Raw genomic sequence first — 71029 nt, 5'->3', positions numbered from 1 at the left:
TTAAGAAGGAAATAAATTCCATAAATTAGCTTTTAACAAGGCACACCTGTTAATTGAAATGCCTTTCAGGTGACTACCTCATAAAGCTGGTTGAGAGAATACAAAGTTTGTGCAAAGCTGCTATCAAGGGTGGCTACTTTGAAGAATCTTAAATATAAAATATATTTTGATTTGTTTAACACTTGTTTGGTTAGTTTCATAATTTTGATGTCTTCACTATTATTCAACAATGTAGAAATAGTAAAAAATTAAGTTAAACCCTTGAATGGGTATGTGTGTCCAAACTTTTGACTGGTACTGTATGTTTATAGAAATGCTTACTAATTAATAAAACATTTAAAGCTAAAATGTCTTGAGTCAAGAAGTATTTAAGCCCATTGTTATGGCAAGCCTAAATAAGTCCTGCAGTAAAAAATAGCTTAACAAGTCACATAATACGTTGGACTCTGTGCAATAATAGTGTTTAACATTATTTTTTTAATGACTACCTCATCTCTGTACCACACACATATCTGTAAGGTCCATCAGTCAAGTAGTGAATTTCAAACACATATTCAACCACAAACACCAGGGAGGTTTTCCAATGCCTCGCAAAGAAGGGCACCGATTGGTAGATGTAAAAAAATATATTAAAAAAAGAGACACTGAATATCCCTTTGAGCATGGTGAAGTAAATTACACTTTGGATGGTGTATCAATACACTCAGTCACTACAAAGATACATGAGTCCTTCCTAAATACTGTAAGTTTCCGGAAGAGGAAAGAAACCACTCAGGGATTTCACCAAGAGGTCAATGATGACATTAAAACAGTTACAGAGTTTAATGGCTGTGATAGGAGAAGACTGAGGATGGATCAACAACATTGTATTTACTTTACAACACTAACCTAAACGAAAGAGTGAAAAGAAGGGAGCCTGAACAGAATAAAAATATTCCACAAATTGCATCAAGTTTGCAAGAAGGTACTCAAGTAAAACTGCATAAAATGGGGAAAGAAATTAACTTTATGTCCTGAATAACAAGCGAGGGAGTTTTTTATGAAAAAAATTAATGGATTAGAGTTAAGCACAGACAAAATCCTAGAGGAAAACCTGGTTCAGTCTGCTTTCCAACAGACACTGGAAGACAAATTCACCTTTCAGCAGGACAATAACTTAAATCAAAAAGCCAAATATATACTGCAGTTGCTTACTGAGATGACATTGAATGTTCTTGAGTGGTATATTTACAGTTTTGGCTTAAATCAGCTTGAAAATCTATGGCAGTCTAGCAATGATCAACAACCAACTTGACAAAGCTTGAATAATTTTTTAAAGAATAATGTGCAAACATTGAGCAAAACTCTTACAGATGAACCCATAAAGACTCACAGCTAATTACAATGAAGAACCCATTACCACAACAAAACACTAGCTGATTGAGCACCGTAAAGGATCAAGCCTTACAGAAAATTGTCATGGGAAATCAGTGTTTTGGCATAATAGGAAAAAGTGTATTGCAAAATATTGCACAAACTCCTTTGGGAAATAAATGCATAAGCTTGGTTGATTCAGCGTTAGTGTTACTTTTGAGCACAGGCAATCTCACTGTCTAAGTCTCTCTCCAAAACATAAATACACACAAAAAAACACAACTTTGCAGCATCCTAGCCTTTTACTCGGTCCAGTGTTAGCTTTTTCTTGTCCAGTGATGTTAAGGCCGTGTTCGTGCTCAGTGACTCTATGCTCCTACTCTGAAATAAAAATGGAGCATGGAGAGAAAGCATCAGAGGGTAAACAGGTTATACAACGTCACAGTCCCCCAGAATGACTTACCATGGTGACTATGACATCCTGTGGTAGCAGATGTTGCTTCTGGAGCACCAGGGTCATTGCTTCCTGTAGAGTTCCATTGGACGTCACCACAATAACCTCTATAACCCCTCTTCCCTGTGGACACTATCTCCACCCTGAGAAATACTTTTTGTCTGGCTGTATTATTTATTTAATTACAGGACAATAAAATTGTCTTCCCTATGACATGCCTTATGAGCTATATACTCCCTCTGTGTCATTTTTCTAATTGATGAAGGCCATTGATGAAGGCCCAAAATGTCCAGCTTTTAATAGTGACACGTTTTTTAATGTTGAGCAAGCATGGAGCCTTTTCCTTTTCAAGGATAAATAAAAGTCATGGAATATCAGGATGTGGTCACCCATGCAAAAGACACGCTGAGCTCCAGAAAAACCTGCTTTTCCTTCAGAACTGAGCTGTCCTGGTCCAGAGAGAGGGGTTTCTGTGGAGGGACCAGAGAACTGAAAGAGAACAAACAGGACAGGTACATCAACAATAGAAACTCTTTTCCACCTAAGATGTTGCTAAGTGACAGACAGACACCATTTTGGGTTAAACCAATCGTTTCATTCCAGGAGCTATTATGAACAATTCCATGTAGCGTTCATGTGTGTGTCATGTGTGTGTCATGTGTGTGTCATGTGTGTGTCATGTGTGTGTCATGTGTATGTCATGTGTATGTCATGTGTATGTCATGTGTGAGCTATGCCAAGATTTTCCTCTTGTAGGGCAATAAACGTGATTCTGATTCTTAGGCCGTCATTGTAAATAAGAATTTGTTCTTAACTGACTTGCCTGGTAAATAACGGTTAAATAAAATATTTAAAAATCTGCTTGGGAGGTACATGCTTATTACACAGTTGGCCTCTGCCCTGCATGTAGGAGCCAACTTTGACTGAGGCTCAACTTGTCACGTTCTTTCAAATTCGAACCCAGAAGCAGACCAGGACAAGGAGAGTAGGAAGAAGGTGAGTATTTATTTACAAGTGAATGTGAATGGGTAGATATATCCAGGTGGCGTAGCGGGCAGCGGTGGTGAGTTGATGGGAGTAAATAGGTGGATCCAATGGGGTAGCGGAATCCTCCGACGACCAGGCGGGAATGGGGTAAATGATCCGGGTGAGTAACTGAAGACAGAACAAACGGAGGTAAGTTTAAGGCAAGCAATACGTAAAAAACAACAAAACAAATTCTATCCAACTTGAGGCTGATACTATGGCACAACATACTGTTCATGGCTAACGATCCGGCAGGGAATGGATGTCAGGTCAGAGCTTTTGAAGGGGAGAGGTGATGATCAGGACAGGTGTGCAGATTACTGATGGGATACAGGTGCGGGTGAACATCGATCTCCCAACAAGCTAATTCGCCCTGCAACCAGACAGGGTGCGTTCCAGGACACCGGAAACACACTCCAGGACAGAAACACAGGCAAACACAGACTCAGGAAGCGGGATTCATGACACAACTTGTCCTTGCCCTGCAGGTAGAGGATGACATCCAAGAGAGGGAAGCCTTTCTTCTCATAGAGCCCAGTCAGCATGGTGTGGATGGAATGTCCAGAACGGGCTGGAGCCAGGGAGGCAGTACCGTCAGGTAGGAACACACAGCAGTTCTCAGCCTGGCCCGCACACCAACGCTCTCTCTCCAACTGCTGTGGGGAAAGGGGGCAAAAGTCACAAGTTAATTCAAAGGGAAATGTTGTCGGAACATATTTTATAATATAGTTAGAGCTTGGTGTGTGGTGTGCTTACCTCTACTGCATTGAGGAGAGACCCCGGCCTGGCACTGCTCTGTAAGACTGCAGCATGGTCAGCAAGCTCTTCTAAGGGAATGGGGTGCATTATATTCAGCTGCAGGTACACTCTTAGAAAAAAAAGGAGCTATTTGAAAGTTAAAAGGTTTTTTCAGCTGTCCCCATAGGAGAACCCTTTGAAGAACCCTTTTTGGTTCCAGGTCAAACACTTTTGGATTCCATGTAGAACCCTTTCCACAGAGGGTTCTACCTGGAACCAAAAAGGGCTCTAACTAGAACCAAAAAGAGTTATCCTGTGGGGACAGCCGAATAACCCCTTTTTCAAATAATGTACAGTAGGTCACCGTACCAGAAACGTCATATACTGTACCATAAACTCTGAACCAATGCTATCCCCATTGTATTATACTGTACCTGCCCACGAGCACCTCTTTTCCTGAAGTTTGTCTCTGGTCAACTTGTTCTGTAGAGCTTTCATCTTCTTCTCTGCTCCCTCGTCCACATCCAAAGGAAGAGACTTTCCTGGTTTGACCTTTGGTTTCTAAGAACAATACTCAGTCATGAGTTGGTTTATGCACGAACATTATAGTAGCTGTCAAACTTCATCAGCTTGAAGGCCTGAAGTGAGAGAGAGACAGAGGAAAAGCCTCGTCAAGGCAGCACAACCATCTTTACTAAACTCAGTTTTCCATGACATATCTTATTTGTACGACTGTGTTTCCCACAGCAATACATGGGCATGCTACTGTATGGGGAATAGAGGAATATTTCATGATTTTCTAGTGAGCCTTGGTACAGTAGATTATATTGTCCTGAATGACTCAGTTGGTAGAGTAAGGCCCTTGCAACACCAGGATTGTGGGTTCTCTTCCCAGGGCCCCCATATGTAAAAACTGTATGCACGCATCACTCAAATCAAATCAAATGTATTTATATAGCCCTTCGTACATCAGCTGATATCTCAAAGTGCTGTACAGAAACCCAGCCTAAAACCCCAAACAGCAAGCTATGCACGTGTAGAAGCACGGTGGCTAGGAAAAACTTCCTAGAAAGGCCAAAACCTAGGAAGAAACCTAGAGAGGAACCAGGCTATGTGGGGTGGCCAGTCCTCTTCTGGCTGTGCCGGGTGGAGATTATAACAGAACATGGCCAAGATGTTCAAATGTTCATAAATGACCAGCATGGTCGTATAATAATAAGGCAGAACAGTTGAAACTGGAGCAGCAGCACGGTCAGGTGGACTGGGGACAGCAAGGAGTCATCATGTCAGGTAGTCCTGGGGCATGGTCCTAGGGCTCAGGTCCTCCGGGAGAGAGAGAGAAAGAGAGAATTAGAGAACGCACACTTAGATTCACACAGGACACCGAATAGGACAGGAGAAATACTCCAGATATAACAAACTGACCCTAGCCCCCCGACACATAAACTACTGCAGCATAAATACTGGAGGCTGAGACAGGAGGGGTCGGGAGACACTGTGGCCCCATCCAACGATACCCCCGGACAGGGCCAAACAGGCAGGATATAACCCCACCCACTTTTCCAAAGCACAGCACCCACACCACTAGAGGGATACCTTCAACCACCAACTTACCATCCTGAGACAAGGCTGAGTATAGCCCACAAAGATCTCCGCCATGGCACAACCCAAGGGGGGGCGCCAACCCAGACAGGATGAACACATCAGTGAATCAACCCACTCAGGTGACGCACCCCTTCCAGGGACGGCATGAGAGAGCCTCAGTAAGCCAGTGACTCAGCCCCTGTAATAGGGTTAGAGGCAGAGAATCCCAGTGGAAAGAGGGGAACCGGCCAGGCAGAGACAGCAAGGGCGGTTCGTTGCTCCAGAGCCTTTCCGTTCACCTTCCCACTCCTGGGCCAGACTACACTCAATCATATGACCCACTGAAGAGATGAGTCTTCAGTAAAGACTTAAAGGTTGAGACCGAGTTTGCGTCTCTGACATGGGTAGGCAGACCGTTCCATAAAAATGGAGCTCTATAGGAGAAAGCCCTGCCTCCAGCTGTTTGCTTAGAAATTCTAGGGACAATTAGGAGGCCTGCGTCTTGTGACTGTAGCGTACGTGTAGGTATGTACGGCAGGACCAAATCAGAGAGATAGGTGGGAGCAAGCCCATGTAATGCTTTGTAGGTTAGCAGTAAAACCTTGAAATCAGCCCTTGCTTTGACAGGAAGCCAGTGTAGAGAGGCTAGTACTCGAGTAATATGATCAAATTTTTGGGTTCTAGTCAGGATTCTAGCAGCCGTATTTAGCACTAACTGAAGTTTATTTAGTGCTTTATCCGGGTAGCCGGAAAGTAGAGCATTGCAGTAGTCTAACCTAGAAGTGACAAAAGCATGGATAAATTTTTCTGCATTTTTGGACAGAAAGTTTCTGATTTTTGCAATGTTACGTAGATGGAAAAAAGCTGTCCTTGAAATGGTCTTGATATGTTATTCAAGAGAGAGATCAGGGTCCAGAGTAACGCCGAGGTCCTTCACAGTTTTATTTGAGACGACTGTACAACCATTAAGATTAATTGTCAGATTCAACAGAAGATCTCTTTGTTTCTTGGGACCTAGAACAAGCATCTCTGTTTTGTCTGAGTTTAAAAGTAGAAAGTTTGCAGCCATCCACTTCCTTATGTCTGAAACACATGCTTCTAGCAAGGGCAATTTTGGGGCTTCACCATGTTTCATTGAAATGTACAGCTGTGTGTCATCCACATAGCAGTGAAAGTTAACATTATGTTTTCGAATAACATCCCCAAGAGGTAAAATATATAGTGAAAACAATAGTGGTCCCAAAACGGAACACCGAAATTTACAGTTGATTTGTCAGAGGACAAACCATTCACAGAGACAAACTGATATCCTTCCGACAGATAAGATCTAAACCAGGCCAGAACTTGTCCGTGTAGACCAATTTGGGTTTCCAATCTCTCCAAAAGAATGTGGTGATCGATGGTATCAAAAGCAGCACTAAGGTCTAGGAGCACGAGGACAGATGCAGAGCTTCGGTCCGATGCCATTAAAATGTCATTTACCACCTTCACAAGTGCCGTCTCAGTGCTATGATGGGGTCTAAAAACAGACTGAAGCATTTCGTATACATTGTTTGTCTTCAGGAAGGCAGTAAGTTGCTGCGCAACAGCCTTTTCTAAAATTTGAGAGGAATGGAAGATTCGATATAGGCCGATAGTTTTTTAAATATTTTCTGGGTCAAGGTTTGGCTTTTTCAAGAGAGGCTTTATTACTGCCACTTTTAGTGAGTTTGGTACACATCCGGTGGATAGAGCGCCGTTTATTATGTTCAACATAGGAGGGCCAAGCACAGGAAGCAGCTCTTTCAGTAGTTTAGTTGGAATAGGGTCCAGTATGCAGCTTGAAGGTTTAGAGGCCATGATTATTTTCATCATTGTGTCAAGAGATATAGTACTAAAACACTTGAACGTCTCTCTTGATCCTAGGTCCTGGGAGAGTTGTGCAGACTCAGGACAACTGAGCTTTGAAGGAATAAGCAGATTTAAAGAGGAGTCCGTAATTTGCTTTCTAATAATCATAATCTTTTCCTCAAAGAAGTTCATGAATTTATCACTGCTAAAGTGAAAGTCATCCTCTCTTGGGGAATGCTGCTTTTTAGTTAGCTTTGCGACAGTATCAAAAAGGAATTTCGGATTGTTCTTATTTTCCTCAATTAAGTTAGAAAAATAGGATGATCGACCAGCAGTAAGGGCTCTTCGGTACTGCACGGTACTGTCTTTCCAAGCTAGTCAGAAGACTTCCAGTTTGGTGTGGCGCCATTTCCGTTCCAATTTTCTGGAAGCTTGCTTCAGAGCTCGGGTATTTTCTGTATACCAGGGAGCTAGTTTCTTATGAGAAATGTTTTTAGTTTTTAGGGGTGCAACTGCATCTAGGGTATTGCGCAAGGTTAAATTGAGTTCCTCAGTTAGGTGGTTAACTGATTTTTGTCCTCTGGCGTCCTTGGGTAGACAGAGGGAATCTGGAAGGACATCAAGGAATCTTTGTGTTGTCTGTGAATCACTGTAAGTCACTTTAGATAATCTGCTAAATGGAATTGTATTTTAATATACTTTATAATAATAAATAATAAAATAAAATGTGTCCATGGTGGTGTACCTGTTTTGGGGTCTTGTGATACATGTCAAGGTGAGGGTTTCTCACGTCCCGCTCCTCAATGCGGACTGCATCATCAATGTTGATGGGATGGGAAGCACTGCCTGAGAGGTAGGTGTTGTAGATGGAGGCTGGTTGAACTGGACAGGGCAGAAACATGGTCAGACCCTGACTCATAGACCCTCTTAGACTATCAAACTTTCCAAATCCCTTTTCATCGGTGAAGTACCTTCTCTTTCTAATTGGCTAGGATCTGTCGGACCTTCTCACATGCTTTCCAAAATAAGATGTTCTCAGCACTGACCTCCGACTTCAGGAAAGCCTGTCGGTTTAAACAGAAAAACATTTCTGCCACCAATTTCTAGCCAGCAGCCACAATACATTATCAGCCTGATTTGACGCTGTCTGAGAACTATTATTAGTCCTTAGCACTACTTTATATTTGACTTATATGGTTGACACTGATATTTCTGTCAAGCACACACACATCCCTCTATTCTCCACATGCCTCATAATCCAGACTGGTGAATCTCATCTCTTTTCCCAGAAGTCCTCCAGCCCAGAGGAGAAAATCGGACACCCACATGGTTCGTACTATTTAAGTGACTCATGCGTGGGCCTCATTGTCATTCTAATTTCTTGGGCAATTTGACAATCAACCCTTGTAGCGGAGCTTTGTTTTGTGTCCTAGTCAGTAAAATGCTTTAAAATAGGAGCCATCACTTCAGATAACAATTTGTCATCTAAAGTGGTGTAAACTAAACGGTTGGGCTGACAATGTAATTGTTCTAAATTACTTCATTTATCGCTTCAAAACAATGGGCCCTCCTTGAAACATGAGACCAATAAACAGACTAGCACAACAACTCTGTATACAACAGATCATCACGACATAAGCTTGAAAGATTGTATACGGTCAGCTTGAGCCCTCACCGTGAAGTATAGGACGCTGCAGGAGCCTCTCGAAGCTGACAACACAGCTGGTCAACTTCCCCACAACACTGGCTTCCTCACTGGCACTGTGGGGAGATTGGAGTTACTGCTGGAACACAGGCCAACACTGGCCGCTTGCGCCTCTGACACCCCATTCAACTCTGGAGACATTAACAACAGGGCTGTATTGGGTGTAATACAGAAACTACAATGTATGCTTCACTTTGAAATGTGTGGTTTTGAATAGAGAAAACTTGATTGTTATTACTGTCTAAATTGGAGAATTGTGAAAATGTATAGGACATTTAAAAGATGAATGTAACAAGAGAAAAAGTCCTGAGAAACTCCTTCAAGTGACTTTCTCTCACATACAGCTGTCAGCTTTCGAGGAGGAAGTCATTGTGGTAACCCCTGAACCTCAAAGCCAGAAAGGCAGGTGTGCCTTGTTAAAAGTAAATTTGTGGAATTGCTTTCCTTCTTAATGTGTTTGAGCCAATCAGTTGTGTTGTGACAAGGTAGGGGTGGTATCCAGAAGATAGCCCTAATTGGTTAGGGCTATCTAACATAAAAATGTGTTATTTCATAGTTTTGTTGTCTTCACTATTATTCTACAATGTAAGTGTAGGTGTGTCAAATCTATCAAATCAAATGTATTTATAAAGCCCTTCTTACATCAGCTGATATCTCAAAGTGCTGTACAGAAACCCAGCCTAAAACCCCAAACAGCAAGCAATGCAGGTGTAGAAGTACGGTGGCTAGGAAAAACTCCCTAGAAAGGCCAGAACCTAGGAAGAAACCTAGAGAGGAACCAGGCTATGAGGGGTGGCCAGTCCTCTTCTGGCTGTACCGGGTGGAGATTATAACAGAACATGGCCAAGATGTTGAAACGTTCATAGATGATCAGCAGGGTCAAATAATAATAATCACAGTGGTTGTCGAGGGTGCCACAGGTCAGGACCTCAGGAGAAAATGTCAGTTGGCTTTTCATAGCTGATCATTCAGAGTATCTCTACCGCTCCTGCTGTCTCTAGAGAGTTGAAAACAGCAGATCTGGGACAGGTAGCACATCTGGTGAACAGGTCAGGGTTCCATAGCCACAGGCAGAACAGCTGAAACTGGAGCAGCAAGCACAGCCAGGTGGACTGGGGACAGCAAGGAGTCATCAGGCCAGGTAGTCCTGAGGCATGGTCCTAGGGCTCAGGTCCTCCGAGAGAGACAAAGAAAGAAAGAAAGAAAGAAAGAAAGAAAGAAAGAAAGAAAGAAAGAAAGAAAGAAAGAAAGAAAGAAAGAAAGAAAGAAAGAAAGAAAGAGAAAAGAAAGAAAGAGAGAGAGAATTAGATAGAGCATACTTAAATTCACACATTATATAAGGTAGCATTGTTTAAAGTGGCTAGTGATATATTTACATCATTTCCCAGGACACCGGATAAGACAGGAGAAATACTCCAGATATAACAGACTGACCCTACCCCCCCGACACATAAACTACTGCAGCATAAATACTGGAGGCTGAGACAGGAGGGGTCGGGAGACACTGTGGCCCCATCCAACGATACCCCCGGACAGGGCCAAACAGGCAGGATATAACCCCACCCACTTTTCCAAAGCACAGCACCCACACCACTAGAGGGATACCTTCGACCACCAACTTACCATCCTGAGACAAGGCCGAGTATAGCTCACAAAGATCTCCGCCACGGCACAACCCAAGGGGGCGCGCCAAACCAGACAGGAAGATCACTGTCTCAACCCACTCAAGTGACGCAACCCCCCTAGGGATGGCATGGAAGAGTGTGTCCAAACTTTTGCCTTGTTCTGTATGTCTCCATGTTTCATCTCACCTCCATCAGATACTGCCAGACCCTGTAAGCACAGACATAAACCAGTGAATACATCTGCTTTGGATTAGGGAAACAACAATCAGAAACACAATGATTTAATATATGACGTACAATTTTGGAGGGGGGCATAAATCCTGTGATCTTTAGCAGACTTAGAGCTGAGACTGTGAGATAGACAGACACAGAGAGAAATAGACAGACAGACAGACAGACAGACAGACAGACAGACAGACAGACAGACAGACAGACAGACAGACAGACAGACAGACAGACAGACAGACAGACAGACAGACAACAGACAGACAGAGTCCAGACAGACAGACAGACAGACAGACAGACAGACAGACAGACAGACAGACAGACAGGTACAGACAGACAGACAGACAGACAGACAGACAGACAGACAGACAGACAGACAGACAGACAGACAGACAGACAGACAGACAGACAGACAGACAGACAGACAGACAGACAGACAGACAGTGAGAGACAGACAGACATACAGAAAAAAACAACATAAATCATAAACACACTGATGAATCCAATTTACTGCACATATATTGCGTATTCCAATACTAGGAACATTGCCCTATTGCTTCTGTTCATTGAAAGATTCCAAGAGAGACATTGATAGATCACTGAAGAAGGGTTCCGGTAGTGTTCTTATCTGAACATACTTGCTTTGCACCGATTGCCACTTCCTAACCTAACTGCACAGAAAGTCTTGCCATAGAAACATGGCCAGGAAGTGTTGCCATAGCAACAAGACCACAAGCTGATGCGTGTGCACTGAACACAAACCTATGTCCCCTTTTGCCGCCTTGTCTGAAGCAATATTATTCTCATTCATGCAGACGCAATAGTATACACCAAAACATGAACTCAATACACTGGACAACACATAGCTTGGAAATAGTTTGTGGTATCTGAGTTTCCTGGTTGTTGGTCATACAGTATTTCAAACTGTCCAATATTTCTATGAAATATAACCTATAATTAATTACAATATGGGTTAAATAGCTTTCCTTCCAAAAATGTTTTTATGAAGTATGTTAAAAAGCAGCTTTTCTGTGTTGGATTGGTGTGGATGTACCCCAACAACATAATGGTGTGGATGTACCCCAACAACAGAATGGTGTGGATGTACCCCAACAACAGAATGGTGTGGATGTACCCCAACAACAGAATGGTGTGGATGTACCCCAACAACATAATGGTGTGGATGTACCCCAACAACAGAATGGTGTTGATGTACCCCAACAACAGAATGGTGTGATGTACCCCAACAACAGAATGGTGTTGATGTACCCCAACAACAGAATGCTGTGGATGTACCCCAACAACATAATGGTGTGGATGTATGTACCCCAACAACAGAATGGTGTGGATGTACCCCAACAACAGAATGGTGTGGATGTACCCCAACAACAGAATGGTGTGGATGTACCCCAACAACAGAATGGTGTGGATGTACCCCAACAACAGAATGGTGTGGATGTACCCCAACAACAGAATGCTGTGGATGTACCCCAACAACATAATGGTGTGGATGTACCCCAACAACAGAATGGTGTGGATGTACCCCAACAACAGAATGGTGTGGATGTACCCCAACAACAGAATGGTGTGGATGTACCCCAACAACAGAATGGTGTTGTTGTACCCCAACAACAGAATGGTGTGGATGTACCCCAACAACAGAATTGTGTTGTTGTACCCCAACAACAGAATGGTGTGGATGTACCCCAACAACAGAATTGTGTTGTTGTACCCCAAGAATGGTGTGGATGTACAACAGAATGGTGTGGATGTACCCCAACAACAGAATGGTGTGAATGTACCCCAACAACAGAATGCTGTGGATGTACCCCAACAACAGAATGCTGTGGATGTACCCCAACAACAGAATGCTGTGGCTGTATACCAGTCATAAAAGGTATTCATACAGTATGAGCAGACCACTGACTTGCCAGTTCATCCTTCTCAGAGGAGGACATTACTCTATCACGAAATAAGCAAGCATTTTTTAAACAGTCTGTTAGATACAAGTTTGACGTGGGGTTTTTGAAGTGTGTTTTCTCCTATTTATGCTCTAGTCACAAATACTAGAATAGGATGAGTCAACAACATTAATGTGGGTATGAGTTAACATAATATGAACTTTTAAAAGTGAGATTTTCACTGGACAGTATACCATGAGAAACTGCCAGCCACTGTGAGTGACTAAACAAACGTTGTCACTACCATGAACCATGATTAAGTCTGATATTAGTTCATAATTAGTTCATCAATTATATTTTCTACATGTGAATTGTATTATAGGTTTACCCTTGTGATATTCAGTGGTTTGATGCTGGTCCCAGTATTGTATCTTCCAAGTCTCTGTCTGAGAGAAGTTCTCAGGGAAAAGTGACCTTTGGTGAACTCTTTAAACATGATTGTTTTCTGTAAAATATCATTTCAAAACAATCCATCATTCATCAGATATGGAACAATTGGAAAAATCACGTCACACTTGGCAAAACTCATATTACTTTTTTGAGCATGTTTCATTCTCTCTGAAAACTGTAAACTTCCATAACAACCCAAGGCTAGCTGGCAAATTTGATCAGAGATAGTCCTAAGGGTTAGAGTTAGGGTTAGGTGCTCCAAGGGGATCTGATCAGAGATAGCTCTAATGGTCACAAACCCACAATCCTCACATGAGTCAGAATATCCACCACACATGTTAAAATGAACATAAATGTATTGTACCTTCTCTCTGGTTCTCCCTGCTGTTTTCCTAAAAGGACAGTGACAGGACCAGAGGTCTCCATGGCCGTGGTGGAGCCTACTGGAGTAGACAGAGAGAGAAATGACAGAAAAGGAGAGGTAAAACAGCTTTGGGCCGCTGATGCCAGGGGACTGGTCTGGAGCCCACAGTGATGATGGCCTATCACTGAACAAAGACCATCACTGCCATAAACCAACAGCAATAATGGATATAAAACTCAATGGGTAGGAGGCAGACGCACACAGCAACCACTCAGGGGAAAGTCTCAGGTAGTCTCCTCCTTCTCCATTCCAGTTTCACAGTGACTGTTCCTTAACCTGTGTGAACCAGCCTACATGTAATCCACTATAACCCATTTTAACATAAACCAGCCTACATGTAATCCACCATAACCCATTTTAACATAAACCAGCCTACATGTAATCCACCATAACCCATTTTAACATAAACCAGCCTACATGTAATCCACCATAACCCATTTTAACATAAACCAGCCTACATGTAATCCACCATAACCCATTTTAACATAAACCAGCCTACATGTAATCCATGTAGACCTGAGAATACTGTGTTTTTATTCCTTAATTCAAGAAAATAATATTGACATCCATCCTTGTGTAATATACTCTATATGACACCATTCACTTTGAATTATTTGCAGTTACCTAAACGTTAGATCTGCCTGTGGCTCAGTCATACTGAGGGGACCTGAGGAGAAAAAATGAGTGTCAGCTTGTAGGGCTGGCATCATGCGTACAGAATAAAACTGGTGGATAAGTGTGGGAATGTGAGTCAGATGAATATGACTCATGGCAAGACGATACATGGGTGGACGAGGACCAAATACTAAAACCAAACACAGATACAATTTGCTTAGAAATGTGTGAGTCCAGAGAAATGTTTTTGTTTTGGGACAGAATAGAGTTTTTCGGCAATAGAAAAGAAAAGAGATTCCAGGGTGCAAATGGAAGTTTAAAACACAAATGGAGTTTATGACATCATCAGAATAAGCTCCCAACCCCTTTTGTCTCCTTGTATGGCGTTCTCCTCTCGCTCAACGCATCAGCAGCAGTGCAGCACACTATTCCCTAGATAGTGCACTACTTTTGACCAGCACTGTCATTTGAGACAGAGCCTAGAGGCATCAGGCCACGAGACTGAGAGGTAGTCACCACTAGCATTACCTTGGCAACACCCTCTCCTCTTAGCAGTCCAGATGTTTGTATTGCAGTGAGTAAGTAAAGAGGCTAAACAGAGCGCTTGGTAGGGCTGCTATAGTTGTCATATAGTTTTAGTCAGGGTTGCTTTCTCTAAAGTCTGATAATATTCCAAAATAATGTACAATCTTTTTTTTGACTGTCTATCATATAATTTACAGGCATTTAACAGGCATTTGTGCCAGACTGCATTGTGTAAAACTGTAGCAATCCGCCAGGATTGTGGGTTTGACTCCCACTGGGGACAAGTAGAAAAAAGTAAGAAAATGTATTCACTCACGACTGTAAGTCGCTCTGGATAAGAACATCCACTAAATGACTAAAATGTAAATGTAAAACGCAATACCTTTGTTTTTTGTCACTCTGACAGTCTGGTTCAGCTGTTGCTCAGGGTTGGCTGATTAATAATTGAGGATTGAGACTGGAGACTGGAGACTGTCTCCCTCTGCAGCTATACAGGAGGGGAGGATGTCACTCACGACAATCACTGCAGGAGCCAAGTCAATTTAAGAAAGATTACTGTGACATAACTAAGGGGGACAGCCCAGACTGGCTCTATTGTGGCTCTGTCCCCTTTTAGAGGACAGTGAACAAAGACTCCCCTACTTGGTTTATAATAGACCCAGACCAGGGAACCAAGCTTCTAATTCTTGAGTAAAGGTCCTAAAATGAAGTTGTGTTTCCTTCAAATTTGAAACACTTTTTAGAAAGCCATTTTTTACTTCACACACGAAACACAATGGAGAGACAAAAGAGACTTGAAGATTGGTTGGGCCTATGTTCTATTTTCCTCACACAAACATCCATGAGGTCGAATATAACCATCTGATGGTGATCAATGAACCCCAGCTTGACTCTGTCTGGATTTCCCTTGGTATTATTCACAAACAATCACTGAGTATTTCATCGATTCTGACATATCCTGGAGTGCATTGTACACATGAGGTAAATCAATGTGTCTGAGTGGCAAAGGTTGATCCCCCCCCCCGGGGCCCTTCACCACTCAATCTAAAATTAAACATGACCATGTGTCCCACAGCTTCCAACAGGTGGTCCTATTGTAAATGAGGTAACCTTTACACAGGTCGTGACTACCTGACCAAGTTGAGAAGTCGGAAGATCCTCCTATTTCTACAATTTCTCTTCTTAAAAGCTGATTACAGATTTTAAACCTGACCATGACCCTGACCTTAACCTTAACCCTAAACATTAAACACTGTTAACCTTATGCCTAACCATAACTTTTAATTAAGACCAAAAAGCTCATTTTAGTTTTTATACATTTTTACAATATAGTTGACTTGACTTTGCAGTTTGGCCATCTAGGGAGAACCCTTTCTACATGACTGTGTCCACATACGTCAGTGTCCAAGATGGACAGCATTAGTGTAGAGCTCAATGTCAAGACTCATGTTCACAGTACACACGTTTCTTTAAGTGTTGATAAATGTTGATAAAACACTTTCTAATTATTCACCTTATTTTTCTGCCTTCCTCTACAAATGAGTTAGATATATCTTTCTAAATGTATTTTCCCTCTCCTCAGCAGCCTCCACTGTTCTCCAGCTGTCTGAGCACGACTCAGAGGAATCAAAGGTTTTGGTCACCAAAGAATGAATGGTCGTACAGTATGTCATTCTGACTCAACATGTTTTGTTTTATTGTCTTACGTAAGGAAAACACAGAAACAATGTTTGAAACACTGAAACAGTAAACCAAGATTTTTGAGGAAAGCAGACTTTGGAGAAGGATCACTGCTTGGAGGATAGTGGGCTGAGACAAGAATAAAGCAAAAATAAGGCTGACATTTTCCTTCTTCCAGCAGAGTGATGGAGAACCCTGGGTGTCCTGTAACATGTGGTGGTTCAGAGTGATGGAGAACCCTGGGTGTCCTGTAACATGTGGTGGTTCAGAGTGATAGAGAACCCTGGGTGTCCTGTAACATGTGGTAGTTCAGAGTGATAGAGAACCCTGGGTGTCCTGTAACATGTGGTGGTTCAGAGTGATGGAGAACCCTGGGTGTCCTGTAACATGTGGTAGTTCAGAGTGATAGAGAACCCTGGGTGTCCTGTAACATGTGGTAGTTCAGAGTGATGGAGAACCCTGGGTGTCCTGTAACATGTGGTAGTTCAGAGTGATGGAGAACCCTGGGTGTCCTGTAACATGTGGTAGTTCAGAGTGATAGAGAACCCTGGGTGTCCTGTAACATGTGGTAGTTCAGAGTGATAGAGAACCCTGGGTGTCCTGTAACATGTGGTGGTTCAGAGTGATGGAGAACCCTGGGTGTCCTGTAACATGTGGTAGTTCAACATGTGGTAGTTCAGATAGAGAACCCCGGGTGTCCTGTAACATGTGGTAGTTCAGAGTGATAGAGAACCCTGGGTGTCCTGTAACATGTGGTGGTTCAGTAACATGTGATGGAGAACCCTGGGTGTCCTGTAACATGTGGTAGTTCAGAGTGATGGAGAACCCTGGGTGTCCTGTAACATGTGGTAGTTCAGAGTGATGGAGAACCCTGGGTGTCCTGTAACAGGTGGTAGTTCAGAGTGATAGAGAACCCTGGGTGTCCTGTAACAGGTGGTAGTTCAGAGTGATGGAGAACCCTGGGTGTCCTGTAACAGGTGGTGGGGAGGATAATCCAGGTAAAGTCTTTAATGCATGGAAGGGAGGAACTGGAAGAGCAAGGGAGGGGCGGAAGCCAATGGAGGCGGAGGAAAGGCGCGCACAACAGGGAGGGCTAATCGGGGCCCCCTAATCCCTCCCTGGCCCCCACCTCCTCCTCCTGAGGGAGGCCAAGCAGGAGATGACTCCACCCGGCTCTGGACGCTTCAAACGGACATAAGGGGGACCAAGGATCTATCTGTAGGCCTATTTACAGGGTACCTGCTGGACAACACTGTGCTCAACTCTGAAGATTCATCATAGAATGAGGCTTTGTCTCTTCCCTGTCCTCTTTCCTGCCTTCTGAAGCACATCATTCAACATGGGAGAAGTTGAAAAGGTAATCCCGCTTGCTACCTTCTGCTGATCTTTGAGTTTGATGGGAATGTACATGTTGATGAGTCCTAGAGCGTGATTCAGGACTGATTGTTTCCTCTTTTTAATAAGAAGCTAACTGATGAGTTGACACTTTCTCTGCAAATAAACTACATAGTAGTCCCTTACAAGCTTCCTAATTGCTTTCTGTGTCTGTTTGTAATATCCTATTCTATCTCATTTCGCTCAGGGGTTCTTTTCGGTCCTACAGAAATTAAAAGGAACCACAGAACAGGAACTTCGGATAGTCCTCCTGGGTCTAGACAACGCTGGAAAAACAACGCTGCTAAAACAGCTATCATCCGAGGATGTCAACACCATTACTCCCACACAGGTCAGATCCGATCCTGGCGTGCTCTGAACTTACATAAGCAGGCCATGTAGTTTTGTAATGACAACCATATGACACTTCCTCCCTCAGGTTGTTGCCCAAGGCAACATACCAGTAATGGCACTTACTCAATGGAAGCATTTTTTTAACCTGCTGATTCAAAATCTGATCTCTGATCATATCAATGTCTTAGATGACTGTACCAGGGTCAGGTCACTCCAGGTCAAACGCTTCGCGGCTCTGGAAGTAGACAAGTAGTATCCTCCAATGTTGACTTCAACACATCAAATAAGATGTTCGTATGTTTCTAAAATACCACAGTAGTGATGCTTGACTTGGTTCTTCTTCATACCGTGTTATCTGGTAGCAAAGCATCACAGTCGGTTGGTTTGTGCAGTCCCTCTGTCGCAGAAAATAGCACATTGGCAATGATACATTTAGCTAGACTAAGAATAGAGACTAGGCTGAGACTTTAATCCGGGGGTTGAAGATTACTTAACCATAAAGTCAGAGAGGGTGCAACACACATTTTGTAAGCTCCAGGTAACAAATCAAGGTTCAAGTTTTGTATCATTGTACCTGTCTTTCTGTTCATGTCAGGATTTGGTTCTAATAAAATTACGTTATAAATAAATGCTTATTTAGAGCCACTTGTAACAGAATAAAGCTGTGTTTTGCTAAACTGTGTTAGATCAATAAATTCTGCTTCTCCATTGATGCCAAAGGGCTTCAACATTAAGAGTCTCACGTCTCACGGAATGAAATTGAACGTGTGGGACATTGGAGGACAGAGGAAGATCCGACCCTTCTGGAAGAAATATCTGGAAAACACAGATTTGTTGGTGTGTAAATTCTGTTAGCACTTTTGTCATTTTAATTTGTCTTATTATATCTGTAATCTGTTTCAGAGAGTAAAATAGTTTCCATTAACTACAGTTTAGATTTAGACTACAGCCTGTTCTATTGGTTGGGGGAAAAAACTGGGCATTAGTTTATTTCAGAATCTTCAATCTCAATAAAAGCTAGAAACTGAATAGAGAATCAATCTTCTTTGTGTTACAAGATAATAAATGTCTCAGTTTGATTCAATATTCTTCTTTCCTCCAGATATATGTCATAGACAGTACAGACAAGAAGCGGTTTGAAGAAACAGGACTGGTGAGGCCAACTGAAATAGCTGTTATACCCTATTCCACAAGTGTTGTCTTGTAAAACGTTAATGTTAACAGTAAGCTTTGCATATTAACAGTGGACATGCAAACCTTTAAGTGCTGGCAACACAGAGATGTAGTCTCCAAGACTTTGTTCAGCTCTGAGTTGGATAACACTGGTCCTTTGGTCCCTCAGGAGCTATCAGAGCTGATTGATGAGGAGAACCTGAAGGGGGTTCCGGTGCTCATCTTCGCTAACAAGCAGGACCTGGCCACAGCCTCGCCCGCCAGCGAGATCGCAGAGGGCCTGAACCTGCACACATACCGCGACCGGGCGTGGCAGATCCAGGCCTGCTCAGCTGTCTCTGGAGAGGGTGTACAGGTAGGCCACAATATCTCTCTGAAAATAGGACAAATCATATCAGTTTTATGAAGTTAGATGGACACCGTATCATGATATAAAATAACAATCAGTACTGTATCATCCTCTAGGATTTACAAGACAGATATTGAAGGCATCATTCAATGTCAGTTCATGTTATATTCCTCTTCATGTGGTACAGCCTGTCTGCACTGTCGAAAGTATCCAGTTCTCACTCTGTTCATGTAGTAAAATAATTGAGAGCCCACAGGAGAATCAGAGGTTATTCTCTGCTGGCCACCATGTCATTAGTAGGATCTTTTCAGAACGTAGTAGTCTTAGTAGAATCTTTTCCTAATATTTTCTGATCGTTTCACATACTGTGCAGGAGATTCTGTCATTACAGTTTACAGTAGGGTTGTCGGGGCAACATCTCAGTGAGGGGGAAATTAAGAGCGAAAACAAACTAGTGGGGGGGTCGACAAATGTTTTGCCTCATTTTCGTGACACAACATGGATGCCGTCTAAAGCTCCAGATTATCATCTGCCCCTGAGTACTGTGCTGGAGGATCAGGTCAGGAGGTCAGGCATGATGTCCTATGACCAAACGTAACACAGTACAGTATACATTTATGCTTTGATTGCTTTGGAAATTCTGTAGCTTGGAATATTTCATGTGTATATGTGATGTACTTGTTCTCACAGGACGGCATGAACTGGATTTCCAACAACATTGTAAATAAGAAGATAGATGACTAACCCCTGAATATCCAACGTGATGCTTTTTAAACACACTTTTGAGTGTTTCACATACATATGTTGACACCCAATGCAATGGTGACAGGTTTTATAGATGAAGCCTTCTCTCTGAAGATGTCCCCAAAACATTTGAGAGCTTGCTGGCTTTTCAAATCCAGCCACAAGAAAATGGATGGAAGGTTTTGGGTTCACCACAGAGACCATCAACAAGAGAAAAATCACAACTCCCAGTCCCAATAAGGGTTATTGCCACTGCTCTGGAATGATACTTTCTTTGGTTTAGTCGATGGAAGAAAAAAACTATCCTTGAAGAGCACAAGTAAAAACAAGGGAGAGAGCATGTAATGGGCGAATAGCCCAACAACGTTTTTAGTAGAACATCTCTCTTTAGTTGAAGGCACGTGAGTAAGGCTTCATTCATACACTCACAAAAAAAGGTTTGATTTGTAGTTTGTGTGGTTTCACTGTTTGTAAAAAATAAAATTTAAAAAATGACAAAGAATCTATATTGTGTGAATTGAGACTGTGATAACAAATAAATATTGAATTGGAAGAATCTCTTCATACTTGATGTGATATGCTTGCTTTGTACCATCAATGTAGACAAGCACCATTCCATCCCCTGTCACTGGTTGCCTTGTTGTCAGACAGTAAGTCATTGCTGCCGCACAGTGGACACTGTCATCATTACACTTGAGGCAGGAATATGGTAAACACACACAAAAAACGATTTGGTCTGTGTCAAATTCATTGTACATTAATGTACTGTATATTCCTGAAGACGATTCAGTAAAGTGTAGGTCACACACACGATGAGGGCACAGTGAACTACTGAGAGAATAGTATCTGCAACTTCATACACTGCTCAAAAAAATAAAGGGAACACTAAAATAACACATCCTAGATCTGAATGAATGAAATATTTTTATTAAATACTTTTTTCTTTACATAGTTGAATGTGCTGACAACAAAATCACACAACAATTATCAATGGAAATCAAATTTATCAACCCTTGGAGGTCTGGATTTGGAGTCACACTCAAAATTAAAGTGGAAAACCACACTACAGGTTGATCCAACTTTGATGTAATGTCCTTAAAACAAGTCAAAATGAGGCTCAGTAGTGTGTGTGGCCTCCACGTGCCTGTATGACCTCCCTACAATGCCTGGGCATGCTCCTGATGAGGTGGCGGATGGTCTCCTGAGGGATCTCCTCCCAGACCTGGACTAAAGCATCCGCCAACTCCTGGACAGTCTGTGGTGCATGGAGCGAGACATGATGTCCCAGATGTGCTCAATTGGATTCAGGTCTGGAGAAAGGCCGGGCCAGTCCATAGCATCAATACCTTCCTCTTGCAGGAACTGCTGACACACTCCAGCCACATGAGGTCTAGCATTGTCTTGCATTAGGAGGAACCCAGGGCCAACCGTATAGCATATGGTCTCACAAGGGGTCTGAGGATCTCATCTCGGTACCTAATGGCAGTCAGGCTACTTCTGGCGAGCACATGGAGGCCCCCCAAAGAAATGCCACCCCACACCATGACTGACCTACCGCCAAACCGGTCATGCTGGAGGATGTTGCAGGCAGCAGAGCGTTCTCCACGGCGTCTCCAGACTGTCACGTCTGTCACATGTGCTCAGTGTGAACCTGCTTTCATTTGTGAAGAGCACAGGGCGCCAGCGGCGAATTTGCCAATCTTGGTGTTCTCTGGCAAATGCCAAATGTCCTGCACGGTGTTGGGCTGTAAGCACAACCCCCACCTGTGGACGTCGAGCCCTCATACCACCCTCATGGAGTCTGTTTCTGACCATTTGAGCAGACACATGCACATTTGTGGCCTGCTGGAGGTCATTTTGCAGGGCTCTGGCAGTGCTCCTCCTGCTCCTCCTTGCACAAAGGTGGAGGTAGCGGTCCTGCTGCTGGGTTGTTGCCCTCCTACGGCCTCCTCCACGTCTCCTGATGTACTGGCCTGTCTCCTGGTAGCGCCTCCATGCTCTGGACACTACGCTGACAGACACAGCAAACATTCTTGCCACAGCTCGCATTGATGTGCCATTCTGGATGAGCTGCACTACCTGAGCCACTTGTGTGGGTTGTAGACTCCGTCTTATGCTACCACTAGAGTGAAAGCACCGCCAGCATTCAAAAGTGACCAAAACATCAGCCAGGAAGCATAAGAACTGAGAAGTGGTCTGTGGTCACCACCTGCAGAACCACTCCTTTATTGGGCGTGTCTTGCTAATTGCCTATAATTTCCACCTGTTGTCTATTCCATTTGCACAACAGCATGTGAAATTTATTGTCAATCAGTGTTGCTTCCTAAGTGGACAGTTTGATTTCACAGAAGTGTGATTGACTTGGAGTTACATTGTGTTGTTTAAGTGTTCCCTTTATTTTTTTGAGCAGTGTAGATTATGGCCCTCAAATTCTATTGACCTTGAAGCCAGTTCCACTGCTTCTATTCATTCTTCCCTCGTATCAGGTACTGATTTAGACTGTGGACCTCGTAAGGTAAGATTTGAATACCCCTGGACCATGGTGTCCATTCAGGGTCTGTGTCAGCTAGATCATGTTTTTATTATCTGGGATAATGTGAGGAGCACACTCTGACTAGTGACCACCACTCACTAAAATAAGCCTGTGATCTAAGGTGGGTGGTCCGACCGTCAGAACCCAGTCTTCCACTAGCAAAGGAAGCTCTGCCTTGAATAAAGAGACATAAGCAATTATTAAGCAGTTTCTTACAGCCTCATTCGGGAGTGAGTTTGCTGATATCTGGAGGTAGTTCTGTAATTTCAATAGCAGGTAAGACATCATGATGACATGAGGATCTGTTCTGTCGGTTAGTCTCACTTTATTACTGTATAACTCCGGTATAACTCATGTTCTGTATACATTGTACGCTGCGTGACATTCGACAGAATGGCTTGGCTGTGACCAGTTTACTTGTAATATCTCTGGATGTTTACTTGTTACTATGCTGGATTGTTATGTAGTAACAAGATTAGGGGAAAGGGAGACACCTAGTCAGTTGTACAACTGAATGCCTTCAACTGAAATGTGTCTTCCGCATTTAACCCAACCCCTCTGAATCAGAGAGGTGCGGGGGGCTGCCATAATCGACATCCACGTCTTCAGTGCCCGAAGAACGCTGGGTTAATGCTCAGGGACAGAAAGACAGATTTTTACCTTGTCAGCTCGGGGATTCGATCGGTTACTGGTCTCAAAGCTCTCACCACTAGGCTATCTGCCGCACCCTTATAACATAAGAACAACACATGCTTACATAGGCTGTTTCTATCTGCCATACTCTCTGATGGCAGGGTGTAATCACAGTGGTCTCTGATGGCAGGGTGTAATCCCACTACTCTCTGATGGCAGGGTGTAATCATACAACTCTCTGATGGCAGGGTGTAATCACAGTAGTCTCTGATGGCAGGATGTAATCATACCACTGTCTGTTGGCAGGGTGTAATCATACTAGTATCTGATGGCAGGGTGTAATCACAGTAGTCTCTGATGGCAGGATGTAATCATACCACTCTCTGTTGGCAGGGTGTAATCATACTAGTCAGATGGCAGGGTGTAATCATACCACTCTCTGATGGCAGGATGTAATCATACTAGTCTGATGGCAGGGTGTAATCATACTAGTCTCTGATGGCAGGGTGTAATCATACTAGTCTCTGATGGCAGGGTGTAATCACAGTAGTCTCTGATGGTAGGATGTAATCATACCACTCTCTGTTGGCAGGGTGTAATCATACTAGTATCTGATGGCAGGGTGTAATCATACTAGTATCTGATGGCAGGGTGTAATCATACTAGTCTGATGGCTGGGTGTAATCATACTGCTCTCTGATGGCAGGGTGTAATCCCACTGGTCTCTGATGGCAGTGTGTAATCATATTGGTATCTGATGGCAGGGTGGAATCCCAATAGTCTCTGATGGCAGGGTGTAATCATACTGCTCTCTGATGGCAGGGTGTAATCCCACTGGTCTCTGATGGCAGTGTGTAATCATATTGGTATCTGATGGCAGGGTGGAATCCCAATAGTCTCTGATGGCAGGGTGTAATCATACTGCTCTCTGATGGCAGGGTGTAATCCCACTGGTCTCTGATGGCAGCATGTAATCATATTGGAATCTGATGGCAGGGTGTAATCCCACTGGTTTCTGATGGCAGTGTGTAATCATACTAGTATCTGATGGCAGGTTGTAATCATACTAGTCTGATGGCTGGGTGTAATCATACTAGTATCTGATGGCAGGGTGTAATCGTACTAGTCTGATGGCTGGGTGTAATCATACTAGTATCTGCTGGCAGTGTGTAATCCCACCAGTTTCTGATGGCAGGGTGTAATCATATACTCTCTGATGGCAGGGTGTAATCATACTAGTCTCTGATGGCAGGGTGTAATCATACTAGTCTCTGATGGCAGGGTGTAATCATACTAGACTGCTGGTAGGGTGTAATCATACTGGTGTGCTGGCAGTGTGTAATCATACTAGTCTCTGATGGCAGGGTGTAATCATACTAGTCTCTGACGGCAGGTTGTAATCGTACTAGTCTCTGATGGCAGGGTGTAATCATACTAGTATCTTATGCCAGGGTGTAATCATACTAGTCTGATGCCAGGGTGTAATCATACTAGTCTGATGCCAGGGTGTAATCCCACTAGTCTCTGATAGCAAGGTGTAATCATACTAGTATTTGATGGCAGTGTGTAATTATTCTAGTCTCTGGTGGCAGGGAGAAATCATACTGCTCTCTGTTTGGCAGGGTGTAATCACACGAGTCTCTGATGGCAGGGTGTAATCACACTAGTCTCTGATGGCAGGGTGTAATCCTATTGACAGGGACGATGCAGGAACCAGACTGTGACCTGGCCAAGCAGAGGAAACAGTTGGTCCAGGAGCTGTGCATGGAAAAACAAGGAGGTATGGCAACCACCACAGTCCACAGAGGGAGTCAAGACTCAGGACGAGCTATTGAAAAAGAATGCCACATTGCATTGCATTTCATAGGATAATTCCATTATCTTTTGTTTCCCTTTCAATCCTATTTGATCCAGAAAAGTTCATATATTCTAGCTCAACAGGGCAAACGGCATTCCCTCTGAGCTCAACTCTGAGAGTTGTGAATTATGAGGGAGTGAAGGGAGCGAGAACCCAGTAATGTATATCACTCCAGGGGAGGAATATCATTATGCTGAGACGAGGTGTGACTCATAGTAGCAGGGTGGGGCAGAGCCATGAATCTAACATACATGACCTAATAACAAGAACAGCATGTCCCATACTCCTCCAAGTGTCATGTTTAATGATTAAACATCCCCAGCAATCAAACACACTCCTGAAGTAACCATCCTCATTCAGAGTCTGAAAATAGAACTTAATGTGCCAGAATCAGATACTGTTACAAACAATGAGAGGTTAGCTGTATGATGTGTCTGCAATTCAGTCATGTACTGTTAGAGCCAGTTAGCTATATTCTATTGAACACCGAAGACATAGAGAACATTGAATCATTCCAGCTCCGGCTTGGGCAGTGGCTTTGCTTGTAAGGTAAAGAGGTCACTACAATCAAGTCAAAAGACTGTGGAGGATATTGATACATTAGTCTGTGTTTACCTCTCTACTTATTTGATTGTTCATCTGTCTACACTATCTACGTGTCTGCCTTTGTATGTTCTCTTGTCTCTGTGTTGCTGACACCTCAGAGCACTTTGACCTGGGGAAGAAGATCAGCGTTCCTCAGGATGTGATGATGGAAGAGCTTAACCTGCGGTCTAACATAGGTTCCAGAATGTACCAGGAGAGACAGAAGAGGGTGGAGAGGTTCACCTTGGAGAACGTAGCACCAGACACTCACAGGGTGGTGCCCCACGACCCCCAGCAGCCAGACCATAGCAGTACACACAACCAGGGAGCCTTACAAGGGGGGAAGAATAATTACCACACAGAGGTCTATATTGGACAACCAGGAAGAAACAGCCTAGTGAGATCCCTGAAGAACACAATAGCCAGTAAGGGAAACCCCAGTGTCCTGGCCCCAGGTAACTGAGTGTGAGAGAGTGTCTGTCTGATGGAAGGGAACAGGGTATTACCCCTACAATAACAATCCACCTCTCCCTCAAAGGTTACAATGGGCCTCTGAAAGAAGTTCCTCATGAGAGGTTCAACGTCACTGTGATTCCCAAGTCCTACTGCTCCCCATGGCAGATTCAGCACCATAACGGTAACAGTGACAAGCTGCTGTCTGCCATCTCTGCCCATCTCCCTGAGCTGCCACAGAAGCTCACCCCAAACAACTACAGGTGCTTCAACAGGTGAGCCCAAGTGACTGGCTCTATAGCCTGCCATTGACCACTCCCTACACCCCCACACAGCTTGTGGTTGACTAACCAAAGTGTGTGTTTTGAGAAATACTCAAGAGTCAATCTTTCAGTAGTCAAAGAAAGTTCTAGGCCTTTGGTTTCCTCCTCTGGTTTGCTCCTTGGCTGGCTTCTGAAACCTCTTTCTAAAAGGCTGTCGTCTGCTTGTGAAACCAGAATCTGGCGCTGGCTCACACCAGCCTGGGCCACTGAGTAAAGCGTCTATTTTAAAACACAGCGTCTGTAAGCTGATCCCCACACAACTCTAGAAAACACTCAAGACAGATTTATATCAAGATACAAAGGTAAATTACTAATCAGAACTAGTCATTAAACTTTGAGAATCTACTCACCATGCTACCATGACCCACACCAGAGGCCTTATGATCAGATACATTTGAACTTGCAGCCTTCCAGTTACGCCCGACCTTGTCGGCAAGGGGATTCGTTAGACTTACTAACTGCAGATCCTGACACCCATTTATTTCTGTAGGGCCCCGATGCCATTTGGGGGGACAGCAGGTAGTGTGAGGATGTTCCCCCTGCCAGGGTTTGAGCTCCTGCAGGCCCATACTGAACCGAGTCGGACCTGGGAGAGCATATGTGACCGGCCCAACTTCAACCGCACCCCAAGGGGCTGGGCTGCCCACTACACTGCTGAAACGGAGACTTCAGACCTCTGAGCCCATGGCTGTGACAGAGAGCATCATGGGTAACTTGTGACTGACTGATCTACAAATAATATTTAGTTATATATGATGGAAGGGGATTTGTTGATCAGTCTTGACTCTCCTGTAAAGTCGGCTTCAATGTCGAACGTGCTCCATGACAGCTATAGATGACCTCGCTACACTCTTACAGACAAACTGCAAGTCCAAACAGTGGATACTAATGTGCAGTTTTCTAGCATGTAATCACTTTAGAAAAATAATGTTCTCTCCTTGTCTTGTTCTGCCACAGCTAATGATATCCACAATGTCTTAGACCAGGTCATACTTCATCAAGGTCACAACTTGTTAAATTCTGTTATTACAAAAAAAAAAAAAACACTAAAAGAAAGGATATGTTTAATGAAGCAAAAATGTTAACCATACACTTTTCACAGTTATAATAAAAGACGTTGACAATGCTGTGGAGTCATGGACACCTTCAATCTTTAGATAATAGTGCCACCACATGGAAGTAAAATGGTCTTAACAATTGGTTGTTCTGAAGACCGTTAACATCTGACAATTCTGCATAAAATGCATTATAAGGAAAAATAATTGTAGAAATGGAGACATTCTCTTCTATAAGAAAGGTTCAGTACAATATGCACAACTTGCAAACGTAACCCTCCCTCCCCCTTTCAAATATACAAGCCAGAGATAGAACATACAGGTAACTGCCAAAATAAAGGAAACACTTTAGAAAATGAGGGATACAAAGTGTATTGAAAGCAGGTGTTTCCACACAGGTGTGGTTCCTGAGTTCATTAAGCAATAAAAACAACCAGTTGCCCATTATTTTGGCTACCATGGTTAGAAGAGATCTGTGACTGGGGGGGAAAAAAGGGGTCTCATAGGAGCATAGGTGATTTAAAATGTGTGTGTCTTAGTCACCAAGTCTCCACCCAATTGAAAACTTACGGGAGATTCTGATGCGTCTGAGACAGCGTTTTCCACCACCATCAACAAAACACCGAATTCATTTATTGTGGAAGAATGGGTGTCGCATCCCTCCAAGAGTTCCAGACACTTGTAGAGTTCTATGCCAAGGCGCATTGAAGCAGTTTTGGCCCAACACCCTATTAAGACACTTTATGTTTCCTTTATTTTGGCAGTTACTTGTAGGTTCGATGGAGGAAGGTATACAGAATCATTTAAAACTATACTGTTCAGCACTCCAGTTTCCTAACGAGCAAGACCTTGCTGATGCACAAAACAGAGGTTCTTCTCCATTACACGTATATAAAAGAAGCATCTCACATCTGTGAACTGTGACTATAGTCACTGTGTCGGTTATTAATAGGGCGAAATTGGTCAAATTATAACGATGTTAATCATAAACAGTGAGGTACGAGGGTCTAGGAGCCTCCGTGACGGCTGGCGTGTGCACCCATGCGCTGTGGATCCTGGGAGGGGTAGTGGACATGGCCAGGGGGCCTCATGCCCATGGGAGGGGGCATCCCCATAGGGTCCATGGAGTGGAACATGGGTGGCCCAAAGCCTGTAGGGATAGAAACACCACAGGTTATAAAATCTTAGTTGAGGGGGATCAATTTTTTTTTTTAAACTTGTCCTAATTTACTCTGTCTATCTGTACTTCAGAGGACAACACAATGAAAACACTTTTGAAAATGTTTTATTTCTGGTCCACTTCTTCTTGTTTTACCTGGAGGGGGGGGCATAGCCACACCGGGGGGTGGGGGTAGACTGATGTTCATGACAGGAGGAGCTGAGTTGGGGCCCAGGTTGAAGTAGTTGGTAGGGGTGTCTTCATCCACAGGCGGTGGAGGTAGCGCTGCAGGACAGAGACAGAGGGTCAGTATTGACAAGTCACATCACTGGAAGAGTACGGTAAAATGTGTGTGAGGGTTTTACTCAGGGGTTGAAACCAAAATTATTTTCAAATCGTTTCATTATGAGCAGAACCATTATATTTTTTATTCCGTTCCACTGCTCCTACCAGCAACCGGTTCGAACCCACAAAAAGATACTGGTAGATATTCCTTTTTAAAACCTCTAAACCATGAAAATACTTCACCAATTAGTGGGGATAGAGTAGCTTGCTATGGAAGCTATTTAATCTGTATAGGAAAGAAGTTGTATTTTCCATAACTGCATGATTTCTGTTATTCAGCAAGGTTTAATCATGACAAACCCACACACACTGTGCTGCCAGTGACAGTGTAGGCCACGAGATGCAACTGAAATTTTGCGAGAAGATGGATGAAGCTTACCTTGAAGCGCTGGGTATCTTTATGACATGCATTATCTGAATATGTCCCACAGAATTACCCCTACGGAGGGCTTTCTACGGAGGAACTTTGAATATCTGAACTTCCGAGTTGGTTTAACGTTGGACCAGAGCAAACATTAGCAAGCTTGTGTGTACAGAGGAGCACAAGAATTAGAAACAACTTTTTGTAGTTAATAAATTCAATGTGAAACATAACTATAGTATCCTTAACTAGCATTGAAAAAGTTAATCCATTCTTTTAAAACCTCTCCCTCATTTCTGAATCATGCTTGTAACATCATGAGTACAGTAACCTAGGCTTCAGAGATGAGGAGCAGATAGCCTACATACATACACACCTACTAAGCAAAGGCTTCCAGCTGGCAGGCGGAAGCTGGAACACGTTCGAGTGACAGAGTGAGAGTTTTGCATAGGCGCTTTGTTTTGGAACGTAGTAGAGCGTTATTAACTGGTTACCCATGCATAAACATGTTTAGCACCCCCAGGCCTCCACACATACAAGTCGCTGATGCGTACCTTTGGAACATCGACAAGTCAAATAAATCAATTGAATATACGCCATCACAATAAATCCATTATTTTAGTCAGGTCTAAAGAAACATGCTATGAAGAAAATGGATTTCATAAGAACATAATGAGTTGGCCTACTGTATGTTGTCTGGCTATACATCACGCTGTAGGCTGGTTCGTTTGGCTGAAAATATATGCTTATAAGTTTTATCGTAACAAGAATATAATTGAACTTAGCTGAATTATAAAGGTTATTTTCCCCATTCTGGTGCGAGAATGTGTGCATATGAAGTGGCTATGTTGAGCGTAAAAGTTATCATTTGAATCAGGTCCGAAACGGTAGATTTAGAGTTATTTGCAAACTTTAGTTGTGAATGATAAAGCTTAGAATGTCTTAGAAACTAAAACAAATATGGCTGCATGAAGGGCCTATAGGCTATTAAGAAAGTAGTAAAAAAAAAAGAAAAGAAAAAAAGTGCGCGCTCTGTTCCTTGCCTCAGACTGCACTCTGTGTATGCTATCGGCTATCCAAACATGTTCCTGTAGCTACCCAATGCTTCATTTGGGAAAACAAGTGAAATCTGCTCAGGAACACAAATAGTAATGTGTTTTCATAAATAAACATTTCATTAAACTGTTGACAGCCCTACTCTCTGCACGCTGGTGGAAGAAACGCAGGAAGAGAACAAGAAATGGAAACGCAGTAATGAGATTCTGTAGCTATAAAGGTAAATGTTTCAACCTGTTAATTATGAAAACATAAAAACATGCCCTATTACTAGGCTATTCAAATACAAATTAACGATAGGCTGAAATTAATTTATGCTAGACCAATAATATTCCAAAGATATCTCAAATCAGTATTTTTTATGCCGTGTGTAATATGCAGTTGGCTAGGGCTGGGCGACATGGTCAAAATCTAATTTCCCAATATAGGTAATTTCATATCCAGATAACGATACATATCACGATAGACATTTTCTGTAAATTAAATGAATAAATAGTTTATATAAAATGACCACACGTACAGGCCTATTTCTTATTACATTTTGAATTATACTCAACAAATAAAAGGTATTTGCATTTGGCACCTTGGGTCGAGTGTTGGCACCAACTCTCGAAACCCCCGTTTCCTGACCGTGTAAATTGGGGCCATGCCTTTGCAGATGTTAGTTGTAACAGCAGCTGTTATCTCCTTCCATCTTCGTGATTCTTTGCCTTATGGTGTGTCGCGGGGCAAAAGCCTCTTGCAACATCTGAGTCAGGGGTTTGTTTTGAGCACTCGACTACATTTTTTGGTCATCCGTAGACTCTCCGTACTGTTTCACGTGATTCTTGCGTAGGTGGTAAAGGAATTTAGTGGTGTTTGAGCCTGTTGTCGGGACCCGGCCTGTGGCATATGTAGCAGAGGACGGATTTCTGGTCCGTGTCAGACTGTTCATACCCAAACCACATCCATGCGACCGAAGTAGCCCCTCTATTAGGTATGAGCTCAGTGTCTCCGTGCTCTGTCACGTTCACTCTCCTTCATGTTTGTTTGCGTTGCAAATTTCCTTCCACGCAAAGCAACGTCCAATTGACTAAAATAGTGCCGTATCGTGTGATTTGCGACAACTAAATAAACTATAGACATTTTTCTATCATTTCATATGATGCTCTATCGTCACACGATATACAGTTGAAGTCGGAAGTTTACATACACTTAGGTTGGAGTCATTAAAACTTGTTTTTCAACCACTCCACAAATTTCTTATAGTATAGTATTCTTAAAGTATAGTTTTGGAAAGTCGGTTAGGACATCTACTTGTGCATGAAAAGTAATTTTTCCAACAATTGTTGACAGATTATTTCACAGATAATTCACTGTATCACAATTCCAGTGGGTCAGAAGTTTACATACACTAAGTTGACTGTGCCTTTAAACAGTTTGGAAAATTCCAGAAAATGTCATGGCTTTAGAAGCACTGATAGGCTAATTGACATCATTTGAGTCAATTGGAGGTGTACCTGTGGATGTATTTCAAGGCCAACCTTCAAGATCAGTGCCTCTTTGCTTGACATCATGGGAAAATCAAAAGAAATCGGCCAAGACCTCAGAAAGTAGTATCTATATGCACATAACCTGAAAGGTCGCTCAGCAAGAGGTGTACCACTGCTCCATAACCACCATAAAAAAGCCAGACAACGGTTTGCAACTGCACATGGGGACAATGACTGTACTTTTTGGAGAAATGTCCTCTGGTCTGATGAAACAAAAATAGAACTGTTTGGCCATAATGACCATCGTTATGTTTGGAGGAAAAAGGGGGAGGCTTGCAAGCCGAAGAACACCATCCCAACCGTGAAGCACGGGGGTGGCAGCATCATGTTGTGGTGGTGCTTTGCTGCAGGAGGGACTGGTGCACTTCACAAAATAGATGGCATCATGAGGTAGGAGAATTATGTGGATATATTGAAGCAGCATCTCAAGACATCAGACAGGAAGTTAAAGCTTGGTCGCAAATGGGTCTTCCAAATGGACAATGACCCCAAGCATACTTCCAAAGTTGTGGCAAAATGGCTGAAGGACAACAAAGTCAAGGTATTGAAGTGGCCATCAAAAAGCCCTGACCTCAATCCTATAGAAAATTTGTGGGCAGAACTGAAAAAGTGTCTGCGAGCAAGGAGGCCTACAAACCTGACTCAAGTTACATCAGCTCTGTTAGGAGCCAAAATTCACCCAACTTATTGTGGGAAGCTTGTGGAAGGCTACCCGAAACTTTTGACCCAGGTTAAACAATTTAAAGGCAATTCTACCAAATACTTCAACTGTATATCATCATATCTGTGATTACTGTATGCCTCGCTGTATGTCTCTCTCAAATGTCAATATGCCTTGTATACTGTTGCTCAGGTTAGTTATCATTGTTTTAGTTCACAATGGAGCCCCTAGTTCGACTCTTCATACCCCTGATACCTCCTTTGTCCCACCTCCCACACATGCGGTGACCTCACCCATTACAACCAGCATGTCCAGAGATACAACCTCTCTCATCATCACCCAGTGCCTGGGCTTACCTCCGCTGTACCCGCACCCCACCATACCCCTGTCTGCGCATTATGCCCTGAATATATTCTACCATGCCCAGAAACCTGCTCCTCTTATTCTCTGTCCCCAACGCTCTAGGCGACCAGTTTTGATAGCCTTTAGCCGCACCCTCATACTACTCCTTCTCTGTTCCGCGGGTGATGTGGAGGTAAACCCAGGCCCTGCATGTCCCCAGGCACCCTCATTTGTTGACTTCTGTGATCATAAAAGCCTTGGTTTCATGCATGTCAACATCAGAAGCCTCCTCCCTAAGTTTGTTTTACTCACTGCTCTAGCACACTCTGCTAACCCTGATGTCCTTGCTGTGTCTGAATCCTGGCTCAGGAAGGCCACCAAAAATTCAGAGATTTCCATACCCAACTATAACATCTTCCGTCAAGATAGATCTGCCAAAGGGGGAGGAGTTGCAGTCTACTGCAGAGATAGCCTGCAAAGTAATGTCATACTTTCCAGGTCCATACCCAAACAGTTCGAACTACTAATTTTGAAAATTACTCTCTCCAGAAATAAGTCTCTCACTGTTGCCGCCTGCTACCGACCCCCTCAGCTCCCAGCTGTGCCCTGGACACCATTTGTGAATTGATCGCCCCCATCTAGCCTCAGAGTTTGTTCTGTTAGGTGACCTAAACTGGGATATGCTTAACACCCCGCCAGTCCTACAATCTAAGCTAGATGCCCTCAATCTCACACAAATCATCAAGGAAGCCACCAGGTACAACCCTAACTCTGTAAACAAGGGCACCCTCATAGACGTCATCCTGACCAACTGCCCCTCCAAATACACCTCTGCTGTCTTCAACCAGGATCTCAGCGATCACTGCCTCATTGCCTGTATCCGCTACGGAGCCGCAGTCAAACGACCACCCCTCATCACGGTCAAACGCTCCCTAAAACACTTCTGTGAGCAGGCCTTTCTAATCGACCTGGCCCGTGTATCCTGGAAGGACATCGACCTCATCCCGTCAGTTGAGGATGCCTGGTCATTCTTTAAAAGTAACTTCCTCACCATTTTAGATAAGCATGCTCCGTTCAAAAATGCAGAACTAAGAACAGATACAGTCCTTGGTTCACCCCAGACCTGACTGCCCTCGACCAGCACAAAAACATCCTGTGGCGGACTGCAATAGCATCGAATAGTCCCCGTGATATGCAACTGTTCAGGGAAGTCCGGAACCAATACACGCAGTCAGTCAGGAAAGCTAAGGCCAGCTTCTTCAGGCAGAAGTTTGCATCCTGTAGCTCCAACTCCAAAAAGTTCTGGGACACTGTGAAGTCTATGGAGAACAAGAGCACCTCCTCCCACCTGCCCACTGCACTGAGGCTAGGTAACACGGTCACCACCGATAAATCCATGATTATCGAAAACTTCAAAAGCATTTCTCAACGGCTGGCCATGCCTTCCGCCTGGCTACTCCAACCTCGGCCAACAGCTCCTCCCCCGGCAGCTCCTCGCCCAAGCCTCTCCAAGTTCTCCTTTACCCAAATCCAGATAGCAGATGTTCTGAAAGAGCTGCAAAACCTGGACCCGTACAAATCAGCTGGGCTTGACAATCTGGACCCCTATTTCTGAAACTATCCGCCGCCATTGTCGCAACCCCTATTACCAGCCTGTTCAACCTCTCTTTCATATCGTCTGAGATCCCCAAGGATTGAAAGCTGCCGCAGTCATCCCCCTCTTCAAAGGGGGAGACACCCTGGACCCAAACTGTTACAGACCTATATCCATCCTGCCCTGCCTATCTAAGGTCTTCGAAAGCCAAGTCAACAAACAGGTCACTGACCATCTCGAATCCCACCGTACCTTCTCCGCTGTGCAATCTGGCTTCCGAGCCGGTCACGGGTGCACCTCAGCCACACTCAAGGTACTAAACGATATCATAACCGCCATCGATAAAAGACAGTACTGTGCAGCCGTCTTCATCGACCTTGCCAAGGCTTTCGACTCTGTCAATCACCATATTCTCATCGGCAGACTCAGTAGCCTCGGTTTTTCGGATGACTGCCTTGCCTGGTTCACCAATTACTTTGCAGACAGAGTTCAGTGTGTCAAATCGGAGGGCATGCTGTCCGGTCCTCTGGCAGTCTCTATGGGGGTACCACAGGGTTCAATTCTCGGGCCGACTCTTTTCTCTGTGTATATCAATGATGTTGCTCTTGCTGCGGGCGATTCCCTGATCCACCTCTACGCAGACGACACCATTCTATATACTTTCGGCCCGTCATTGGACACTGTGCTATCTAACCTCCAAACAAGCTTCAATGCCATACAACACTCCTTCCGTGGCCTCCAACTCCTCTTAAACGCTAATAAAACCAAATGCATGCTTTTCAACCGATCGCTGCCTGCACCCGCATGCCCGACTAGCATCACCACCCTGGATGGTTCCGACCTTGAATATGTGGACATCTATAAGTACCTAGGTGTCTGGCTAGACTGCAAACTCTCCTTCCAGACTCATATCAAACACCTCCAATCAAAAATCAAATCAAGAGTCGGCTTTCTATTCCGCAACAAAGCCTCCTTCACTCACGCCGCCAAGCTTACCCTAGTAAAACTGACTATCCTACCAATCCTCGACTTCGGCGATGTCATCTACAAAATGGCTTCCAACACTCTACTCAGCAAACTGGATGCAGTATATCACAGTGCCATCCGTTTTGTCACTAAAGCACCTTATACCACCCACCACTGCGACTTGTATGCTCTAGTCGGCTGGCCCTCGCTACATATTCGTCGCCAGACCCACTGGCTCCAGGTCATCTACAAGTCCATGCTAGGTAAAGCTCCGCCTTATCTCAGTTCACTGGTCACGATGGCAACACCCATCCGTAGCACGCGCTCCAGCAGGTGTATCTCACTGATCATCCCTAAAGCCAACACCTCATTTGGCCGCCTTTCGTTCCAGTACTCTGCTGCCTGTGACTGGAACGAATTGCAAAATCGCTGAAGTTGGAGACTTTTATCTCCCTCACCAACTTCAAACATCAGCTATCTGAGCAGCTAACCGATCGCTGCAGCTGTACATAGTCTATTGGTAAATAGCCCACCCATTTTCACCTACCTCATCCCCATACTGTTATTTATTTACTTTTCTGCTCTTTTGCACACCAATATCTCTACCTGTACATGACCATCTGATCATATATCACTCCAGTGTTAATCTGCAAAATTGTAACTATTCGTCTACCTCCTCATGCCTTTTGCACACATTGTACATTGTATATAGACTCCCCTTTGTTTTCTACTGTGTTATTGACTTGTTAATTTGTTTATTCCATGTGTAACTCTGTGTTGTCTGCTCACACTGCTATGCTTTATCTTGGCCAGGTCGCAGTTGTAAATGAGAACTTGTTCTCAACTAGCCTACCTGGTTAAATAAAGGTGAAATAAAAAATAAAATAAAAATATCACCCAGCCCTACAGTAGGCCATCATTATTTTAATTCTGTTTTTTTGGGGGGGTGGGGGGGCTGTCCATTTCCTTGTGTTAGAATTTGAAACAAAATCTACAATGACCACGTTACCCACTCAGTTACAACATGTTGTTGAACTTCTTTCTTTAAATGAATCAATCACAGTGAGGTGAGTTTTAAAAGCACGTAGTGTTTGATGTGTTTTCGATTGCATTGATGTCAGAGTGGTTAGAGGGGCAATAGAGCTCTGAGTACCAGACCCTTAGTGACCTTATGAGTGTTAGCGAGTTGGGTACTACTAATGCATGTCCTCAGTGCACAAGAGGAGATTATCGTGACCGAGTCACATAGAATTTTACTGCGGTCATGACTACCGGTGTGGCGATAATACGGTCACTGCGACAACCCTGGTTCCTATCTTCTAGCCTCCTTCTCAAACCCCATTGGAAGAGGTCTGAGGTCCCTCATCCTCTGACCTTCTCATCAAATGGAGTTTTGAGGATGAGGTGATAGACAGAGGTAGCTAGGAATCAAGGAAATTAAATTGAGATTCTCCCTGTGTATAGCTCTCACCTCCAGGCAGCCCAGGTACCGGCTCCAGCTTCAGCCCCATCTCAGTCAGCCCTTCTCCCCTTCCGTCCTTCCCCCCTCTCCCGTCCCTCCTTCCCCCCTCTCCCTGGGACCTGGAACAGAACAACACAGTCAGTCCATCACATCAACTCATGTCACACTGGAGGTGCTTTTACTTGCAATATCTGTGATAACAGAGCAATCAGTCAACAGAAACACAGGTACCTGCTGCCACAGCCATCTGTCACTAGTATTAGGAACCACAGGTGGAAGTGCATGAGACTGTCATATCATAGGATGGTACTTTACCTGCCCCATTTGACGTTGAGTCTACGACCGTTGATAATGAGCTTGTTGAAGGATTTCTCAGCAGCTAACTCTGCAGCCTGACGGGTGGCAAACTGGATGAAGGCACACTGCTGCCTCTGAACGATGGTGGTGGTTCGGATCTCCCCAAACTGGTAGAAATGGTTCCTGTTGGGGGGCAAGCAGTTATATTGGCTCATTTATCCCGCCTCCTCTCCCCTGTAACTATTCCACAGGCCATTCCTGTAAATGAGTACATTTTTACTCAATTGGAGTTAAAATGTATTATTCTGGGCAGGCACTCACCTGAGTTCAGAGTCTGTGATGGAGTCTCCGAGCCCCCCCACATACAGTGTAGTGATGGACTTGTCCTCTGGAGTGTCCAGTCTCGGCATGGTGGAGGCTCTCTTCAGCAGCTTGTCAGCCACAGGGTCGTTGATACCATAGTAACGGTCCTTAATGTTCTGGTCTGCCAGGGGATCGTCTGGATCAGTTGGCTTCTCATGCCTGGAGTGCAGTAGTTCAGAGATAATGAGAGTTAAAGCAAAACGTCTGTCAACATCTTGGAAACAATCTTCTTATCTTGGCCAAAGTCGAGAACCAGACCTGTGCCACTGCATTTACTTTTTCCCATTGGCTCATAAGTCAACAACTGCCCAATGTTTAACATGTGCCATGTATTTCTTTGCACCTATGGTTTCATGATGTTGACAGTTGCTCACCTGTAAGGACACTCCTCTCCTCTCTTACACTCTCCCTTCACCCAGAAGGAACAGATATGTGGTCTGTTCCTCTTGTAGTAAGGTGTGGTGCGGGCTAGCTTCAGCAGCATGTCACTAGAGCTGGGGGCCTTACCCAGGAGACCCACAGGCCGGGTACCATCAGAGTTCCCTATCTGCAGTCAGGAGAGAGCGACTGTCAAGTGAATGCATTTCACCGAAATTTGAACCATTTAAATATACCAGATCTCATGAAGACTGAAATAATGACCAATGACCTGGCCACGGAAGGTACACAACTAAGACCAGAGGACCAAAGACCAGACATTTCTGGGTGGTCCTCGTGAATGAGTCATGTGACTTGGCGAGTAAACATTGTCTGGAATCTTCAAGGGAAAATGAGAAGGGTCAAAGGGTGCTATCTGAACCCTCTTGGCATGAACACACTGTTAGGATATTTACGAACCAAGCAGACTTAGGCTAGACGACAGAATGTAAACATTGATCTGTCTGGTAACATTACGGCCGTCACACAATTAGAAGATTACACACGGGACTCAGATCATGTTACCAACTACCTTTGATCTTGAATAAGGGAAAATATATCACCTCTCTTTCCATGTTCTGTGTGTAGTATTCCTTGTTCACATCTGATTTTGGCACGTCGTCCTTGATTGACAGACCAGTGTCTCGGACCTGTATTGGCAAGCCTAGATGAAGGAGTAATGAAAATGAACATCCACTCTGAACTTGTCGGACATGCAACTTTTTTTTTTATATACCTGTACAACTCTGTGTGCGTGTAGTCATTCTCTGGATGGTACAGATATAACCTGATCCAAACCCTGTCCGTGTTGACTCACCATACTCTAGATCCAGCAGGCAGGTCTGACAGACATTCTTTATCTTGCTGCACGTCTGGCACGCCTCTGTCTTCTTGAAGCGCATGCGGGTCCCAGGACACCATCGGAACACAGTGAATGGTCTGGCACATATCTAAGAAGGACATAGAGGAAGCAGGAGTTCAGTGAATGTTTAGATTGCAGTGGCATACTCTGTAGCAGGGTACTCTACTTATGTACAGGGTTTCTCCTCAGAACCTATGTTGGAGAACTCTGCTATATGTTGGAGAACTCTGCTATATGTGTAACTGTGACTGATTAATCCAATTGAGCATTAATGCACTTGTGAATTTCTTACCTTGCACTCCTTGCCATACTTCTCCTTGGTCTAGCAAAAAAACAAACAGATTGTGATACAGGATGAGTACCTGTTTTGAATTACCATATCTAGCAGGACATGTCAATTAAAGATTCAGCTACATGGACATACATTTAGCAAAAAGGTGGTTAGCTCCTAGCTCTCAAAAACTCTAAGCAGCCTTATGCCAACAGTTCTAAGCCATTAGCTTTGCCCATGACTGCCTCGAGTGAGCTACAATCCCGAAACTGTGTTTCAACGCTTAGAAACGTCAATGAATGCTTGGGATACGGCTTTCGAACTATATGGCCCTTACCTTCCATCAGAGAAAAACATAGTTATAACAAAAATAAGCACTTATTGTAGCGGTTTTGAGCAGATCCATACAGCTACGGGTGACTCCATCTGACAATCTACACTTCTGCTGCACTTCCCGAGTTACGCTTACACACTTGTCTTCCGTCTCCAAACATGGATATATGGCTACACTAAACCTATGAAGGTGTGTATCAAGTTAACCTTTTTAAAATATGTTATATATATATATATATATATATATATATATAACAGTCTATGTCCTTTCAAAAACGTACCGCAAGTGATACGTGTTAATGTTTCAGATTGAGTGTCGGGGATCTTAATTAATACAACTTCCCCCTACAGAAGACGCTCTTCGTCCAATGACTTATGGTATGTGTAATGTTACTGTTAATGAACGGATACCCATGATAATGGGCTAACGTTATTTAGTTCCCAGATAACATTAACCCGAAGTCAGAGAATAGATTAAACGTACCATTCGAATATAAGGATTCTCTCCAAGACATGTCTGGCAGAGAATGGGAAAATCCTGTGGAAGATGGCAAAAAACAAAACAATTAACGTTAGCTAGCTAACGTACAGTAGCTACTAGTAACGTGGTTAGCTAACAACAAAGCTAAAAATCTGATATTTTACAAATTAACTAGCTAGCTACTTTGAATAATCGATTAAATAGTTCAAGAACATTACATTTTTAGCTACGCAGCTGTGAATGTTTATTTTGCTAACTATTAAAAGGGCAACGACTTAGCTAGCTAGAAACCATTTGCCATTAGCTAGTTAGCTAAGCGAGCTCCCAGGAAAACACTAAACGTATCTCTAGTACCACTGCTTATTGACGCAATCAATATCGCAGAATAAAAATTACACATGCCATTTTCCTTTCAGATTAACTGAAAAATATCACTTAAAACATACCGCGTCTTCCCAATTTTGTCTATTGTAAGTGTTAGCTCCTAAAGACGTCGCCATTTTAGAAATCCTCTGTCAGTGTCTTCCCGGTAATCACTAGTTACCACAGCCACAAAGTTACAAACCACGCCCATTTCGAAAATGTATATATATTTTAAAAATCTGATCTTAAACCTAAACTTAACCACACTGCTAACATTGTGCTTAACCCTAACTTTAAACTAAGCCCAAAAAGCACATTTTTTGTTTGCATTAATTTTTACGAATGCCAATTTTGACTTTGTGGCTATAGTAACTAATGGAAATCAATGCTTTGCACTAGATGACCAATGGGGGGCGCTGTGTTGAAGCCACAGTTCCTCCATCTTGGCACTCCTCCCCCATTGTAAACAAATATTTTGGATGTTTTAGAAATTGGTTAGAATGTCTACATTTGTTTTTGCCACATTTATTCTATTACTGACACCGTAATACATACTTTTAAATGATATTATGTGAGCTAAAAAATAAACATACAACAAATTAACATAAAACATTTGTAAAACATTACAAAATTATAAAATTTCTTCAAGTATAATTTTTTAGAGATTTCTGTTACTGTCCCCACTACAAAAAAATACTTAAATATATTTAATTTTGTCCTTGAAACATTTTAATCAAATACTGGAGAATTAAATGTATTCCTCTGGAGTGCTTTGAATCAGCTTAAAGGCTGGCTGGTCATGGCTCACATAAACAGCATCCTCCCGGATACCCTAGACCCACTAAAATTCGGTTATCAGGCCTACCACTGACAACACAACAGTGATGAAACAGCCTATAGGGAGGAGGTCAGAGAACTGGCAGAGTGGTGCCAGGACAACAACCTCTCCCTCAATGTGAGCAAGACAAAGGAGCTGATCGTGAACTACAGGAAAAGGCGGGCCGAACAGGTCTCCATTAACATCAACGGGGCTGTAGTGGAGCATGACGAGCGTTTCAAGTTCCTTGGTGTCCACATTACCAACTAACTATCATGGTCCCAACACACCAAGACAGTCGTTAAGAGGGCACGACAACACCTTTACCCCCTCAGGAAACTGAAAAGATTTGAAATGGGTCCCCAGATCCTCAAAAAGTTCTACAGCTGCAACAGAGAGCATCGTGACCGGTTGCATCACTGCCTGCTGATTCAAATAATCAACTCATCATCAAGCTTTGATTATTTGAATCGGCTGTGTAGACAGTGCTAGGGCAAAAACCAAAATGTGCTCCCCTTGGGGTCCCCAGGACCGAGTTTGGGAAAACCTGCTCTACACCCATTAAAACCGCACTACTATTCCACTACTTTGGCCCTGTCTGATCCTACACAAGGTCAGCAGCCTGGGAGAACGGACGCTGTCTTTCTACACACCTTGTAATTCTTCTGCAATAAAATCTTGAACACCCAAGAACTTCTCTGCAGTTGCCACCACAACATCTATTATTGGTGACTTATGTTTAATGCAGTAGAGTTGATAACCATGGCTATGACCGCTAAGAAGTCAACCTTACTGAAGCACATGTTATTCCTATCGGTCTCTATTGGCCTCGGCCTACTAACAATGTCATCTTCAACCTAGCTCACGGACCCATCTTCCTTTACTACTGTCTTCACTGCCTCAGCATATGACACCTTCTGTACTACTCTAACCCTGGCTCAGCGTCTTCCCAGCATACACTGCATCAAAAAGCATTCTTAAGTGATCAGACCAAAACACACACACACATGCACCTTCATACATTGTATACAGTCATTGATACACACACACACACACACACACACACACACACACACAGAGTTTTATAAAAGTGTATAACTATTATTTCAGAGTGGAAACAACATCTTCAACATTCATCTGTGGATCATTTTCTTGTGTATGGTGAATAATTCTACCCGCATGGTTATGTGTATATATGGGTGGTTCATTGAGGAAAGGGGAAAGTAATTTACCCCCAGTCTCTCACGTGATGATAAGGATCCTGAGCTGAGGTTAAATATAACCTACTATTATTATTTTTAAATCACTTTCTTGCAATTTCACAAGTATTTTGTACATTTTCGCAACTCTAAGCGCAACTATCTAAACAGATTATCACAACAGCTCATGTTTCATAACTCTAAGCACATTTTCAATTCACTGAGTACAACAAAATTATTCACAATGTCACTTGTCCACTGCACCAAATCACTCTTTCAATTTGGTAACATATTCAATCTAAGTATCTGCTTTTCAAAATGCAATATTCACTTTACTTTTGATATGATTTTCTTGTCATCACTTAGTCACACTTCTCAAAACTGTTAACTACTGAACCAAAATGATGTAGTGCCTAGTTAAATTATATAGTTTGATAACTTCTGAACATTGTAAATGTCTATATTTTTACCTTATAAATGCATCAATTTGACATCAATTTATGTTGGAAGGTAAAACCAAATCATATATGGATGTGGCTGTAAATACCACATCATCATTCTCCATCAGCCAGTATGCTTCAATAGGACATAGTTGAAGTGTACAATGCACTGCTGAAATACCTGGGTTGTATATAACAATATATATCACTCATTATCTGAATTTCATTGATACACTGTAAGCTGATGAATTTTGCCAAGCAGAGAGACAGGCGATACTGTATCAGTTGACAAGTCACATAGAAAAGGTGATCTTTTACAATGTTGCATGGGGCAGAAATGGCAGACAACACCGTAATACGTTTTCACATTAGCCAACTGCTATAGAGCACCCCTATTTCTGATGTTTTGTACAAGGTTAATGAAACTGTAAAAGTAACATTTCTCAAAATGCTCACAACCTGCCATTGGATACAAATGGTAAAAAAACGTTTAAAAATGTGCATGTCAAATACTGTATGGAAAATAACATTTGTCATCCACTATTCTTTCTATTCAACACTTCAAAAATAACAGTTTTGAATTGTGTATCTTGTATTTTTGATATTGGATTAAAATATGTTTTATTGTCGCATTCACCGGATAGGTGCAGTGAAATGTGTTGTTTCCCAAAGAAAATGTACTTATTCTATTATAATTTGACAGACCAGCTAGATCTACTGCTTCTATTATATTATGACGGACCAGCTAGATCAACTGTCTTTATTATATTATGACAGAGCAGCTAGATCTACTGTCTCTATTATATTATGTTTCCTAGGAACGCGAAGCGAGTTTGCGGACGACACAACAGTGGTAGGCTTGATTACCAACAACGACGAGACGGCCTACAGGGAGGAGGTGAGGGCCCTCGGAGTGTGGTGTCAGGAAAATAACCTCACACTCAACGTCAACAAAACTAAGGAGATGATTGTGGACTTCAGGAAACAGCAGAGGGAACACCCCCCCATCCACATCGATGGAACAGTAGTGGAGAGGGTAGCAAGTTTTAAGTTCCTCGGCATACACATCACAGACAAACTGAATTGGTCCACTCACACAGACAGCATCGTGAGGAAGGCGCAGCAGCGCCTCTTCAACCTCAGGAGGCTGAAGAAATTCGGCTTGTCACCAAAAGCACTCACAAACTTCTACAGATGCACAATCGAGAGCATCCTGGCGGGCTGTATCACCGCCTGGTATGGCAACTGCACCGCCCTCAACCGTAAGGCTCTCCAGAGGGTAGTGAGGTCTGCACAACGCATCACCGGGGCAAACTACCTGCCCTCCAAGACACCTACACCACCCGATGCTACAGGAAGGCCATAAAGATCATCAAGGACATCAACCACCCGAGCCACTGCCTGTTCACCCCGCTGCCATCCAGAAGGCGAGGTCAGTACAGGTGCATCAAAGCTGGGACCGAGAGACTGAAAAACAGCTTCTATCTCAAGGCCATCAGACTGTTAAACAGCCACCACTAACATTGAGTGGCTACTGCCAACACACTGTCAATGACACTGACTCTACTCCAGCCACTTTAATCATGGGAATCGATGGGAAATGATGTAAATATATCACTAGCCACTTTAAACAATGCTACCTTATATAATGTTACTTACCCTACATTGTTCATCTCATATGCATACGTTGATACTGTACTCTATATCATCGACTGCATCCTTATGTAATACATGTATCACTAGCCACTTTAACTATGCCACTTGGTTTACATACTTATCTCATATGTATATACTGTACTCGATATCATCTACTGTATCTTGCCTATGCTGCTCTGTACCATCACTCATTCATATATCCTTATGTACATATTCTTTATCCCCTTACACTGTGTATGACAGTAGTTTTTTTTGGAATTGTTAGTTAGATTACTTGCTCGTTATTACTGCATTGTCGGAACTAGAAGCACAAGCATTTCGCTACACTCGCATTAACATCTGCTAACCATGTGTATGTGACAAATAAAATTTGATTTGATTTGATTTGATTTATGACAGACCAGCTATATCTGCTGTCTCTATTGTATTATGACAGAGCAGCTAGATCTACTGTCTCTATTATATTATAACAGACTGTAACGGTTTTCTAGTGGTGATGAAGGAGAGTCGGACCAAACTGCAGCGTGTCGTTTGAGATTCATGTTTAATAAAATAAAGAAACACGAACACTACACAAAACAATAAACGTAATCGAAACTGAAACAGCCTATCTAGTGCAAACTAACCGAGAGTACACATAGGACACTAAGGACAATCACCCACGACAAACTCAAAGAATATGGCTGCCTAAATATGGTTCCCAATCAGAGACAACGATAAGCACCTGCCTCTGATTGAGAACCATTCCAGACAGCCATAGACTTTGCTAGATAACCCACTAAGCTACAATCCCAATACCACCACCAAAACCCCAAGACAAACACACCACAATTACAAAAACCCCATGCCACACCCTGGCCTGACCAAATACATAAAGATAAACACAAAATACTTTGACCAGGGCGTGACAGAACCCCCCCCCCTAAGGTGCGGACTCCCGAACGCACAACCTAAACCTGTAGGGGAGGGTCTGGGTGGGCATCTGTCCGCGGTGGCGGCTCTGGTGCTGGACGTGGACCCCACTCCATAATTGTCTTAGTCCACCTCCTTAGTGTCCCTTGAGTGGCGACCCTCGCCGCTAACCTTGGCCTAGGAAACCTAACAATGGGCCCCACTGGACTGAGGTAGCTCGGGACCGAGGGGAAGCTCGGGACCGAGGGGAAGCTCGGGACCGAGGGGAAGCTCGGGACCGAGGGGAAGCTCGTGACCAAGAGGAAGCTCGGGACCGAGAGGAAGCTCGGGACCGAGAGGAAGCTCGGGACCGAGAGGAAGCTCAGGAGTGAGAGGAAGCTCAGGAGTGAGAGGAAGCTCAGGAGTGAGAGGAAGCTCAGGAGTGAGAGGAAGCTCAGGCAGGTTGATGGATCTACCAGATCCTGGCTGGCTGGTGGTTCCGGCATATCCTGGCTGACTGGCACTTCTGGCGGATCCTGGCTGACTGGTGGATCCTGGCTGACTGGCGGATCCTGGCTGACTGGCGGATCCTGGCTGACTGGCGGATCCTGGCTGACTGGCGGATCCTGGCTGACTGGCGGATCCTGGCAGACTGGCGGATCTTGGCAGACTGGCAGATCCTGGCCGACTGGCAGATCCTGGCTGACTGGCGGATCCTGGCAGACTGGCGGATCCTGGCAGACTGGCAGATCCTGGCCGACTGGCAGATCCTGGCCGACTGGCAGTTCTGGCGGATCCTGGCAGACTGGCGGATCCTGGCCGACTGGCAGTTCTGGCGGATCCTGGCAGACTGGTGGATCCTGGCAGACTGGTGGATCCTGGCAGACTGGCGGATCCTGGCAGACTGGCGGATCCTGGCTGACTGGCACTTCTGGTGGATCCTGGCTGACTGGCGGATCCTGGCAGACTGGCGTATCCTGGCAGACTGGCGGATCCTGGCAGACTGGCGGATCCTGGCAGACTGGCAGTTCTGGCGGATCCTGGCTGACTGGTGGATCCTGGCTGACTGGCGGATCCTGGCAGACTGGCGGATCCTGGCAGACTGGCGGATCCTGGCTGACTGGCGGATCCTGGCTGACTGGCGGATCCTGGCTGACTGGCGGATCCTGGCTGGCTGGTGGTTCCGGCAGATCCTGGCTGACTGGCACTTCTGGCGGATCCTGGCCGACTGGCGGATCCTGGCCGACTGGCAGTTCTGGCGGATCCTGGCAGACTGGCGGATCCTGGCAGACTGGCGGCTCCTGGCCGACTGGCGGATCCTGGTTGACTGGCGGACCTGGAAGATTCTGGTTGACTGGCAGATCTGGAAGAGTCTGGTTGACTGGCAGATCTGGAAGAGTCTGGTTGACTGGCAGATCTGGAAGAGTCTGGTTGACTGGCAGATCTGGAAGAGTCTGGTTGACTGGCAGATCTGGAAGAGTCTGGTTGACTGGCAGATCTGGAAGAGTCTGGTTGACTGGCAGATCTGGAAGAGTCTGGCTGACTGGCAGATCTGGAAGAGTCTGGCTGGCTGGGCAGACTGGCGACGCTAGGCAGACTGGCAGTGCTGGGCAGCCTGGCGATGCTGGGCAGACTGGCGATGCTGGGCAGACTGGTGGCGCTGGGCAGACTGGCGACGCTGGGCAGACTGGCGGTGCTGGGCAGACTGGCGATTCTGGGCAGACTGGCGGCGCTGGGCAGACTGACGGCGCTGGGCAGACGGGGGGCACTGGCGGCGCTGGGCAGACTGGCGGCACTAGCTGCTCCATATAGGCTGACAGCTCTGGCGGCTTCTTGCAGACTGACAGCTCCGTGCAGACTGACAGCTCCGTGCAGACTGACAGCTCCGTGCAGACTGACAGCTCCTTGCAGACTGACAGCTCCTTGCAGACTGACAGCTCCTTGCAGACTGACAGCTCCATGCAGACTGGCTGCTCTATGCAGACTGACATCTCTGGCTGCTCCATGTAGGCTGACAGCTCTGGTGGCTCCGTGCAGACTGGAAGCTCCTTGCAGACTGGCAGCTCCTTGCAGACTGGTAGCTCCGTGCAGACTGGCAGCTCCGTGCAGACTGACAGCTCCGTGCAGACCGACAGCTCCGTGCAGACCGGCAGCTCCGTGCAGACCGGCAGCTCCGTGCAGACCGGCAGCTCCGTGCAGACCGGCAGCTCCGTGCAGACCGGCAGCTCCGTGCAGACCGGCAGCTCCGTGCAGACCGGCAGCTCCGTGCAGACCGGCAGCTCCGTGCAGACCGGCAGCTCCGTGCAGACCGGCAGCTCCGTGCAGACCGGCAGCTCCGTGCAGACTGGCAGCTCCTTACAGACTGGCAGCTCCTTGTAGACTGGCTTCACCGGAAAGGTGCAGTGAAATGTGTTGTTTCCCAAAGAAAATGTACTTATTCTATTATAATTTGACAGACCAGCTAGATCTACTGCTTCTATTATATTATGACGGACCAGCTAGATCAACTGTCTTTATTATATTATGACAGAGCAGCTAGATCTACTGTCTCTATTATATTATGACAGACCAGCTATATCTGCTGTCTCTATTGTATTATGACAGAGCAGCTAGATCTACTGTCTCTATTATATTATAACAGACTGTAACGGTTTTCTAGTGGTGATGAAGGAGAGTCGGACCAAACTGCAGCGTGTCGATTGAGATTCATGTTTAATAAAATAAAGAAACACGAACACTACACAAAACAATAAACGTAATCGAAACCGAAACAGCCTATCTAGTGCAAACTAACCGAGAGTACACATAGGACACTAAGGACAATCACCCACGACAAACTCAAAGAATATGGCTGCCTAAATATGGTTCCCAATCAGAGACAACGATAAGCACCTGCCTCTGATTGAGAACCATTCCAGACAGCCATAGACTTTGCTAGATAACCCACTAAGCTACAATCCCAATACCACCACCAAAACCCCAAGACAAACACACCACAATTACAAAAACCCCATGCCACACCCTGGCCTGACCAAATACATAAAGATAAACACAAAATACTTTGACCAGGGCGTGACAGAACCCCCCCCCTAAGGTGCGGACTCCCGAACGCACAACCTAAACCTGTAGGGGAGGGTCTGGGTGGGCATCTGTCCGCGGTGGCGGCTCTGGTGCTGGACGTGGACCCCACTCCATAATTGTCTTAGTCCACCTCCTTAGTGTCCCTTGAGTGGCGACCCTCGCCGCTAACCTTGGCCTAGGAAACCTAACAACGGGCCCCACTGGACTGAGGTAGCTCGGGACCGAGGGGAAGCTCGGGACCGAGGGGAAGCTCGGGACCGAGAGGAAGCTCGGGACCGAGAGGAAGCTCGGGACCGAGAGGAAGCTCGGGAGTGAGAGGAAGCTCAGGAGTGAGAGGAAGCTCAGGAGTGAGAGGAAGCTCAGGCAGGTTGATGGATCTACCAGATCCTGGCTGGCTGGTGGTTCCGGCATATCCTGGCTGACTGGCACTTCTGGCGGATCCTGGCTGACTGGTGGATCCTGGCTGACTGGCGGATCCTGGCTGACTGGCGGATCCTGGCTGACTGGCGGATCCTGGCTGACTGGCGGATCCTGGCTGACTGGCGGATCCTGGCTGACTGGCGGATCCTGGCAGACTGGCGGATCCTGGCAGACTGGCGGATCCTGGCCGACTGGCAGATCCTGGCCGACTGGCAGTTCTGGCGGATCCTGGCAGACTGGCGGATCCTGGCAGACTGGCGGATCCTGGCCGACTGGCAGTTCTGGCGGATCCTGGCAGACTGGTGGATCCTGGCAGACTGGTGGATCCTGGCAGACTGGTGGATCCTGGCAGACTGGCGGATCCTGGCAGACTGGCGGATCCTGGCTGACTGGCACTTCTGGTGGATCCTGGCTGACTGGCGGATCCTGGCAGACTGGCGGATCCTGGCAGACTGGTGGATCCTGGCTGACTGGCGGATCCTGGCAGACTGGCGGATCCTGGCTAACTGGCGGATCCTGGCTGACTGGCGGATCCTGGCTGGCTGGTGGTTCCGGCAGATCCTGGCTGACTGGCACTTATTATATTATGACATACCAGCTAGATCTACTGCCTCTATTATATTATGACAGACCAGCTATATCTGCTGTCTCTATTGTATTATGACAGACCAGCTAGATCTACTGTCTCTATTATATTATAACAGACCAGCTAGATCTACTGTATCTATTATATTATGACAGACCAGCTAGATCTACTGTCTCTATTATAATATGACAGACCAGCTAGATCTACTGTCTATATTATAATTTGACAGACCAGCTATATCTGCTGTCTCTATTTTATTATGACAGACCAGCTAGATCTAGTCTATATTATATTATTACAGACACGCTAGATCTACTGTCTCTATTATATTATGACAGACCAGCTTTATCTGCTGTCTCTATTGTATTATGACAGACCAGCTAGAGCTACTGTCTCTATTATATTATGACAGACCAGCTAGATCTACTGTCTCTATTATATTATGACAGAGCAGCTAGATCTACTGTCTCTATTATTTTATGACAGACCAGCTAGATCTACTGTCTCTATTATATTATGACAGACAAGCTAGATCTGCTGTCTCTACTATATTATGACAGACCAGCTAGATCTACTGTCTCTATTATATTATGACAGACCAGCTAGATCTACTGTCTCTATTATATTATGACAGACCAGCTAGATCTACTGCACTAAGTTGACAGTACCTTTAAACAGCTTGAGAAATTTCATGGCTTTAGAAGCTTCTGTTAGGCTAATTTAAAAAAAATTGAGTCAATTGGAGGTGTACCTGTGGATGTATTTCAAGGCCTTCCTTCAAACTCAGTTCCTCTTTGCTTGACATCATGGAATAATAAGCCAAGACCTCAGGAAAAAATGTAGACCTCCATAAGTCTGGTTCATCCTTGGGAGCAATTTCCAAACGCCTGAAGGTACCACCTTCATCTGTACAAACAATAATACGCAAGTATAAACACTATGGGACCACACAGTCATCATACAGCTCAGGAAGGAGACACATTCTGTCTCCTAGAGATGAACAGGAACAAAAGTATATATAGGAAAGGAAACAGGTACAAAAGCATATATATCCACTGTAAAACGAGTCCGAAATCGGCATAACCTGAAAGGCCGCTCAGCAGGAAGAAGCCTCTGCTCCAAAACCGCCATAAAATAACCAGACTACGGTTTGCAACTGCATATGGAGACAAAGATTGTAGATTTTGGAGAAATGTCCTCTGGTCTGATGGAACAAACATAGAACTGTTTGACCATAATGTTATGTTTGGAGGAAAAAGTGGGAAGCTTGCAAGGCGAAGAACACCATGCCAACCATGAAGCACGGGGGTGGCAGCATCATGTTGTGGGGGTGCTTTGCTGCAGGAGGAACTGGTGCACTTCACAAAATAGATGGCATCATGAGACAGGAAAATTATGTGGATATATTGAAGCAACATCTCAAGACATCAGTCAGGAAGTTAAAGCTTGGTCACAAATGGGTCTTCCAAATGGACAATGACCCTAATCATACTTGCAAAGTTGTTGCAAAATGGCTTAAGGACAGCAAAGTCAAGATATTGGAGTGGCCATCACAGAGCACTGACCTCAATCCTATAGAAAATGTGTGGGCAGAACTGAAAAAGCGTGTGCGAGCAAGGAGGCCTTACAAACCTGATTCAGTTACACCAGCTCTGTCAGGAGGAATGTGCCAAAATTCACCCAACTTATTGTGGGAAGCTTGTGGAAGGCTACCCGAAACGTTTGACCCAAGTTAAACAATTTAATGGCAATGCTACCAAATACTAATTGAGTGTATGTAAACGTCTGACCCACTAGGAATGTGATGAAAGAAATAAAAGCTGAAAGAAATCATTCTCAAATCAAATCAAAATCAAATCAAATTTTATTTGTCACATACACATGGTTAGCAGATGTTAATGCGAGTGTAGCGAAATGCTTGTGCTTCTAGTTCCGACAATGCAGTAATAACGAGCAAGTAATCTAACTAACAATTCCAAAAAAACTACTGTCTTATACACAGTGTAAGGGGATAAAGAATATGTACATAAGGATATATGAATGAGTGAATGAGTGATGGTACAGAGCAGCATAGGCAAGATACAGTAGATGATATCGAGTACAGTATATACATGAGATAAGTATGTAAACCAAGTGGCATAGTTAAAGTGGCTAGTGATACATGTATTACATAAGGATGCAGTCGATGATATAGAGTACAGTATCAACGTATGCATATGAGAAGAACAATGTAGGGTAAGTAACATTATATAAGGTAGCATTGTTTAAAGTGGCTAGTGATATATTTACATCATTTCCCATCAATTCCCATGATTAAAGTGGCTGGAGTAGAGTCAGTGTCATTGACAGTGTGTTGGCAGTAGCCACTCAATGTTAGTGGTGGCTGTTTAACAGTCTGATGGCCTTGAGATAGAAGCTGTTTTTCAGTCTCTCGGTCCCAGCTTTGATGCACCTGTACTGACCTCGCCTTCTGGATGACAGCGGGGTGAACAGGCAGTGGCTCGGGTGGTTGATGTCCTTGATGATCTTTATGGCCTTCCTGTAGCATCGGGTGGTGTAGGTGTCCTGGAGGGCAGGTAGTTTGCCCCCGGTGATGCGTTGTGCAGACCTCACTACCCTCTGGAGAGCCTTACGGTTGAGGGCGGTGCAGTTGCCATACCAGGCGGTGATACAGCCCGCCAGGATGCTCTCGATTGTGCATCTGTAGAAGTTTGTGAGTGCTTTTGGTGACAAGCCGAATTTCTTCAGCCACCTGAGGTTGAAGAGGCGCTGCTGCGCCTTCCTCACGATGCTGTCTGTGTGAGTGGACCAATTCAGTTTGTCTGTGATGTGTATGCCGAGGAACTTAAAACTTGCTACCCTCTCCACTACTGTTCCATCGATGTGGATGGGGGTGTTCCCTCTGCTGTTTCCTGAAGTCCACAATCATCTCCTTAGTTTTGTTGACGTTGAGTGTGAGGTTATTTTCCTGACACCACACTCCGAGGGCCCTCACCTCCTCCCTGTAGGCCGTCTCGTCGTTGTTGGTAATCAAGCCTACCACTGTTGTGTCGTCCGCAAACTTGATGATTGAGTTGGAGGCGTGCATGGCCACGCAGTCGTGGGTGAACAGGGAGTACAGGAGAGGGCTCAGAACGCACCCTTGTGGGGCCCCAGTGTTGAGGATCAGCGGGGAGGAGATATTGTTGCCTACCCTCACCACCTGGGGGCGGCCCATCAGGAAGTCCAGTACCCAGTTGCACAGGGCGGGGTCGAGACCCAGGGTCTCGAGCTTGATGACGAGCTTGGAGGGTACTATGGTGTTGAATGCCGAGCTGTAGTCGATGAACAGCATTCTCACATAGGTATTCCTCTTGTCCAGATGGGTTAGGGCAGTGTGCAGTGTGGTTGAGATTGCATCGTCTGTGGACCTATTTGGGCGGTAAGCAAATTGGAGTGGGTCAAGGGTGTCAGGTAGGGTGGAGGTGATATGGTCCTTGACTAGTCTCTCAAAGCACTTCATGATGACGGATGTGAGTGCTACGGGGCGGTAGTCATTTAGCTCAGTTACCTTAGCTTTCTTGGGAACAGGAACAATGGTGGCCCTCTTGAAGCATGTGGGAACAGCAGACTGGTATAGGGATTGATTGAATATGTCCGTAAACACACCGGCCAGCTGGTCTGCGCATGCTCTGAGGGCGCGGCTGGGGATTCTCTCATCTATTATTCTGACATTTCACATTCTTAAAATGAAGTGGTGATCCTAACTGACCTAAGACAGGGAATTTTTACTAGGATTAAATGTCAGGAATTGTGAAAAACTGAGTTTCAATGTATTTGGCTAAGGTGTATGTAAACTTCGACTTCAACTGTATGTTTGCTAACTTATTAGCCACATTATGACTGACTTGTGATCATTCCCCTTCCTGGTTTGATTGTATTAACATTCCCTGCATATATATATAATATATATCATATATAAGCCATTTAGCAAACACTTTTATTCAAAACAACTTACTCATGCATGCATACATTTTACCTACGGATGGTTGCAGGAATCAAACCCACTGCCCTGGCTATACACGTACCATGCTCTACCAACTGAGCTACCTAGGACCAGACCTTAGTTATAGTCGTCTGTTTTTGAGATATTGAAACTGATACAGTGCGTCCTGAATGGGTGGAGGCAGAAAACAGCAAACAATGTACTGTGCCAGCTTTAATTGACAACCTACCAAGAAACTACCAGGAAATGTATTGGTGAACTATATTAATCATGCATTGAACTGCATCCGTCTATTCTGCCAACAATATCTTACTGCACTTACCGCACGCATGCAATTTTGAGTAAAAAAATTCCTGTTTTTAAAACCTCTTATGCATAAACTGGGAATTTGTTATTTTTCACTGATATTATGATTGTCTTGTTTGTTTCATATTTTCAAAATAGTTAAAGCACTGTCAGTTCCACTTTCATAGATACACACAAAACCTGCAAAACCTGAATTCACATTGGTTGAGGGATTCTTTTCCTAGGAAACAGAACATGTTACTTTGCTTTGAGCATCATGTTTGAAAGAGCTTTACAAATCAAGTTATTATGAATTCATCTTTCAGATCAGGTTGCACTGCGATAAACTCAAATGTAGGTTGATTGAGAGGACATTGTGGTGGAGATTGACAGCAGACTTAGCCAATGGCAGAATTATACAGTACACCCTGACTCTAGCAGCATTCACACAGTTGTTTTCATAGTGATGTCAGCTGTAGTAGGCCACCTGTAGGCTATCAGCTATCCTGCATGTCTGGATGCCAGATTAAAGTAATTCCCCATGAAGAAAATCATCACTAATATATCATCTGGAAATACATTATTGAATGTTCTGTCATAACACCTACATTACATTTGAGTTATTTTGCAGTCGCTCTTATCTAGTAGAGAATGCATAAATGTTCATATTTGTTCATACAGGTTCCCCGCAGGAATCAAACACAGAACCCTGGCATTGCAAGTGCCATGCTCTACCAACTTAGCTACATGGGACCTAAATGAGGTTGCTATAAACATCAGGTGTTTGTTCCAACTTACGTCACACCTCTCCCATAATAAATATGTTACGATGCATGATGTTTTTATCATCATTCAAATGATCAAACAGGAAACACAGGAAGGATCAGTTTTATCAAGTCCAAAACAAGGAAACAGGGCCAAGACAACATCTTCAATTTCTATTTGATCTTTTCATGCATGAACATAGTATGAAAATGAGAGGGTTGTGTAACAGTGACGAACATATGACATAACCATTTAAAATGAACACTAACTCCATGGCAATGGTGAGATACATTAATGTATCAAATATGGGGAAACTGTCACGTTCTGACCATAGTTCTTTTGTGTTTTCTTTGTTTTAGTGTTGGTCAGGATGTGAGCTGAGTGGGCATTCTATGTTGTGTGTCTAGTTTCTATGTTTGGCCTGATATGGTTCTCAATCAGAGGCAGGTGTTAGTCATTGTCTCTGATTGGGAACCATATTTAGGTAGCCTGTCTTGTGTTGGGTTTTTGTGGGTGGTTGTCTTCTGTCTTCGTGTGTCTGCACCAGACAGAACTGTTTTGTTTTTTTCCCCACATTTGTTATTTTGTAGTGTTCCCGTTTATGGTCTTTATTAAACATGATGAACACTAACCACGCTGCGCTTTGGTCCTCTCCTTCGTCCACAGAAGAAAGCCATTACAGAAACAATTTCCTTCTAAGGTGTTATGCAATCATGGTCACAGAATAGGCCTCATAGTGGCTAATATTTATTCCTCACTGGCCTCAATCAAACTATGTAAATTGTATAGTCTATTAAAATGTATCTCTCAATATCTTCTCTTTATAGCTGAGGTCCTCAGGTCAAAGTGTCTCTTCATTCCAAAATGAGTTAAAAGGATGTTGTGTCCATATAAAAACAAACTCAAATTTTGGAGATCAGAAGGAAATACCCTAACATGGCAGAAAACGTATGCTGTTGAATTACATGCTGTTATTGTCCACTCAAGTTTAACATTGTTGTCATTTATCGCCCACCATGTGCCTTTGGAGAGTTCCTCAATGAGCTTGACACCTTGATAAGCTCCTCTCCTGATGATGGCTCACAGCTCTTCCTACTTGGCGACTTCAATCTCCTGACTTCTGCCTTAGATTAATTTCTTTCAAACTCTCTCTTTCCCCTCATTGCCTCTGTTGCCCTCACCCTTTCCCAATCCCCTCCAACTCACAAGGCAATATACTTGACCTCATCTTCACTAGAAGCTGTTTGCCAAATAATCTCCCTCCAGGACTCTGATCACTACTTTGTTTCCTTTTCTTTCCCTTTCCTCCAACACTTGCCACTCAGCCCCTACCCAGCCCTTCGCTTCTGCAGGTTCATGCTCTACAACATACGCAGAGTCTGACCCTACCTCATACAGGAAGCGGCGCAGGTCCTAATCCAGGCACTTGTCATCTCCCGTCTGGACTACTGCAACTCGCCATTGTCTGGGCTCCCCATTTGTGCCATCAAATCCCTGCAATTTATCCAGCACGCTGTAGCCCACCTGGTTTCCAACCTTTCCAAGTTCTCCCATGTCACCCCGATCCCACTGCTAGCGGCTTTTACCTTCTGCACAGATACCGGCCCTGTTTTTAGCCTGGATAATACTCGCTAGTCTACCAGTATCGGGCTGTCTCTCCACAACAACGCCGGATTCCTGCCGTAATCCCTGGACCACTACTTCTGATCTTCACAGCTAGCTTGCAGCTAGCTAGCTTACAGCTTGCAGCTAGCTAGCTCATAGCTTGCACTCACCGTGGTACCCAGTACCGAAGTTATGCCTGAGGCCCACCTCCCGGCCTACTCAGCTGTTCACCCGAACCCCACTCATACACGGCTAGAGCCCAATACTCCACCGGATCCTTGCTGTAAGCTCTGGACCTTGGCACCGGATCACCGCTGCTACCGATTGACTATAGTGGCTAACGCCCCTGCCACGAAGCTAGCACCAGTTAGCTGTGAGCAAGGCGCATCTCCGGGCAAGCAAACTAAATTCTACAATACCTCTTTCGCCATCTGGCTTGGATTCTCTGTCGACACGGCGCCCCGCCGCACCACCACGACTGGTCTGCCGATGAATATTCTATCCGCTGTGCCTTCAACCGGCCTCCGTCTGAGCAGACCCCCCTACCACCCCCAGGCTACTAACTTTAAACGCTGTGTCGCCCACATGCTAGCGTAGTGGCAGCTCCCTGTTCCATCTACTGCTGCCCCCTGGACACTATGATCACTTGGCCACATAGCTGATGCCTACTGGACTGTCCATTAATCACTGTACTGCATTCTGTTTATATGTTTTTTTATCTGTCGGCCCCAGCCGCGAACTCAGGCTCTGTGTGTAGTTAATCCGACCCTCTCTGCCTAGTCATCGCCATTTTACCTGCTGTTGTTGTGTTAGCTGATTAGCTGTTGTTGTCTCACTTGTTGTTTTAGCTAGCTCTCCCAATCAACACCTGCGATTACTGTATGCCTCGCTGTATGTCTCTCTCAAATGTCAATATGCCTTGTTGTTCAGGTTAGTTATCATTGTTTTATTTTACAATGGAGCCCTAAGTTCCACTCTTCATACCTCTGATACCTCCTTTGTCCGACCTCCCACACGTGGTGACCTAGCCCATTATAACCAGCATGTCCAGAGATACAACCTCTCTTATCATCACCCAGTGCCTGGGCTTACCTCCGCTGTACCCGCACCCCACCATACCCCTGTCTGCACATTATGCCCTGAATATATTCTACCATGCCCAGAAATCTGCTCCTTTTATTCTCTGTCCCCAACGCTCTAGGCGACCAGTTCTGATAGCCTTTAGCCTCTCCACTTCATACTACTCCTCCTCTGTTCCTCAGATGATGTGGAGGTAAATCCAGGCCCTGCATGTCCCCAGGCACCCTCATTTGTTGACTTCTGTGATCGAAAAAGCCTTGGTTTCATGCATGTCAACATCAGAATCCTCCTCCCTAAGTTTGTTTTACTCACTGCTTTAGCACACTCTGCCAACCCTGATGTCCTTGCCGTGTCTGAATCAAAGGCAAATCAAAAAATCAAAGATTTCACATACCCATTATAACATTTTCCGTCAAGATAGAACTGCCAAAGGGGGAGGAGTTGCAGTTCTACAATGCAGTAATAGCCTGCAAAGTAATCTCATAACTTTCCAAAACCCAAACAGTTCTTACTACTCATTTTAAAAAAGTATCTGTACAGAAATAAGTCTCTCATGAGTGATGGTACAGAGCAGCCTCAGTGTATACTCCCAGCTGTGCCCTGGTACACCATTTATGAATTGAGTATGCCCCCATCTAGCTTAAATTTGATCCTTTTAAAAGGATGCAGTCGATTTTGTGATCCCTAGCCTACAGATCTAGAAACATAAAATAATGAAGGTCCCAACATTATATAAGGTAGCATTGTTTAAAGTGGCTAGTGATATATTTACATCATTTCCCATCAATTCTGCCATTATTAAAGTGGCTGGGAGAGTCAGTGTCATTGACAGTGTGTTGGCAGTAGCCACTGAATGTTAGTGGTGGCTGTTTAACAGTCTGATGGCCTTGAGATAGAAGCTGTTTTTCATTCTCTCGGTCCCAGCTTTGATGCACCTGTACTGAAACTGAAGGCACGAACCACTGCTTTGAATCAGGGCAAGGTGTCTGGTAACATGACTGAATACAAACAGTGCAGCTATTCCCTCCGCAAGGCTATCAAACAAGCTAAGCGCCAGTACAGAGACAAAGTAGAATCTCAATTCAACGGCTCAGACACAAGAGGCATGTGGCAGGGTCTACAGTGTCACGGACGACAGGAAGAAACCCAGCCCAGTCACGGACCAGGATGTCTTGCTCCCTGGCAGACTAAATATTTTTTGGTTGAGGACAATACAGTGCCACTGACCAGGCGGTGCATACAGCCCATGCCAGGATGCTCTCGATTCATCTGTAGCCGTTTGTGAGTGACATTTAAACGTGACAACCCTCGCAAGGCTGCAGGCCCTGAGGTTGAAGAGCCGCGCCCTCAGAGCATGCGCCCAGCTGGCGATGCTGTCTGTGTGGACATATTCAATTTGTCTGTGAGTCTGCTGTTCCCACATGCTTCAAGACTTGGCCACCATTGTTCCCTGTTCCATCGAAAGCTGGTAACTGGGGGTGTTCCCTCTGCCCCCTGCACTCCACAATCATCTCATGAAGTGCTTGTTGAGAGAGTGTCAAGGACCACATCACCTCCACCTACCTGACACCCTTGACCCACTCCAAACTTTGCTTGACCGCCCAAATAGGTCCACAGGGATGCAATCTCAACCACACTGCACACTGCCCTAACCCATCTGGACAAGAGGAATACCTATGGAGAATGCTGTTCATCGACCTGGGGCTCGGCATTCAGGAAGTCCATAGTACCCAGTTGCATCAAGCTCGAGACCCTGGGCCTCGAGCCCGCCCTGTGCAACTGGGTACTGGTTCCTGAATGCCGCCCCCAGGTGGTGAGGGTCGATGAACAGCATCTCTCACCCGGTGATTCCTCTTCTCCAGATGGGTTAGGGCCACAAGCAGTGTGGTTGAGATTGCATCTCTGTGGACCCCTGTTCACCCACGGCTGGTGGCCATGCACGCCTCAACTCAATCATCAAGTTTGGGACGACACAACAGTGGTAGGCTTGATTACCAACAACGGTAGGCCTACAGGGAGGAGGTGAGGGCCCTGTGTGGTGTCAGGAAATAGGTCCTTGAACCTCACACTCAACGGAACAAAACTAAGGAACAATGGTGGCCCTCTTGATGATTGTGGAACAGCAGACTGGTACAGGGAGATTGAATATGTCCCCCACCGGCCAGCTGGATGGAACAGTAGTGGAGAGGGTAGGGAGTTTTAAGTTCCTGGGCCTGCAGCCTCACAGACAAACTGATGTCTTACTCACACAGACAGCAGTGAAGGAAGGCGCGCATGTTTCTTCAGGCTCAGGAGGCTGGCACTGTATTGTCCTCAAAAGCACTCAAAAAAAAGTTATTTAGTCTGCCTGGGAGCAGCACATCCTGGCGGGCTGACTGGGCTGGGTTTCTTCCTGTAGTCCGTGATTGACTGTAGACCCTGCCAGATGGTAGTGAGGTCTGCACTTCACCGGGGGCAAACTACCTGTCCTGAGGACACCTACACCACCCGATGCTGGAAGGCCATAAAGATCATCAAGGACATCAACCACCCGAGCCACTGCCTGTTCACCCCGCTGTCATCCAGAGATACCTTGAGGTCAGTTTGACAGGTGCATCAAAGCTGGGACCGTCAGAGACTGAAAAAGCAGCTTCTATCTTTCAAGGCCATCAGGTTTCTGGTTACTGTTTTAACAGCCACCACTAACATTGAGTGGCATCTTCCAACACACTGTCAATGACACTGACTCTAATCAGCCACTTTAACCATGTTGTTGTCTGGGAAATATGTAAACATCTCCCAGCCACTTTAAACAAGCAGTCTTGGATATAAGTTAGCTTACCCAGCATTATTCATCCTCAGCGTATGCCTCTTGTTTTAGTTTCTGTCTGTAGGCATCGATCATCAAAATGGATCACTAGCCACTTTAACTATGCCACTTGGTTTACATCCTCTCATATGTAATACCACCAAAATCATCTACTGTATTTCCATGCTGCTCTATAACATTTTCACTCATTCATAGAACTGCCAAATGGAAGGAGTTTTATCCCCTTACACTGTGTATAAGACAGTAGTTTTTTTGGAATTGTTTAGTTAGGGTCCATTACCCAAACAGTTATTACTGCATTAAAAAAGGAACTAGAAATAAGTCACAAGCTGTTTCCTGCTACACCCCCTAACAGCTGTGCCCTGGACACCATTTGTGACAAATAAATTTGATTTGATTTGATTTGATTTTTTAGGTCACCTAAACTGTGATATGCTCAACACCCCGGCAGTCCTACAATCTAAGCTAGATGCCCTCAATCTCACACAAATCATCAAGTAACCCACCAAGTACAACCCTAAATCTGTAAACAAGGGCACCCTCATAGATGTTATCCTGACCAACTGGCCCTCCAAATACACCTCCACTGTCTTCAATCAGGATCTCAGCGATCACTGCCTCATTGCCTGTATCCACTACGGGTCCGCAGTCAAACGACCACCCCTAATCACTGTCAAACGCTCCCTAAAACACTACTGCGAGCAGGCCTTTCTAATCGACCTGGCCCGGGTATCCTGGAAGGATATTGACCTCATCCCGTCAGTTGAGGATGCCTGATCATTCTTTAAAGATAACTTCCTCACCATCTTAGATAAGCATGCTCCGTTCAAAAAATGCAGAGCTAAGAACAGATATAGCCCCTGGTTCACTCCAGACCTGACTGCCCTCGACCAGCACAAAAACATCCTATGGCGGACTACAATAGCATCGAATAGTCCCCGCGATATGCAACTGTTCAGGGAAGTCAGGAACCAATACACACAGTCAGTCAGGAAAGCAAAGGTCAGCTTTTTCAAGCAGAAATTTGCATCCTGTAGCTCTAACTCCAAAAAGTTCTGGGACACTGTAAAGTCCATGGAGAACAAGAGCACCTCCTCCCAGCTGCCCACTGCACTGAGGCTAGTTAACACGGTCACTACCGATAAATCAATGATAATCAAAAACTTCAACAAGCATTTCTCAACAGCTGGCCATGCCATCCTCCTGGCTACTCCTTAGACCAAGATGTTTGATTATAAAATAACAGTCCAATAGAAGAGAAACACAATATAAATGACTTTATTACATGTCAAGACAATGAGCCGTGGACATTACCATCAAATAAACCTCAGGCTATAAATCATGTAAAAACACATTTTAATCAATCCAATTAATTCATTGATTGTGAACATTACAGCAATGCAAGCTATCAGAAAGTGATTAGATGAAGCAGCAGAGCTCAGCATTTGGATGGTTGGGTGGAGACAGTGGTGTTCACCATATGGTTAGACATATCAGGGAGCATCATAACAGCAGGGTTATAGGCAGGTGGATCAGAAGTCGTCATTTGAGAAAGGCCTGCAATGGCATGTTGGTCAGATGCCATCTTCATATGACCACTCCGACCATGTCAGGGGGCCCTGCCATCATATCAGGGGGCATCTCAACCCCGCTGGAGGACTGTGGGTAGGTCATGACATAGCCCTGTTGGTGTGGGGACTGTGGGCCGGTCATGATATAGCCCTGTTGATTGGGGGACTGAGGGCCGGTCATGACGTAGCTCTGTTGGTTGGGGGGCTGTGGGCCGGTTATGACGTAGCCCTGTTGGTGTGGGGACTGTGGGCCGGTCATTACGTAGCTCTGTTGGTTGGGGGACTGTGGGCCGGTTATGACGTAGCCCTGTTGGTTGGGGGACTGTGGGCTGGTCATGGTGTAGCTCTGTTGATTGGTTGTGTAGGACACATTTGAAGTGGTCATGGTAGGAGGCTGCACTTGGATGGACACAGGCTGGGTGGTTGTGAAAGTGCAGCCCTTCTTGTGCTCTTTGATCTCCCTGGCCATCTGACACCATGAGCAACAGGCACAGAAGCAGGACACCAAGATGTCCTCAAAGAGGCTTCCCTGTGGACCCACACAGACACACTTGTTTAACACTATCACACACACACACAAGTACAGAACACACATAATACCCTTATCACAGCATATGTATCTGCAACAACATGTATGTGATGTCTATATGTAATGGGAACCATTACACCTGAATGCCATATTTGTGGCGTACAGCAACCCGCATGGACAGACTTGCAGGTGGCACAATGACGGGCACCCCAATAGCAGCCATGAATGCAGGGCCTATGATGTCCATTAATGGCAGATAGGTACTCTCTCCAAACTCTCCTGTGGTGGAGCTGGCATAGCAAAGACAGCACCAGAATTCATTGCAACCTGCACACACACACAAACAGACACGTCTCATCAACAGAGAGTAATATATCCTACAAAATGGAGTTTCAGATATACGTAAAAAATAATACAAAATGCTCTGAGACCACATTGAGTTACTAAATCTTTTTGAGTTCGACCCCCTCAGATTTATTTTTATTTTTACAGAGTACAGACCTAGGCCTAGATTCAATCAGTTCCAGCAATAACCAACAACTGAATAGCAGTTTTATTGTTTTTTTTAGTTGATGTCGGAGGTGTAACTGTCAAATTGGTGAGCGGACTCTTCTGTAGTCATTGTCATGAAACCACCCCCTTCCTTAATTCCCACTGACGTTATAAGTTCAGTGTAGGCTATATAGAAATAATGGGTTATTTTGGCTTAGGGCAGAACTGATGGAATCTAGCCCTTAAACTCCTCAACATGCTGCCAGGAAAGTACAACATGACACAATAGTGGACAACTGTTTGTTACTCATTCACATCCCGCCTGTAACCCTGTGAAGATATGATCATTTGTTCTGTAAAATAAAAACTTGGAAAAACTTTGTTGAATGTTCTGTCATAATGCCTACATAAGGTTGTCTTAAACATAAGGTGCTTGTGCCGACTTACGTCACATCTCTCCCATAAAAATGTTATAATGTTTTATCGTCATTCAAATGATCAAACAGGAAACACAAATGTTCCATCCATTGCCAACACAAAATCTTAAATTTCTACATAATCTTTTCATGGCGTGAACATGGTATGCAAAGGAGAGAATTGAGTAACAATGACTAACATATGACATGGCCATTCAAAATGATTGCTAACTGCATGGCAATGGACAGAAACTTAAGAAACATAGGGAAACAATTTCCTTCTAAGCTTCTAAGGTGTTATGCAAACATAGTCACATAATGGAACCGTACTGACCATTGATGACCAATGTTCCCTCTAAGCTGCGCACGGGTGAGCAGCTCCCCCAGACTGCTGCACAGAAGAAATATCAGCCTGCAAAGAGAAGCAGAGCTTGAACTTCACTCAACTCTCTAGAGTTTTCCCTGTTAGTTAACACTATCAAAGTTTCTCTTTACTGTGGGAATTGTGATCGAATCAACACAATATTAGCCATTTTTAATGCCACATGGAAACATGTTTTTGTGTTTTGTTGGTATTTAGCCATTTCAGCTCTTCAGGTCCTACTCACTGTTGTCAGATGCTCAGATGGATGAGAGGATCAAAGAACTGATAGGACAGAATTAAGAACTTGGTTCTTAGTCTGTGAGGGCATGCTTAAGAGGAGAAGGTTGTTAAGGGATTTTTTTAATCAATAATGACTAATTATGTATACATTTCAATCAGGACTGACTAATCAGAATACTATTATGTTACTGTATAGATGTATGAATTTTATTTTAATCCTAGTACTGAATATACTGTGTGTAATTATAATCAAGAATTAGAACAATGACTGTCTGTTCCTTGGTAGAAACGAATGAATTTATCGTCAGACTGGCTAGAATGCTTATCTACACAGGAAGACCTTGGCTTGGCCATAAATTATCTAAATTGGTGAGAGACGATGTAGGAAGGCTTGAGAACTATACTGCCATTGTACCGGAGTGGAGGAGAGACGGGACAGTTCGAAAACTAATGACGTCATTTTCAGTTTATAACCTGTTGTAAATCGTATATGTTCAGTACTCTCGAGAATAAACGCTAGTGCTTGATTTTGAGACTGTTCTCCGCCCATTTCATGTAAATACGTTTCTTACAAATCCTTAGAAATGGGCTGAGTGTATTAATTTAATTGGGTAATAAACATATAGGAATTTAATTCCTCTAACAAAGGTGTTAGTCCAGCAGGGGAGGGTCAGACAGTCTGATCCTTGTCAACTCCCAGGGAGCTTTCAGGAGAGCCATGCAGCAGTGGCTACACCGTCGGTAGTATAGAGTTGCAGGCCCAAATTCTTTGTGGCACATCGATGGCAACCATAAGCTGATCCGGTAAGTGTAAACGCTTAGGCCTCCTGATCACATTTTTACAATCTTAACATCGTAAAAAAACAAATGATTTATCTGGTTATATGGTAATAAAATAATTGTGTCCCTATTCCTGGGTATACAGTCCCTTTACACCTCTTGACTTTTTCCACATTTTCTTTTGGTGCAACCTGAATTTAAAATAAATTAAATTGAGACTTTGACAGTGGCCTACACACAATACCCCATAATGTTAAAGTGGAATTATGTTTTAGAATGTTTTACTAATTAATTTGATTTAAAAATGAAAACCTGAAATATCATAAGTCAATAAGTATTCAACCCCTTTGTTATGGCATGCCTGAATAAGTTCAGGAGTACAAATGTGTCACATAATAAGTTGCATGGACTGTGTGCAATAAAGGTTTAATATGTAATAATGTTATCAATAAGAAAAACAGAATGGTGTCACCATAATCGGAAAAATTTCTGAAGGCCTCTGAGTGCCACAGTCATGTACGTATCTGTGCCTTCATGGAGCAGTTCAGAGGTGGTGAGCGGGGAAGTGCCCTCTCACTGCCCCAGCTTCAACCACCATCACCTCTCAAGCCACCTCCACCTCAGCTCCTCCAACCACTGGCGCTGCAGCTCTTTATTGGTCAGAAGGGGTGATTGTGCCAGAAATCCAGTTCACCATTAGCAAAACACAGATGGAACTGTTACGGAAAATAAATCCATTGGAGGGCCCCAGAGGGAGCCTGGGAGTTGACATTCTACAGAGGGTTATGGCAGTTAAATCTTCAGCGCCACTCATTTCTACTCCAACATGACTTACTACACCCCTGATACTCCCCTACAGGGACAAGGGATCGGACGCTATATCTTCAGTGCCACAATAACACTATTTGAAATGGTAATGACTCATATTTTTTTAAGTCCTTGAATCAGTTCATTTTTATAACACCAATAATAACACCACCAATTAGGACGTCACTATTAGTGAACTCTTCTTCAACCAGGGCTTTGGAAAACCCTCTCCTCCTTGCACAGAAACTGTTCCTGAGGTAACACTTCCCCTCTTTCACACACTGTATGATTTGGTCTCTAGAAAGGTACTACAGACATGTTCAACCCTTAACAAAGAGTGTCAAGGTGTATGGCCCCTCGGTGGGTACAGCGATACAGTACTGGTCAAAAGTTTGTACACACCTGGACATTAGACCGATGGAAATCTGTCCTTTGGTCTGATGAGTCTAAATTTGAGATTTTTGGTTCCAACCGCTGTGTCTTTGTTAGACGCAGAGTAGGTGAACAGAAGATCTCTGCATGTGTGCTTCCCACTGTGAAGCATGGAGGAGGAGGTGTGGGGGTGCTTTGCTGGTGACACTCAGTGATTTATTTAGAGTTCAACCAGAATGGCTACCGCAGCATTCTGCAGCGGTCAGTGGACAATGACCCAACACACCTCCAGGCTGTGTAAGGGCTATTAGAGTGCTGCATCAGATGACCTGGCCTCCACAATCACCTAAGTTCAACCTAATGGAGATGGTTTGGAATGAGTTGGACCGCAGAGTAAAGGAAAAACAGCCAACAAGTGTGTTGAGGTTGGGGGATTGTGGAGGCCAGATCATCTGATGCAGCACTCCATCACTCTCCTTCTTGGTCAAATAGCCAAATAATTAGGTATGTTGGGTCATTGTCCTGTTGAAAAACAAATTAAGAGTCCCACTAAGCACAAACCAGACGGGACGGCATATCTCTGCAGAATGCTGTGGTAGTCATGCTGGTTAAGTTTGCCTTGAATTCTAAAGAAATCACTGAGTGTCTCCAGGAAAGCACCCCCACACATCACACCTCCTCCTCCATGCTTCACGATGGGAACCACACATGCGTTCACCTACTCTGTATCTAACAAAGACACAGCTGTTGGAACCAAAAATCTCAAATTTGGACTCATCAGACCAAAGCACAGATTTCAACGGTCTAATGTCTGTGGGTCTTCCTTTGGGTCTCTGGGTCTTCCTTTCCTGTGACAGTCCTCAAGAGAGGCAGTTTCATTATAGCGCTTAATGGTTTTTGCGACTGCAATTGAAGAAACTTTCAAAGTTATTGACATTTTCCGGATTGACTGATATTCATGTCTTAAAGTAATGATGGACTGTCATTTCTCTTTGCTTATTTCAGCTGTTCTTGCCATAATATGGACTTGGTCTTTTACCAAATAGGGCTATCTTCTGTATACCCCCCACCCCCCTACCTTGTCACAAACACAACTGATTGGCTCAAACGCATTAAGAAGGAAATACATTCCACACATGAACTTTTAACAAGGCACACCTGTTAATTGAAATGCATTCCAGGTGACTACCTCATGAAGCTGGTTGAGAGAATGCCAAGAGTGTGCAAAGCTGTCATCAAGGCAAAGGGTGGCTACTTTGAAGAGTCTCAAATATAAAATATATTTTGGTTACAACATGATTCCATGTGTTATTTCATAGTTTTGATGTCTTCACTATTATTCCACAATGTAGAAAATAGGAAAAAATAAAGAAAAGCCCTTGAATGAGTAGGTGTGTCCAAAATGTTGACTAGCTGAACTGGAGCGGACCTTGACAAGAGATGAAAAAGTAAGTACTCCTTCATTCAACATACACCCCACCTCTCCATTTACCTTTGATTATGAATGACCTTATCATGCTTTGTTAATTTCCCTGTTGAGTTGTGGATGTATCTACTCTTCGAATAAACCCCCACTTCCTTCCACTCTGCTCTCAAACGTGCAATCTTTGGAGAATAAAATCGATGACCTACGCGGAAGATTAAACTACCAATGGGACATTCAAAACTGTAATATCTTATGCTTCACGGAGTCGTGGCTAAAAGACGACACTATCAACATACAGCTGCCTGGTTATACGCTGTACCGGCAGGATAGAACAGGGGCGTCTGGTAAGACAAGGGGAGGCGGACTATGTATTTTTGTAAATAACAGCTGGTGCACGATATCTAAGGAAGTCTCGAGCTATTGCGCACCCGAGGTAAAGTATCTCATGATAAGCTATAGACCACACTACCTAGAGAGCTTTCATCTGTATTTTTCGTAGTTGTTTACATACCACCACAGACTGAGGCTGGCACTAAGACAGCATTGCATGAGCTGTATTCCACCATAAGCAAACAAGAAAATGCTCACCCAGTGGCGGCACTCCTAGAAGCCAGGGACTTTAATGCAGGGAAATTTAAATTTGTTTTACCAAATTCCTATCAGCGTGTTAAATGTGCAACCAGAGGGAAAAAACTCAGGACCACCTTTACTCCACACACAGAGACACATACAAAGCTCTCCTTCACCCTCCATTTGGCAAATCTGACCATTCTATCCTCCTAATTCCTGCTTACAAGAAAACATTAAAGCAGGAATCACCAGTGACTAAATCAAGTGGTCAGATGAAGTAGATGCTAAGCTACAGGACTGTTTTGCTAGCACAGACTGGAATATGTTCCGGGATTCATTCGATGGCATTGAGGAGTACACCACATCAGTCAATGGCTTCATCAATAAGTGCATTGATGATGTCATCCCCACAGTGACCGTACGCACATACCCCAACCAGAAGCCATGGATTACAGGCAACAACTGCGCTGAGGTAAAGGCTAAAGCTGCTGCTTTAGGAGTGGGACTTTAACCCGGAAGCTTATAAGAAATCCCGCTACACCCTCAGACGAACCATTACACAGGCAAAGCGTCAATACAGGACTAAGATCGAGTCGAATTACACCGGTTTTGACGCTCGTCGGATGTGGCAGGGCCTGCAAACCATTACAGACCACAACGGGAAGCACAGCCACGAGCTGCCCAGTGACACGAGCCTACCAGACGAGCTAAACTACTTCTATGCTCGCTTCGAGGCAAATAACACTGAAACATGCATGAGAGTACCAGCTGTTCCAGAAGAATGTGAGTAAGACCTTTAAACGGTCAACATTCACAAGTCAGGGCCAGATTACCAGAACGTGTGCTGCGAGCATGAGCTGACCAACTGGCAAGTGTCTTCACTGACATTTTCAACCAACATGTTTTAAGCAGACCACCATAGTGCTTGTGCCCAAGAACATTAAGGTAACCTGCCTAAATGACTACTGACCCGTAGCACTCACGTCTGTAGCCATGAAGTGCTTTGAAAGGCTGGTCATGGCTCACATCAACACCGTTATCCCTAGAAACCCCACTCCAATTTGCATACATCCCCAACAGATCCACAGATGATGCAATCTCTATTGCACTCCACACTACCCTTTCCCACCTGGACAAAAGGAACTAGCTAGCGGGGGCGTATGCCTTATGACTAACGTGACATGGTGTGATGACAGAAACATACAGGAACTCAAATCCTTCTGTTCACCTGATTTAGAATTCCTCACAATCAAATGTAGACCGCATTATCTACCAAGAGAATTCTCTTCGATTATAATCACAGCCGTATATATCCCCCCCCAAGCAGACACATCGATGGCTCTGAACGAACTTTATTTAACTCTCTGCAAACTGGAAACGATTTATCCGGAGGCTGCATTCATTGTAGCTGGTGATTTTAACAAGGCTAATCTGAAAACAAGACTCCCTAAATTTTATCAGCATATCGATTGCGCAACCAGGGGTGGAAAGACCCTGGATCATTGTTACTCTAACTTCCGCGACGCATATAAGGCCCTGCCCCGCCCTCCCTTTCGGAAAAGCTGACCACGACTCCATTTTGTTGATCCCTGCCTACAGACAGAAACTAAAACAAGAGGCTCCCACGCTGAGGTCTGTCCAACGCTGGTCCGACCAAGCTGACTCCACACTCCAAGACTGCTTCCATCACGTGGACTGGGAGATGTTTCGTATTGCGTCAGACAACAACATTGACGAATACGCTGATTCGGTGTGCGAGTTCATTAGAACGTGCGTTGAAGATGTCGTTCCCATAGCAACGATTAAAACATTCCCTAACCAGAAACCTTGGATTGATGGCAGCATTCGTGTGAAACTGAAGGCACGAACCACTGCTTTTAATCAGGGCAAGGTGTCTGGTAACATGGCTGAATACAAACAGTGCAGCTATTCCCTCCGCAAGGCTATCAAACAAGCTAAGCGCCAGTACAGAGACAAAGTAGAATCTCAATTCAACGGCTCAGACACAAGAGGCATGTGGCAGGGTCTACAGTCAATCACGGACTACAGGAAGAAACCCAGCCCAGTCACGGACCAGGATGTCTTGCTCCCAGGCAGACTAAATAACTTTTTTGCCCGCTTTGAGGACAATACAGTGCCACTGACACGGCCTGCAACGAAAACATGCGGTCTCTCCTTCACTGCAGCCGAAGTGAGTAAGACATTTAAACGTGTTAACCCTCGCAAGGCTGCAGGCCCAGACGGCATCCCCAGCCGCGCCCTCAGAGCATGCGCAGACCAGCTGGCCGGTGTGTTTACGGACATATTCAATCAATCCCTATACCAGTCTGCTGTTCCCACATGCTTCAAGAGGGCCACCATTGTTCCTGTTCCCAAGAAAGCTAAGGTAACTGAGCTAAACGACTACCGCCCGTAGCACTCACATCCGTCATCATGAAGTGCTTTGAGAGACTAGTCAAGGACCATATCACCTCCACCCTACCTGACACCCTAGACCCACTCCAATTTGCTTACCGCCCAAATAGGTCCACAGACGATGCAATCTCAACCACACTGCACACTGCCCTAACCCATCTGGACAAGAGGAATACCTATGTGAGAATGCTGTTCATCGACTACAGCTCGGCATTCAACACCATAGTACCCTCCAAGCTCGTCATCAAGCTCGAGACCCTGGGTCTCGACCCCGCCCTGTGCAACTGGGTTCTGGACTTCCTGACGGGCCGCCCCCAGGTGGTGAGGGTAGGCAACAACATCTCCTCCCCGCTGATCCTCAACACTGGGGCCCCACAAGGGTACGTTCTGAGCCCTCTCCTGTACTCCCTGTTCACCCACGACTGCGTGGCCATGCACGCCTCCAACTCAATCATCAAGTTTGCGGATGACACAACAGTGGTAGGCTTGATTACCAACAACGACGAGACGGCCTACAGGGAGGAGGTGAGGGCCCTCGGAGTGTGGTGTCAGGAAAATAACCTCACACTCAACGTCAACAAAACTAAGGAGATGATTGTGGACTTCAGGAAACAGCAGAGGGAACACCCCCATCCACATCGATGGAACAGTAGTGGAGAGGGTAGCAAGTTTTAAGTTCCTCGGCATACACATCACAGACAAACTGAATTGGTCCACTCACACAGACAGCATCGTGAGGAAGGCGCAGCAGCGCCTCTTCAACCTCAGGAGGCTGAAGAAATTCGGCTTGTCACCAAAAGCACTCACAAACTTCTACAGATGCACAATCGAGAGCATCCTGGCGGGCTGTATCACCGCCTGGTATGGCAACTGCACCGCCCTCAACCGTAAGGCTCTCCAGAGGGTAGTGAGGTCTGCACAACGCATCACCGGGGGCAAACTACCTGCCCTCCAGGACACCTACACCACCCGATGCTACAGGAAGGCCATAAAG

The 71029-nt window shown here is 44.6% G+C and overlaps 5 protein-coding genes across 8 annotated transcripts; 2 read left to right on the top strand and 3 right to left on the bottom strand.

Moving 5' to 3' along the window:
• Positions 1 to 2181: 2181 nt before the first annotated feature.
• On the bottom strand, positions 2182 to 4457 carry LOC121841636 (regulator of G-protein signaling 12-like). Its single transcript, XM_042311227.1, has 4 exons — positions 4006 to 4457; positions 3590 to 3660; positions 3247 to 3489; positions 2182 to 2277 (listed from the first exon to the last, which is right to left on the bottom strand). The coding sequence occupies exons 1-4, from the start codon at positions 4067 to 4069 to the stop codon at positions 2182 to 2184; spliced, it is 474 nt and encodes a 157-aa protein (XP_042167161.1). The 5' UTR covers positions 4070 to 4457.
• A 12796-nt stretch (positions 4458 to 17253) lies between these two features.
• On the top strand, positions 17254 to 20687 carry LOC112230621 (ADP-ribosylation factor-like protein 3). Of its 2 annotated transcripts, none has more exons than XM_024396896.2 (6): positions 17254 to 17492; positions 17739 to 17861; positions 18584 to 18700; positions 18966 to 19016; positions 19206 to 19391; positions 20076 to 20687. In XM_024396896.2, exons 1-6 carry the CDS (start codon positions 17475 to 17477, stop codon positions 20127 to 20129), a joined length of 549 nt encoding a protein of 182 aa, XP_024252664.1. In that variant the 5' UTR covers positions 17254 to 17474; the 3' UTR covers positions 20130 to 20687. The 2 variants fall into 2 exon arrangements, with proteins under 2 accessions (XP_024252664.1, XP_024252663.1); XM_024396895.2 differs by having other exon boundaries at positions 17257 to 17492; positions 17718 to 17861.
• A 2083-nt stretch (positions 20688 to 22770) lies between these two features.
• Positions 22771 to 27640, top strand: LOC112231407 (myozenin-2). Of its 3 annotated transcripts, none has more exons than XM_024398144.2 (5): positions 22771 to 22938; positions 24995 to 25075; positions 25936 to 26193; positions 26277 to 26466; positions 27005 to 27640. In XM_024398144.2, exons 2-5 carry the CDS (start codon positions 25000 to 25002, stop codon positions 27192 to 27194), a joined length of 714 nt encoding a protein of 237 aa, XP_024253912.1. In that variant the 5' UTR covers positions 22771 to 22938; positions 24995 to 24999; the 3' UTR covers positions 27195 to 27640. The 3 variants fall into 3 exon arrangements, with proteins under 3 accessions (XP_024253912.1, XP_024253910.1, XP_024253911.1); XM_024398142.2 differs by having other exon boundaries at positions 22773 to 22938; positions 25858 to 26193; XM_024398143.1 differs by lacking the exon at positions 22771 to 22938 and having other exon boundaries at positions 24976 to 25075; positions 25858 to 26193.
• On the bottom strand, positions 27562 to 40623 carry LOC112231406 (pre-mRNA-splicing factor RBM22). The gene is made up of 11 exons (XM_024398141.2): positions 40518 to 40623; positions 40075 to 40128; positions 39279 to 39308; positions 38942 to 39074; positions 38688 to 38788; positions 38082 to 38254; positions 37666 to 37866; positions 37363 to 37527; positions 37057 to 37166; positions 28885 to 29013; positions 27562 to 28719 (listed from the first exon to the last, which is right to left on the bottom strand). Exons 1-11 carry the CDS (start codon positions 40569 to 40571, stop codon positions 28577 to 28579), a joined length of 1293 nt encoding a protein of 430 aa, XP_024253909.1. The 5' UTR covers positions 40572 to 40623; the 3' UTR covers positions 27562 to 28576.
• A 20692-nt stretch (positions 40624 to 61315) lies between these two features.
• On the bottom strand, positions 61316 to 62510 carry LOC112230620 (kinesin-related protein 6). The gene is made up of 2 exons (XM_024396894.2): positions 62317 to 62510; positions 61316 to 62153 (listed from the first exon to the last, which is right to left on the bottom strand). The coding sequence occupies exons 1-2, from the start codon at positions 62398 to 62400 to the stop codon at positions 61641 to 61643; spliced, it is 597 nt and encodes a 198-aa protein (XP_024252662.2). The 5' UTR covers positions 62401 to 62510; the 3' UTR covers positions 61316 to 61640.
• Between the last annotated feature and the right edge of the window lie 8519 nt (positions 62511 to 71029).

Source organism: Oncorhynchus tshawytscha, linkage group LG33 (assembly GCF_018296145.1).
Source record: "Oncorhynchus tshawytscha isolate Ot180627B linkage group LG33, Otsh_v2.0, whole genome shotgun sequence".
Taxonomy (NCBI): Eukaryota; Metazoa; Chordata; class Actinopteri; order Salmoniformes; family Salmonidae; genus Oncorhynchus; species Oncorhynchus tshawytscha.
The sequence above is the reverse complement of the archived record's forward strand: the minus strand, read 5'-3'. Positions and strand labels throughout refer to the sequence as shown.

Bases quoted from the DNA above. Each gene is read 5' to 3' on its own strand.
- LOC112231407 (XM_024398142.2), top strand. From the start codon at position 25,000: ATGCAGGAACCAGACTGTGACCTGGCCAAGCAGAGGAAACAGTTGGTC. The intron at 25,076-25,857 runs GTATGGCAACCA...CTGACACCTCAG, and splicing joins GTGCATGGAAAAACAAGGAG to AGCACTTTGACCTGGGGAAG. The intron at 26,467-27,004 runs GTGAGCCCAAGT...TTATTTCTGTAG, and splicing joins AACTACAGGTGCTTCAACAG to GGCCCCGATGCCATTTGGGG.
- LOC112230620 (XM_024396894.2), bottom strand. From the start codon at position 62,400: ATGGACATCATAGGCCCTGCATTCATGGCTGCTATTGGGGTGCCCGTC. The intron at 62,154-62,316 runs GTACGCCACAAA...GTGGGTCCACAG, and splicing joins GTCTGTCCATGCGGGTTGCT to GGAAGCCTCTTTGAGGACAT.
- LOC112230621 (XM_024396895.2), top strand. The intron at 18,701-18,965 runs GTGTGTAAATTC...TCTTTCCTCCAG, and splicing joins TGGAAAACACAGATTTGTTG to ATATATGTCATAGACAGTAC. The intron at 19,392-20,075 runs GTAGGCCACAAT...TTGTTCTCACAG, and splicing joins TCTCTGGAGAGGGTGTACAG to GACGGCATGAACTGGATTTC.
- LOC112231406 (XM_024398141.2), bottom strand. From the start codon at position 40,571: ATGGCGACGTCTTTAGGAGCTAACACTTACAATAGACAAAATTGGGAA. The intron at 38,255-38,687 runs GTGATATATTTT...TCCTGACTGCAG, and splicing joins CACAGAACATGGAAAGAGAG to ATAGGGAACTCTGATGGTAC. The intron at 37,867-38,081 runs GTGAGCAACTGT...ACTGCACTCCAG, and splicing joins GGAGAGGAGTGTCCTTACAG to GCATGAGAAGCCAACTGATC.
- LOC121841636 (XM_042311227.1), bottom strand. From the start codon at position 4,069: ATGAAAGCTCTACAGAACAAGTTGACCAGAGACAAACTTCAGGAAAAG. The intron at 3,490-3,589 runs GTAAGCACACCA...CTTTCCCCACAG, and splicing joins CTCTCCTCAATGCAGTAGAG to CAGTTGGAGAGAGAGCGTTG. The intron at 2,278-3,246 runs GTGTTTCCGGTG...GTCCCTCCACAG, and splicing joins CTGTGTTTCTGTCCTGGAGT to AAACCCCTCTCTCTGGACCA.